General features: G+C 36.0%; 1 protein-coding gene across 1 annotated transcript; it reads right to left on the bottom strand.

Moving 5' to 3' along the window:
* Positions 1-558: 558 nt before the first annotated feature.
* NUP62CL (nucleoporin 62 C-terminal like) lies at positions 559-42887 on the bottom strand. Its single transcript, XM_028089764.2, has 9 exons — positions 42782-42887; positions 41181-41279; positions 36608-36767; positions 29802-29952; positions 29483-29532; positions 29199-29333; positions 27321-27432; positions 23684-23750; positions 559-1127 (listed from the first exon to the last, which is right to left on the bottom strand). The coding sequence occupies exons 1-9, from the start codon at positions 42837-42839 to the stop codon at positions 1033-1035; spliced, it is 927 nt and encodes a 308-aa protein (XP_027945565.1). The 5' UTR covers positions 42840-42887; the 3' UTR covers positions 559-1032.
* Between the last annotated feature and the right edge of the window lie 18353 nt (positions 42888-61240).

The following is a 61240-nucleotide window of genomic DNA, read 5'->3' as shown; positions in this document are numbered from 1 at the left end:
GTAGGAATGAAAAGGCCATGTAAGCTGATATTTAGTTTACATATAAGGTGGTAAAAATCACTAATACTCATTTCAAGGATATTTTCTTCCTGTAATATGTACCCCTCGGGATGGTCATGTGCAGTCAGTATTACAGAAATTTAGTTCAGTAGTTACAAGCAACTAAGCTCTAGTCACTCACAAACTTTTAAATAAGTTTGCTTTCATGTTATACATTCATTTTTTAGAATATCACCTTTATTTATGACTTAGGTAAAACATGCAACACAAGAGATCAGACTGTTCCCAAGCTAAGAACAAGGCTTTTTCTTGAAAAACAAACAAATACACAAAAGCCAGCAACTATAAGTCATATGCTAAAACCAAATAAAATACCAAGTTATCTGTACATCAAAAATAAATGAATTGCCTGAACTTTACCCTTTTAAAAATAACCTAATTCAAGACCTAAATCCACTCTAATGTTTCCTCTTCTCTGAATTTCTATAGCACACTTTCTGTAATTAATAACATACTTCTTTGTATTATCTATACTGTTTTCATACAGACAGGCATTAATTATATCTCAAACTAGACAGTAAGTTCCTTTGAGGAAAAAGACTACAGTATCTAGCACTATATGTTGAAAGTTAACAGGCACCCAGTAAAGGCTGGCTGGCATCTATTTCTTGGCAAACATTTCTCGATGATCCAGTTAAAGGAAGAAGGACAATGTGTGCTGCTGGTAGAATATGGAATCTAGGAGAATTTAAGATACGAATTACACACATGGAGTCAATATCTAACAGGTTGCTGCCTAGAGCCAAGAGGGCCAATATAGTTATGATATGCTAATACTAAAAGCCAAACTACAGTTTAATTCTCAACAGCACAATATTTAAATGGAAAAAAAAAAAAACAACAAACCAACCACACGCAAACTTCACTGCAACCAAAGATTAAGTAGTTAATTGTGAATACTACTCTATTTCACATCATCACAATTTGTAGATAATGTGTAATCCCAAAACAACATGCTGAAGATACGGTCATTCAATCAAAAGCAATTCTGATATTGTGTTCTTGCTCTGCGCGACGATGATCCTCAAAAACCTGTGTTACCTCTTCTACTTTCCTTTGCAGCATGCCTACAGGAGGAAAAGTCATGCATCATTAATCCAAGCTCAGAATGTCCCAGGAACCTAATAGCTTACATTCTCACTTCAACATGATTTATAAAACATCGATTTTATTTAATAGCTTTAAGTATTAGAATATACAGGGAAAAAATCATCTATCTGTTCAGAAACTATAAAAACAGTGAACAAGACTGTTCTTGATTTGCTCTCTCTAATTTTCTGGTAAATAACCGTCTACTTGACATTTATGTTTTGTTGAAGAGAAGTGAGAACTGCTTTTTACTCATTATAGCTTCAAAGTGCTATACAAGGTGGTCATTAAATTGAGGGTATAGATTTTGGTAGAGGTCTTTGCTGTCCATAAGCAAATTAGTACACATAGTATATTCACATTTCTGTCCCTTTCTAATGATTTACTTAACTTGGTGGTCCTCAATTTGCTCAGGGGCAGAGCAACACAAAATACCATTAATTTTACCATATAAAACAGCAACATTCTGTAGTAAAAATAAGCTGTCAAAGCAAGCATGATAATCTAGATTTTTCTATTAATGTGCAATCGGTCATCTGTGTTAGTGTTCATTAATGCTTATAGTCAATAAGCAATAGCTGGTGCTAAAGATTTAAAAAAAAAAACTTTACAAGAGAAAAACTAAAAATTTGAAACAACAGACTTTAGTTTTCTTCAGCCAATTGGAAAAGCCCCAATGTTATTCAGTTTTAAAGTATAAGAATACATCATCCCATCTTATGACATACAGGCATTTTGCAAGATCACACCTTACGAACAAGTATTTTAAATGATGGTTGTCTACTGAAAGGCTAGAAAAACAGTGTACATTGAGCCTGGCAAAATACATCTCCTTTTTCTTCTAATAACTGCAGGGTGCAATTTTTTTTTTAACCACTAAATAACATTTTTCAATGTGATAGAAGCACAACGAGCACTCTAACAAGCCATTAACTTGAGGCCAGAAGTGTCAACACAAGCAAAATCTACTTAATTTGCTGACTGATAATGTATTAAGTGCAAAGGAGTACATTTATAAAAATTTTAAAAATCAATGAAATGTCGAGCAACACAAGCCAGCATTATTAAGAGACCTCTACTATAAACATTTTGTCATGTCTTCAAATTGAATTCTCAGGACTATTTCTATATTAACATACTTTAAATTTTTTAGGAGTTTCATTATTTGAGGGCAAAAACTGCACCTACACACTGAATTGCCCAGAGTTTAGTTCCCATGACATGCATCAGTGATTGGTTCCTGTAGGCCTATGAAATAATACACCATACTAGACGATACATGCCAGTAATAGTCAAAATTTGGGGGAAATACACAATACACATTTTGAGATTAAAATGAACCATACTGGACAATATGAAAATGAAATTAAGAAAGCAATTCCATTCACAACAGCATCAAAAAGAATTAAAACACTTAGAAATAAACCTATCAAATGAAGTATAAGACCTGTACACCAAAAAATACAAAACATTGCTAAGAGAAATTAAGAAGATCTAAAGAAATGAAGAGATATCCCATGTTCATGGATTGAAAGACTCCATAGTGGTAAGATGGCAATCCCTCACAGATTGATCTACAAATTCACTATAATCCCTATGAAAATTCCAGCAGGCTATTTTTGTAGAAATAGAAAAGCTTTAAAATATACATGGAAAGGACCCAGAATAGCAAAGCAATCTTGAAAAAGAAGAATAAATTGCAAGAATTACACTACACAATTTTAAAACTTACTACAAAGCTACATTAATCAAGATGGTGTAATACTGGCAAAGGATGGCCATAGAGATCAATGGAACAGAAAGTCCAGAAATAAAACCTTATATTTATGGTCAATCATTTTTGATGAAGGTGATAAGGAATTCAGTGGGGGAAAACATAGTCTTTTGCAACAAATGGTGCAGGGACAACTGGATACCTACATGAAAATGAAGTTGAATCCCTACCTCTTAACTATATACAAAAATCAACTCACGGTGCATTATGGACCTAAATATAAGAGCAAAACTATATTTGGAAAATAAAACCCAACTGTCAATCGATTGATGAATAGATAAGCAAAATGTGGATGTCCACACACTGGAAATGATACACAGCAATAAAATGGAATGAAGTACTGATACATGTTATGACATAGATGAAACTTGAAATCATTTAGCCAGACAACAAAGGCCACATATAGTATGATTCCATTTATATAAACTCTCCAGAAAATACAAATCTCTGAAGACAGAAAAAGCAGACTAGTGGCAGGAACAGGGGTCAACTACCAACAGGCAAGAGGGAATTTTTTAGGGTAATGGAAATGTTTTCAAATGGATTGTCTGATGTTTGCACAACACTGAGCTTTAAACAGCCATTGGTTAAGATGATAGTGTTGTGTGTTTAAAATATTTCTTAGGGGCGCCTGGGTGGCTCAGTCCTTGGGCGTCTGCCTTTGGCTCGGGTCATGATCCCAGGGTCCAGGATTGAGCACGGCATCAGGCTCCCTGCTCCGGGGAGAGCTTGTTTCTCCCTCCCCCACTCCCCCTGCTGTGTTCCCTCTCTCGCAGTGTCTCTCTCTGTCAAATAAATAAGTAAAACCTTTAAAATAAATAAAATATTTCTTAAAAACCACTTCCCCCCAGAAGATTCTGGTAAAACTGCTTCCAGCCAGTCTTATTCTGTGTATGGGACAGAAGTTTTCTTCACCTGAGCCTACTTGCAAATATTTTAGGTAAAGATTAAAGACTTTCATATAAAGTTATGAAAATAAGCAAGTTGGTCATTAAACCCTGACACAGCTTTCTACTATAATTATTTTTATTTTAAGTTATATATATAAATATTAATAGATAATATTAAATTCATGGTCAAAGGAAACAATGTACCTTCATAAACACTGATATAGTATACCTCTTATTTTCCTTTTAGAAAAACAATTGGAACAGTTGGAGAAAAAAAATATCCTGAAGAAATGGTCAAGACACAAACAAGCAACTCAGAAAATGAAATACAAATTGTTTATAAATATTTTAAAAATACTCATCCTCACTGGTAACCAGAGGAATGCAAATTAAACAAGGGAAATATTTTCATCTGTAAATTTTAGCAAGGAATGATGATGGTGGTGGTAGAATGCTAAAAGGATTTAGAATTAGCACGATTAGGTAATTCAAAGTGGTGCTGAAAGTGGGGCTGTAAGCAGAAATATGAATGATTAAGAGGCAGATCCCTCTATTCCTCCACATCCTACATCTGGGTGATTCTCCCTACCCAAGCCCAGCAGAGGACTTTTCTTTAGAGAGGGTAAACCAGATGGGCTGTGGCTCAGGGACACCAGGGAGAGTTGAGGACAAGGAATCTGTACAAAAACAGGGATTAAGTGAAAGTTTGTAAGGGATGAAATAAAAGTCTACAAGCTGAACATTGAGCCGCAATCCCTTCTCTAACAGCCCCAAGAACTTACTGGATTGCCACTAAGTTTATTAATCTCTAGCCAAGAGTTGGAAGATTCTTCTTTGGAGAATATGACCAACTGAAGAGAAAAATCCTAAAAATCCTAAAGGTAATGGTTGGAGATGCTCCAATAAAAAGGTCTTGCCAATTTATCCTATAGTAAGTTAGCAAGACCCACCTACAATTTAGTGTCAATTTTTGAATATAAATGGATAACCAAGAATCACCAGATAGTTGAGGAATATCTCTAATATAAGAAAGACCAGGGGCACCTTGGTGGCCCAGCAGGTTAAGCGTCTGACTCTTGGTTTCGGCTTAGGTCATGATCTCAGGGCTGTGGCACTGAGCCCCATGTTGGGCTCTGTGCTCAGCACGTACTCTGCTTGGGATTCTCTCCATTTCTCACCCTCTCCTTGCTCTCTCTCTCAAATAAATAAATAAATAGAAAGACCAAAACAAAATTGAAAGATAAAGAAAGCTGGAAGAAACAAACCAGGAAAACTAAAACATTTTTTTAGGATTTTATTTATTTATTTGAGACAGAGGGAGAACATGAGCAGGGGGAAGGGCAGAGAGAGAGAGGGAGAAGCTGACTCCCCACTGAGCCGGGAGCCCGACATGGGGCTCGATCTCAGGAGCCTGAGAACATGACCCAAGCCTAAGGCAGACGCTTTACCAACTGAGCCACCCAGGCGCCCCAGGAAGAATAAAACATTTTTAAAAATCATTAATATCATCAGAGAGAAGATACTGTATCCATGAAACAAGAACTGGATGTTACTTAAAACACACATACACAAATCATAAAACAATACAACAAGCTCTTGCAAACTAAAAATTATGACAGGAAGCAAAGATCAATAGAAAGACGGAAAAAAAAGCTGAGTACCTATCTGAGAAAATTTAACAAAAATACAGCAGAAACCTAATTCCAGAAAATTCCCCCAAACTGATAGAAATTAGTTTCTTGATTGGAAAAACTCACTGAATACCACCTCAATGGATGAATTAAACCTACACGAAGGCACATCATCTGATATTTCAGTATTGTGGGGAAGATCTTGAAAACTTCCACAGGGGAAAAAAAAACATGAAAATGAAGGGGTCACATAAATGTTCAGGAGTCAGAATGGGCCTCAATCTAGAAGACAATGAACAACATTTTCAGATGTTTAAGAGAAAATTATTTCCAAGCTAGATTTTGATAGCCAATACTATCAATTGTGAGGGTAGAATAAAGACCTTTCCCCAAAGAAAACAAAAACAGTAATTTGAAAAGACATATGCACCCTTATGTTTATTGTAGCATTATTTACAATAGCCAAGATGTGGAAGCAACCCTAGTGTCCATCTATCGATGGACAAAATGAATGAATAAAGAAAATGTGGTGTATATATACTATGGAATATTACTCAGCCATAAAAATGAAATCTTGCCATCTCCAACCACATGGATGGTCCTAGAGGGCATTATACTAAGTGAAATCAGTCAGAGGAGACAAATATCATATGATTTCACTCATATGTGGAATTTAAGAAACAAAACAAACAAATAAAGAGACAAACAAAAAACAAGACTCAACTACAAAGAACAAACAGGTGGTTGCCAGAAGGAAGGTGGATTGGGGGGAGGGATGGGTGAAACAGATAAAGGGGATTAAGAGTATACTTATCTTTTTGAAGATTTTATTTATTTATTTGAGAGAAAGAGCATGAGCGGGGGAAGAGCAGAGGGAAAGGGAGAAGCAGGCTCCCCACTGAGCAGGGAACCCAATGCAGGGCTCTATCCCAGGACCCCAGGATCATGAGCTGATCTGAAGGCAGTCACTTAACCGACTGAGCCACCCAGGCACCCCAAGGGTATACTTATCTTTATGAGCACTTAGAAATATACAGAATTGTGGAATCATTATATTGTATACCTGGAACTAATATAACACAGTATGTTAATTATTCTTGAATAAAAAAAGACCTTTTCAGACATGCAATATCTCAAAAAATTTACTTCCCATGCTCTCTTTCAGGAAGCTGATGGATTACATGTTATACAAAACAAGAGAATAAACCACAAAATAAGAAGTATAAGAGCCATGAAACAAAGAAATAGATGGAATACAAGATTGCTATAGAGGGAAGAACCTAGCTGGGTAGTAAACCAGGAGAGCAACAATACCAGATAATAGATTAGAGATTAGAGGGCTCTGGGAGAAAGGAAACCAAGAAGGTGAAATTGATGGATTTAAAGAAAAAGCACGGAATTAGAGAATGAACTACCTACTGGTAAGTATATAGAAAATTTAGCAAATGAAATAAACTTCAAAGGAAAACAAAAACTTGTAAAAAAAACAAAAATGAGACAGGAGCGCCTGGGTGGCTCAGTCGGTTAATTGTCTGACTCCTGATTTCAGCTTGGGTCATGATCTCAGGGTCCTGGGACTGAGCCCCACATCAGGCTCCATGCTCAGTGCGGAGTCTGCTGGAGATTTTCTCTCTGCCCCTCCCCCTGCTCACTCTCTCTCTCTCTCTCTCTCTAAAATAAATAAATCAATCAATCTTAAAAAAGAGAAAGAAGACAACATAATATGCTATATGGCTGGGCTGTGAATAACATTTATGCAATTGTAACTCAAACAATAAATATTGTTCTATGTCTAATTTATAATATGGCTATATTGGTAAGATGACAGAAAAGTGTGCTTAAATGCATATATTTATCTACTTCTCTATATATAATATGCATATATACTGGGGGGGGCAGTATGGTGGTATATAGTATTGCACACACACATGCACACACACATGTACATAAAATGAGGTGTTATTAAAGAGTTAAATTCTTACCTCCCATTTGGGGAAGCCAGTACAGAAGGCCTAAAATGGAAAAACTAAAAAGGAACAGTATGCATGGTATTTAGAGATACAGAAATATTTTTAAAAAACAGGTGAAATAATTGAAAGTGATTGCTTCTAGGGGGTGGGAAATGGGGTGTCGACAGGGGAGCTGATATTTTTCATAAACCTTACTAAAAAACTTTATACTCTAATTTCAAGGTGGTAGATGAAGAAGACCTGAAATAAGGCAGTGATAGGAATCTACTGAAAAGAAAAGATTCAGGAGCTACTAAGAAGTATAATTATCATCACTTACTGAAGAAAAAGAAATTGTTTACCTTAAGTCCCTGAGTAAACAACAGCAACTGTTAGCTGAGAAAAAGGAAAGTTGAAGGAGTTAGTGATCTGGGAGGCCCAGGAGAGAGTGAAGATAATGAGTTTAGTTTTACACAAGTTTATTTTGAGGTGCCTTTGGGGTATCTATGTGCAGATGTTTGTTAACATGGAGCTTTATAATGGAAAGTAAAAGAACCATTAGTAAAATTGATGGTTAGAGATGACAACTGAGGTTTAAAAAACTGCTGATTTTCAAAAAGGCCTTAAAAGAGAACACTGTTAGAGACAAGAAGTCTCAAATCAATAATCTAAGTTCCTACCTTAAGAAAATACAAGACAAGCAAAATGAAGCAAGCAGAAGGAAGGAAATAATAAAGACTGGTTATCAATGAAATTGAAAACAGGAACACTATAGAGAAAAATCAATGAAACAAAAAGCTGATTCTTTGGAGGAAAAAAATCAGTAAAATTGATTAACCTCTACCAAGACAGAAAAAAATTAAAATAGAAAAAACACAAATCACCAATATAAGGAATGAAACGGCAGATCACCACAGATCCTGTGGTCATGAAAAGTACCAAAAGGAAACTCTAAGAACAACTTTATGCTTATAAATTCAACAACTTAGAATTGTACCAACTCCGAGAAAACCAAAAATTATGAAAATTCAACCAAGATAATCTGAATAGTCCTAGAAGCATTATAGAAATTGAGTTTGTAATTAAAAAGCTCCCAAAAAAGAAATATCCAGGGCCATCTGGTTTCACTGGAGAATTCTACCAAATACTTAAAGAAGAATCAATTCTTCAGACTCTTCTAAAAAAGAGGCCAGTATTACCCTAATAAAAAACCAAGAAATGATAGTACACAAAAAGAGAAATTACAGACCAAAATCTCTCATGAACATTTAAAAATCTCTCGCTTAAAAATCCTCCAGAAAATTCTAGCAAAGCGATTCCAACAGTGTACAAAAGCAACTATAAACCATGACCAAGTAGAAGTTACTCCACAAATTTTAGGCTGACTCAACATTAAAAAATGGTATCAACGTATTCTTTTGGTAAATACCTAGCAGTGTAACTGCTGGATCTTAGGGTAGTTCTATTTTTAACTTTGTGAGGAACCTCCATACTGTTTTCCAGCGTGGCTGCAACAGTTTGCATTCCCACCAACAGTACAAGAGGGTTCCCCTTTCTCCACAACCTCGCCAACACCTCTTGTGTTGTTCATTTTAGCCATTCTAATAGGTGTGAGGTGGTATCTCATTGTGGTTTTGATATGTATTTCCCTGATGATGAGTGATGTTGAGCATTTTTTTCATGTGTCTGTTGGCCATTTGGATGTCTTCTTTGGAAGAGTGTCTATTCCTGTCTTCTGCCCATTTCTCAATAGGTATTTACCCAAAGGATACAAAAATACAAATTCAAAGGGGTACATGCACCCCAATGTTTATAGCAGCATAGGGGTGCTATGCTGCTATAGCAGGAGAGAGTCCAAATGTCCATCAACCGTTGAATGGATAAAGAAGATGTGGTATATATATACAACAGAGTCTCACTCAGCCATTAAAAAGAATGAACTCTTGCCATTTGCAATGATGTGGATGGAGCTAGAGTGTATTATGCTAAGTGAAATAAGTCAGAGAAAGACAAATACCACATTATTTCACTCAGTTGTGGAATTTAAGAAACAAAACAGATGAACACATGGGGAAAATGAGAGAGGGAAACAAGCCATAAGTGACTCTTAACGACAGAGAACAAACTGAGGATTGATGGAGGGAGATGGGTGGGGGATGGGCTAGATGGATGATGGGTATTAAAGAGGGCACTTGTTGTGATGAGCACTGGTGTTGTATGTAAGTGATAGATCACTGAATTCTACTCCAGAAAGCAATATTGCACTATATGATAACTAACAAAATTTAAATTAAAAAAATATATCAATGCAATCCACCATATCAACAAGTTAAAGAAGAAAAAACACACAATTATAGCAATTGATGCAGAAAAAGCATTTGACAAAATCCATTCATGATAAAAATTCTCAGCAAGTCAGGAAGAGCATGGAATTACCTAAACTTGATAAAGAGCATCTACGAAAAGTCTACAACTAACATCATACTTCAAGTGAAAGAGTGAAGGCTTTCCATGGAAACTTAGGAACATGACAAAGATGTCTGCTCTCATAACTCTTACTCAACATAGTACAGGAAGTTCTAGCCAGTGCAATGTGAGGAAAAGAAATAAATGGCATACAGATCGGAAAGGAAGAAATAACTTTCCCTATTTGCAGATGATATAACTACCTATGTAGAAAATCCCAAGGAATGAAAAACAAAACAAAACAAAACAAAAATTCCTAGATCTAAGAAGTTCAGCAAGCATACATACAAGAAAGCATACATACAAGAAAGGCTAAAATTAACAAGACAGGGAACAACAAACGTTGGCGAGGATGTGGAGGAAGGGGAACCCCCTTACACTGCTGGTGGGAATGCCAAGCTGGTACAGCCCCTCTGGAAAACAGTGTAGAGGTTCCTCAAGAAGTTAAAAATAGAGCTACCCTACGACCCAGCAACTGCACTCCTGGGTATTTACACCAAAGACACAGATGTAGTGAAAAGAAGGGGCACCTGCACCCCAATGTTCATAGCAGCAATGTCCACAATAGCCAAACTGTGGAAAGAGTCGAGATGTCCTTCAACAGATGAATGGATAAAGAAGATGTGGTCCATATATGCAATGGAATATGACTCAGCCATCAGAAAGGATAAATACCTACCATTTACATCGACATGGATGGAACTGGAGGGTATTATGCCAAGTGAAATAAGTCAAGCAGAGAAAGACATGTATCATATGGTTTCACTCACATGTGGAACATAAGGAATAGCGCAGAGGACCATAGGGGAAGGGAGGGAAAAATGAATGGGAAGAAATCAGAGGGGGAGATGAACCATGAGAGACTCTGGACTCCAGGAAACAAACTGAGGGTTACGGAAAGGGAGGTGGGTGGGGGAATGGCGTAACTGGGTGATGGGTATTAAGGAGGGCACATGATGTGATGAGCACTGGGTGTTATACGCAACTAATGAATCACTGAACACTACATCAAAAACTAATGATGTACTATATGTTGGCTATTGAATTTAAATAAAAATAAATAAAAACAAATTGCATTTTTATGTGCTAGCAATGAGCATATGGAAACCAAAATTTAAAACATAATACCATTTATAATCACTACAAATAAAATGAAATCGTTAAGTATAAATCTAATAAAACCAAAACATATATAATGTGGGTGCTGGAAAGTACAAAATGCTGATGAAAGAAACGAAAGAAAACCTAAATAAATGGTGGGTCATGCCACATTCATGGATGGGAAGATTCAACATAGTGAAAATGTCAATTCTCCCCCAAACTGATCTATAGGTTTAATGTAATTTCTATCAAATCCCAACAAATTTTTATGAGAGGGCAAAGGAATTAAAATGGCCAAAACAATCTTGATGGAAAAAAAAAATAACGTGAGAGGAATCCCTCTACCAGATATTAAGGCTTACTATACAGCTACAATAATGAAGACAGAGTGATATTAGTGGAGGGAAACACATATAGATCTATGGGATAGAGAGCCCAGAAAAAGATCCATATGTCAAACTAGTATTTGACAAAGGTGCAAAAGCAATTCAGTTGAGGAAGGATAGTTTTTTCAACTGGTTTGGAAACAATTGGATATCCATAGGCAAAGAAAAAAGAAAAGGAAAAAAGAAACTTGATCTAAACCTCACATCTTAAAGAAAAATTAACTCAAAAATGGATCACAGCCTTAAATGTAAAAGGTGAAACAATAAAACTTGTAGAAAAAAATAGGAGAAAATCTTTGGGGTACAGTACTAGGCAAAAAGTTCTCAGATTTGACACCAAAAGCATAATCCATAAAAAAATGGAGAAACTCAAAATTAAAAACTTTTGTCCTGTGGACAGCTTGGTTAAGAGGAATAGACAAAGGACAGACTAGGAGAAAATATCTGCAAACCACAGAGCCAACAGAGGACTAGTATATACACTAGAATATATACTAAAGTCTCAAAACATTAAAACAAAAAAACAAGGGGCGCCTGGGTGGCTCAGTTGGTTAAGCCTCTGCCTTTGGCTCAGGTTGTGATCTCAGGGTCCTGGGATTGAGCCCCGCGTCGGCTCCCTGCTCAGTGGGGGGTCCGCTTCTCCCTCTGTCCTTCCCCCTGCTCGTTCTCTCTCTCTCAAATAAATAAAATCTTTAAAAAAAAAAAAAAAGCAAGCCAATTAGCAATTAGCAAATGGACAAAGGACAAGAACAGACATTTCACCAAAGATGATACACTGATGGCAAATAAGCATATAAAAAGATGTTCAACATCATTAGCTATCAGGGAAATGAAAATTAAAACTGCAATGATATCACTACATATCTATCAGTATGGCTAAAAGGAAAAAAAAATCGTGAAAATATCAAATGCTGTTGAGGACCCAAATTAGATGTATCATACATCACGGGTGGACATGTAAAATGGTATATCCACTCTGGAAAAAAGTGCAGCAGCTCCTCATAAAACTAAACGTGCAACCACCATATTACCAGGAATTGCACTCTTAGACATATATCCCAGAGAAATGAAAACTTCTGTTCATATAAGAAATCTATACATAAATGCTCCCAGAAGCTTTACTTGTGAGTAGCCAAAAACTGCAAACATCCCAGATGTCCTACAACCCAGTAAATGTGTAAAATAAACTGTGGTGCATACATGCTTTGGAGTATTAGTCAGCAACTGAAAGGATCGAACCACTGATATACGAAATTTAGATGGATTTCGGGGGAATTACACTGAGCAACAAATAAATAAATAAAGCCAACATCAAATGGTTATATGATGTATGATTCCACTTATATAGTATCTTGAAATGATAAAATTTTAGAAATGGGTGAACAGATTGGTGGTTTGTAGGAATTAGGAACTGGGTTAGAGATGGGGGAGGAAGGTGGGTGTGGCAATAAAGGGGGACTATGAGGAATTCTTAGGGTAATGGAACTGTTCTGTATTTTGACTATGGTAATGGATATACAAACCTACACATGTGATAAAATTGGGTATAACAAAACACACAAACACAATACAAATAAAACCGGGAAAATCTGAACAAGACAGATTATGCTAATGTCAATATCCTGCTTGTGTTACTGTACTACAGTTTTACAAGACATTAGCACTGGGGAAAACTAGGTAATGAATAAATAGGACCTCTGTATTATTTTTTCAGCACCTCTATATGATTTCTTACTAGTACATGTGAATGTACAATTAACTGAAATAGTAAAATGTACAAATTTCAATGATGAAGACTAACCCACACAAATAAGGTTTGGATTCCCAACCTCTTTTCCCAGAAGTGCCTGCTCAATAGAATAGGCACATTAATATGGCCCCCAGTTTATATGATGTGATAGTTTTAACAAATCTGTTCTCACTACTTAATATGGTTGGCCATCTTTTAGCTTTACGATCTAGGTTTCCTCATTGTTGCATGCCTATTAAGCTAAAGCCATATTTTAAGGTTTTGTATTCGGTTAGGATGCTGTTTAAAAGCAACCTTGAAATCTTAGGAGCTGAATATAATTAAGGTTTATTTTTCATTCGGAAAGGGGAAGAAAGAGATAGGAAAGGGGCAAGGAAAAAAGAAAGAGAGAGGACACTGTCCTCCTATTTGTCTTAGCTACTTTTAAGAAGATTCCTAGCTTATTAAAATTAAAGTAACATTCAGAATAAATATACTTGAATTTTCAGTACTAACTCTGGTCTGATGGGAAGAAGAGTGTTTCTAGAGAATGGACAAAGCTCTCATCTCTGCCATGGGAATGCTCATCCTGGTCTTGCTAATGACACATTAAGTTGGTGATGTGAAGATACCTGCTTGTGTACAGCACTACCCCTCACACAAAATTAATAAAATATACATTTCAAAGAAAGGCATAAAAAGAAAAGATGGTGAAGCTATCCTGAATTCTTGGGAGACAACATGGTGGAAACAAGGTAGTAGAATTATTATTACATTACATCTTAAGTGGTCCTCAGCCAGTCATCCTACTGAAATATCACTTACTATTCAAGTCTCATTTCAATTCTACCTCTTCCAGGAAATCAACTAAAGATTAGGTTTCTCTTTCTTTGCTGCCCCCACCCCCACACTTTGAACCTGTTCAAGGCAGTGTGCCATTGATGTTTATACCTCCTACACTGATTAACAGTGCCTTGGCCCATAGTAGGTGTTTTGTATTTAACAGTCACAGCTACGTGGTTTTGACTTGTATCTGAGAGAACACATTCCCATTATACAGTACTTCAGTTTTCAAAATGGCTATACATATTACTTTATTTGAGTCCCACAATATCCATCAGGATAGAGAGAATTAAAAACTCAAGAAGGTAAGGTTCAGTAACTTCCCAAAGGCCAAAGCTAATGAAAAATGATGCCAGGATTCGTATCTTCAGACTCCCATCTCCGAGTGCTTTTTCTATTACAGTGTGCCTGTTTGTCAAATGCTGTTAAGTTTAAAGAAAAAGTACTATGTTGAGCTAATAATTGGCACCACAGAATAATGCTATTTGTTGTCCTTTCAAACACTGAAGTGCTCAAAGTAAGGCAGGCCTATCTGAACCCCATCTAGGGAGATTTCATTGGTGAAATACTATCAGGCCATTTTATCTATGAGGTGGCCATAGAGCATCGGCCCAAAAACAGCATTATAGCAAGACTCCAGCATATTTATAGTTTTTAGTCACTAGCAGGAAGAAAATTGCTTTGGAGAAAAATCTGTATATCTCACAAACAATATAAATCCTGCTATTTGGGAGTGATTTAAATCATGTTACATATAATTCATCTGGGGAGGCTCTCCAGCTGAGGAAATTCACTTGGGCACAAAATGTACATAAGCAGGATTAGTGAGAAATCTAATTTTGCAGATGCATTGAGTGTATTTCAAATCTGGATTTACATATAGAAAAGGAATGTTAGAAGTGGAGCTCCGAGAATGTTAACCATCACGCACTATTTCCTAACAGGAGCTGAAGACTTCATCATTTTTAACCTTCGTACCCTAATCTTACCTACAAGAGATTATTTAGAATCAAGGAACAATAATGTGACGATAAATCTATCTTGTCTGCAACGGGGAGCGGAGACGAGGAGGTAGCTCATTAAACAATGGAAAGACATAAAATACCTTTCAGTTAAGAAGCGAGTACCCGTCTCTGTTGAGCTTAAGAGACCCCTAGAGTGAGTTGCCACATCTCTGGCAGATAAGAGCATTTTCTTCTCAAGTATCAGAAGTGGAACACTACACTCCAGAACACAATAGATGACCTCGCTGATCAACCAATGTCACCAAGATTTCTCAAAGAATTTAAGAAAAAGAGGAGGTAAAAGAAACCACCTTAATCAGTAAATCAGATTTTATTTTAGAGGATGAAAGAGAAAGAAGACATTTTATTTGGAATTCAAAGGCATCTTTTGGCATCTCAGCATTTGATGCTCTACAGATATAAAAGGGATGAAAGTAAGCTAATAAAAATATTTTTAAAGCATTTACCTGGACCAAGCTTCTTAAAAAATATATGGCACGGTGACTATAGTTAATAATGCCGTATTGCATATTTGAAAGTTGCCAAGAAAGCAGACTTTAAAAGTTGTCATCACAAGATTCTTGTGATGAGAAAAAAAAAATTTTTAACTATGTAAGGTGACAGATATTAACCCGACTTATTGTGGCAATCATTTCACAATATATACAAATATTGAATCATGGTATTGTGCCCCTGAAAATAATATAATGTTATATGTCAAATCTACCTCAATTTTGTCTTTAAAAAAAAGGTTTAAAAACATCCAACCCTGAAAACTCTAATTTAAAATAATCCCCTCAAATAATAAATATTAACATTGGGTAAAAATGAATTATAGTTGTGATATATCACAAAAAAGCTGCTTCTCTGAAATGATCCCGAAGGCATTTTATGCAAGAGTTAGTCACACCACACTAGACAACTAAGAATGTTTTACATCAAAAAGAAAAAATAAGGTGATCAGAGACCGGTGCTAATGGGATTGTATTTTGGAAACATCACAAAATTCCTGATGGCATTTTTAGCTACTCCAAGGAGTCTTCTCTTTCTTCCCTAAATAGCAGTCAAAATGTTGTAAGCAGCTATTAAATAATTATGGGGCTGTAACCCATAAGAGATGGCAAAGATCATGGATGAAATATATTTTAGTCATGATGCTTTCGGACACTTCACCAAAAGAGCAAAATGTCATGAAAATACTCAAGGAACTTCTAGAACTTCTAAAGAATGATAAGTTTAAGCTTTTATGCTGCCCATCCCTTTATTGTGGCATGTGATAAATATTAATGTTATGGACCCAACAATGGTTTGGTATATGGAGAAACAAAATTGCCTGTCCTTCGCCCCTACCTCCCCCGCTCTCTAAGAGAAGTAGCTCCATATATTTAAAATGAATAGCAAATTAGCTCAGATTGATTGTCAACTCTGTCCTAAGTGGTCCCAGAAGAGCTGGACCTGCTGTAGTTTCAGTGACTGCCAACTCAGAAGACAGATGTGTGACTGCAGCATTGCCATCAAGCATACCTTGAAATAAGGCTGTAAAGTTTTACAGAGAAAGACAAAAGAGGAAAGTGGTATTTGACTATCGCTACTATTAACTCTCAATTATCTATACTGATCAGGAGGAAAAGAGGCAGAGATACTGTTAAACAATGGATGAGTATCAAATTTGAGAACTGGTCAATATCAGCACATGTTCAGACATTCCCTGATTCAATGCTCTCGTATTTAATCTCTGACCACTTTCCAGCTCAGTCCCATCACAGTCAGTTCTACGGAGTTTGGAGAAAAAAAAGGGGCCAGCTTCTCTCTAACTCACTCATGAATACTGAACAGTTGATTGGACAGTGCAATCTTTTAACATTTAAAGTATACTCTGTGGTTTCTAAGTCACTTTTAAAGATACGCTGATTGTTAAGTTAAATACATGATCCTATTAGCATTACAGTTGCTATGTCTTACAATAGGAAAAAAAAATTCGTACCAATGTTAAGGATATTAAATCACAAAAACATTCCCCAGAAACCTTTTAAAATACAGATTTTGACATTAAAAAATCATTTTTAAAAACCTATACAGTTACGGGCGCCTGTGGCCCAGGCGGTTAAGCATCTGCCTTTGGCTCAGGTCGTGATCCCCAGGACCCAGGGTCCTAGGACGGAGCCCTACCTCGGGCTCCCTGCTCAGTGGTGACCCTGCTTCTCCCTCTCCCTCTGCCCCTTCCCCTGCTTGTGCTCTGTCTCTTTTTCTCTCTCTCTCTCAAATAAATAAAATCTTAAAAAAAAAAACTATACAGTTAGAGATTTTTCTTCAGGAAAATATATGTTATTTCCATTGCTAAGATAACACATGAATTAGTTTTTCTAAAACTATTATTTGCGTATGAGTTTAACCTTAAACTTCTCAGGCCACAGACCATTTCAGCAGATGTGATCTCATTAACTATTAAAAAGCAAAATAAACCACCACCACCACACACACACAAAAAAACTCTTAGCATAATTGAAGCCTGACACTCTCTATTACTTGATCATGTTATTTCCTGATATGAAAAGGAAAGGTTCCTTGGATGGGAACAGCAAAAAGGAGACCACAGCAGCAGGAATTACTGGGCTTTTCCCCCTCTCTTCATCATGACCTCCACTGTCTCAGTTGAGAACCTACAGGAGACCTCATTGCATCTCCAGCTCAACTGAATTTTAAGCAAAAAAGTAACTCCCAGTAATCATTACTATCCATAGTCTTACTCTTTTTATCCTGTGTTGACTGAGAAATTTACCCAGTTAGAAAATATGTCTGACACAAAGTACTACGATTATCATACTTTGAAACCCTTGTCCTCTACTGTTGGTACATGATTAAGGTTTTTTTTTTTTTTTTTTAACATCCAGTGATGCCTACATTAGAATTGTTTTGAGAGCACACCAGGAGAAAGAATACTGTTCTGGTAATCAGGAAATTTGGATTCTGGTCCTAGCTTTGCCAGTAATTAGCTGTGTGTTCTTAGGGAAGTCATTTAACCTGTCTGGGCCACGGTATCTTCATTTATATGAAGTGAGTCCTCTGCAGCACTAGCAGGAAAACATTGGCTGAGAGCCTTGATATTTCACTTATGAAAAAGAAGATCCCAGCCAAGAGAAAAAAATTACTGTAATCTTTCTTTACAGCATATTTACATTTTGACATCCCCCTAGCTCCACCCAAGATGCATTGCTCATTGTAGGAAAATATGCAACACACAGGAAGACAACTGAGTCAAACTGCATAATCCCATTCCTCTGTGTTTTCCAGTCACTGACACTCCATCTCAGCCATTCTAACAATTTCTCCAAGGTAAGTAATTTTCAGTGATAATCTTCCTGGAAATACCTTCCCTAGACCAATTTAATAGCTACTTTTTGAATCAAATGGCTCTGTTGTCTTTCTCCTCTCTCGCCCTCTCTCCTATACACAGTAATCTCTGACAACGAGTTCTGCCATTGTTATTTACTAACCGCCAACCTGGTCTGCCATTGTTATTTACTAACCACCAACCTGGGCCAGGCACTGCTTCAGGAAAGTTCAACACTGTTTCTTTTAGTCCTTATAAAAAGGACCCTGAAAGGTAAATATTCTTCCTCATTTTTCAAATGAGGATATAGACTCAGAGAGATTAAGTAACAGTTAAGGTCACACAACTATTAAGTGGTAATGCCTTGACTTGAACCCGTCCATACCTATCAAACTCAGAAACTTCTCCCTATCAGGTAATTAATGCTAAAGCAATATAGAACTTAACATCCCTCTGATGGTTCAAAAGAGTTTAGAAAGGGAGATGACACTTCTTCTGAGAGAAGGAAGTAAAGGTGGAGGATGGTATAGGTATGTCTAGAAGGGAAAAAAAGGTAAAGAAGTTCATGGTTGATGACCTCTATTAATGAAGAGAATAAGGAATCTGGAAATGAGAAATGAGAAAAGTTGTATTATTTTCATACTACATCTTTAAAAAGAGTAACAACTAATTGCCTAACTAGCCCCCATTTATCTCAATTACTGAGGTCTCACTAATACTCCTTATTTTAGGCAAAAGTCTATACAAATTATTTTCCCTATATTTTTATTTTAAACCCATAGAAAGTTGAGAGAAGAGTAAAAATCGCAAACTTGTATATCCTTTAGTAGATTAACGCCCTGTTATTATTTTGCCTCAAATTGCTCAATCTCTTTCTCTTCACAAGATTTTGGTTGAACCACTTGAAAGAAAACTAGACATGACACTTCTCTAAATAATGTAGCATACAGCTTCTATGAATAAAATGTTTCCCTACACGTCCACAGTAACACATGTAAGAAAAATAAAAAATTCATTAATATCATTTAATATACAGTTCTTATTCAGTTTCCCCAATTGTTCTAAATAACATCTTCTTGAGAAAACATAGGTGATAAGCTCCTTGACATCGGTCTTGGCAATGATTTTTTGGATCTGACTCCAAAAACAAAGGTGACAAAATTAAAAAACAACAACAACAACAACAACAAATAGGACTATATTAAAAAACAACCTGCACAGCAAAGGAAACCATTAACAGAATGAAAATGCAACCCACTGAATGGGAGAAGATATTTCCAAATGATATATCCAAGGGCGCCTGGGTGGCTCAGTTGGTTAAGCGACTGCCTTCGGCTCAGGTCATGATCCTGGAGTCCCGGGATCGAGTCCCGCATCAGGCTTCCTGCTCAGCAGGGAGTCTGCTTCTCCCTCTGACCCTCTTCCCTCTTGTGCTTTCTGTCTCTCATTCTCTCTCTCTCTCAAATAAATAAATAAAATCTTTAAAAAAAATGATATATCCAATAAGGGGTTAATATCCAAAATATATAAAGAACTTATACAACTCAATACCAGAAAAACAATCCAATTAAAAATGGGCAGAAGACATGAATAGATATTTTTTCAAAGAGGACACACAGATGGCCAACAGACATATGAAAAGATGCTCAGCATCAGTCATCATCAGGGAAATGGAAATCAAATTCACAATGAGATATCACCTCTACCTGTCAGAATGCCTATTATCAAAAAGATAAATAACAAGAGTTGGCAAGAATGTGGAAAAACAAGGACCCTCATGCACTTTGGTGGGGATGTAAAATTGGTGTAGTCACTATGAAAAACAGTATGGAGGTTCCTCAAAAAATTAAAAATAGAACTACCAATGAACCAGCAATTCCAGTACCATGTATTCATCTGAAGAAAATGAGAACACTAATTTGAAAAGATATACATGCCCTTTGTTAATTGCATCATTATTTACAATAGCCAAGATATGGCCCTAATCTTTAGCGTCCACTGCTGGATGAATGGATAAAGAAGATTTGGAACACAGAGAGGAGGTGGATGGAGGGATGGGTGAAATAGGTGAAGGGGAGTAAGGGTACACTTATCATGATGAGCACTGAGTCATGTACAGAAATTGTTGAATCACTATATTATACACCTGAAACTAATACATCATTAATTATACTGGAATTAAAAATTTTTTAGAAAAAGAAGATTTGGTATACACACACACACACACACACACACACACAATGGGGGATACTACTCACCCATAAAAAAATGAAATCTTGCCATTTGTGACAACAAGGATGGAACTAAAAGGTATTATGCTATGTGAAATAAGTCAAAGACAAATACCATATGATTTCACTTATATGTGGAATCTAAAAAACAAATGAACAAACAAAACAAAACTCATAAATACAGAGAACAGCACAGTGCTAGAGAGGAGAAGGCGAAATGGGTGAAGGGGGTCAAGAGGTACAAACTTCAATTATAAAATAAATAAGTCATGGGGATGTAATGTATAGCATGGTGACTATAATCAATAATACTGTCGTGTATACTTGAAAGTTGCCAAGAAAGTAAATACTAAAATTTAATATCACTAATCATAAGAAAACAATCAGACATTCTACAGGTAGAGACATTTTGGAAGATAATGTAGTATTCTTATAAAAAATGTTTAACTGAATAAAATCAAAAAATAATCAGACACTCTATGTGTAACACATTGTGAAATGTAATTGGCATGGGACTTTTTAAAAAGTCAGTCATGGGAAACAAAAAAAATTCAAGGAAAATTTTTTCTGTAATTCTGTATGGTGATGGTTGGTAACTAGACTTATTGTGATGATCATTTCACAGTGTATATAAATATTGAATCATTATTTGTACACCTGAAACTAATATGAAACTAATATAGTGTCATAGTTCAATTATACCTCAATAAAAAATAACAAGAAAGGAAGGCAGGCAGTAAGAAAGGAAGGCAGGCGAGGAAAGAAAGGGGGAAAGAAAGTGAACGAGAGAATGAAAGAGAGAAAGAACAAAAGAATGAAAGAAAGAAGGAAAGAAGAGAAGAGAAGAAAGTCTTCTTGGTTTTGATCCAGTATCCAAAATTAACATAGTAGACTGAATTGTTGTTTCTTTTAATCTGAGACAATCCCCTTAACTTGGTTTTGAATTTTTTTTTGTTTCCCATGACTGACTTTTTAAAAAGTCCCATGCCAATTATGTTTCACAATGTGTTACACATAAAGTGTCTGATTATTTTGTGATTTTATTCAGTTAAACATTTTTTATAAGAATACTATATTATCTTCCAAAATGTCTCTACCTGTAGAATGTCTGATTGTTTTCTTATGATTATATTCAGATGAACCAGTTTTGATAAGAATATTACATCTATGATATTATATATTTCTTATCACGTCAGATCAAGAGGCATGTGGAGTTATCCCACTATTAGTGATATTAAATTTTATCACTTGGTTAAAGTGGTACTTGTCAGATAGTTCTGTTGTAAAGGCACATTTTCTTCTTTAAAATTTTTAAGTAATGTGTGGAGTGATACTTTTGAGACCATGTAAATATCCCGTTCCCCAACAATCTTAAACTCAGTGGTATTAGCATTCACTGATGACCTTTGCCTGAATCATCGTGATGCTGGGGAGGCAAAATTGTGGCTTTCTCACTAAACTGTACAATTAAAATGGGTGAAATTGTGCTCGCTTCGGCAGCACACATACTAAAATGGGTGAGAATTATGGTATGTAAATTATACTTCAATAAAACTGTTTTTTTAAATTAACTCAGTAACATGCAATCTGTATTTAGTCCATTCCTTCTAGCATATTTTTTCTGCCAAGAAATGACTGACAGCTGAAACATTTTATAAATGAGGCAAGGTATTCAGGATCAGGGTAAGCTTAATAAAAATGCTCTGTTGAAATTTTCTTAATTGTGGTTCTCTAATTCTATCATTCTCTCCGCAATTATTAGCTGGCACACTTCTATAAAGGCTTTTCCCTGCACTTCCCATTTCTCTCTCTCTCTCTCCCTCCCCCTCCCCACTCTATCCCTCTCCTCCTCCCTCTCCTATCACTGCAGATTCATGGATTTCCCCCCCTCAGTGTATTCTAATAATCCATTACTGGATTTGCCATTTGTGATGGCAAATTCTTTTTGATGTTCAAACCATCTTAATTTGGCCAATAGAAGCCCATTCAAGCACAATCTTGTGTCCTGATATAACACCATTAGTTTTGAACAATCTATTTCCTTGTATGAAAAGTTCCCGGGGTGCCTGGGTGGCTCAGTCGGTTAAGCATCTGACTCTTGATTTCTGCTCAGGTCATGATCTCAGGGTCCTGAGATCAAGCCCCAGGTCAGGCTCTGTGCTGAGCATGGAGCCTACTTAAAATTCTCTCTCCCTCCCTCGCCTTCTGCCCCCCTCCCCCATGCTTGTACTCGCTCTCTCTTTCTCTCTCTAAAAAAATAAAAATAAAAAATAAAAAAGTTCCAAACTCACCCTGTACATTCCCTGCCTGAAACCTGAGATTAGATATTTCCCAGAGAAGCCTTGGTTATTTTTAATGGGAATGGTTTTTAGAAACCAAGATTTAAGTGCTTGATGTGCTGTTCATTGCTACTGGGGTTAGTCATTGCTTCTTGGCCCTTTCTAGAAACAGAACAAGGGAACAGGAAGTCATACGAATATTTGCATCAAATTTACAATACAAACAAAAAAGAAGGAACAGAATAGTATCTTCTATTTTATCTTGTCTTCCATTATCATCACTATCCTTTATGCCTCTGCTTTTTCCTACAATATATAGGATGGCAATAATATCATTATATTAGAATATATATAAACGTAATATAGTATAATTCTGAAACTAAAAATAACCTATTAAGACAGTTTAAGATTTCTTAGCAGTTCTTTCTGTCCTTAAATTATATACTAGTAAGAATGTACTATCAAGAATGCCATGTTCAAAAGTTATCTGAGCTGGATGATGTTATAGTTACACAGGTTTGTTTGGTTTCAGTTTGTATGTATTCAATTTTAGCATTTGTCTTTCTTCCCAGTATTTTTGGCTTAATTCTAGTTTTTGAGCATTTAAACTTTTATGTGGGCCAAAAATCAAAACTATATTAAGAGGTATACATAGAGAAGTCCTGCTTCTGTCCCTATCTCCCCCACCTCATTCCTATACAGCCCCTATTTTCATTAGTTTCTAGTTTATTCTTACTGTGTTCCATTTTATAAAAACAAGCAATTACAGTTCTTCAGAATTAATGTATACATACTGTAAGTTAAGTAATACCCCTATAACCAAGCTCTCATTTGAGGGTGGTCATGGTGCACAAAACCTGACTTGTGTCACATTTTCTACTTGCAGTAACAGATAGCTTCACATACAAATAAACTCCCACCTGAATTCCGATTAATCCACTGTAGAGAGTCCATATGAGCATTCAGGATCTTGCAGATCTGCTGAAGCTAAAAACACATACAAAATTTTTAATTACGATAATCCTGATATGGTAAACAAACATAAAAAAATTGAAATTAGGAAGTGACTTTTCATTTCTTTTGGTAAGAAATGGACTGAGGATATATAAAGTATTAATGGCTTTTTTTGCTATTTCATATTTGTAATGTTCATTACATCTTTCTATTATTTCAATCTATTTTGTAACTGTCAAGAATTTGATTCCCGTAATTCAGTAAGACACTGACTACTACAGTACAAATATAAGTTAAAAAAACACTAAGAGACATTTCACAAGACACAAAATTCATATAAAATTTAAAATACTACTTTTTTCAACCAAATCAGCAATTTTTTGTTGAGGTATAATTGACAAATAACATTCTATTAGTTTCAGGCATATAACATAATGGTTTGCTATTTGTATATATTGCAAAATGATCACCACAATATGTCTTGTTAACCTCTATCACCATATGTAGTTAAAAACGTTTTTCTCTTGTGATAATAATATTTAAAGATCTAATCGCTTAGCAATTTTCAAATATGCAATACAGTATTAACAATAGTCGCCATGCTGTACATGACATCCCCATAACTTATTTTATACCTGAAAACTTGTACCTTTTGACCACCTTCACTCATTTCACCCACCACCCAACCCCTGCCTCTGGCAACCACCAATCTGTTCTCTGTATCTATGAGCATGTATTTTTGGTGTTGGTGTTTTTAAATTCCACACATAAGTGTGATCATATGGTATTTGTCTTTCTCTGTCTCACTTATTTCACTTAGCATAATGCCCTCAAGGTCCAACCATATTGTTGCAAATAGCAAGATTTCCAAGTCAGCAATTTTTAATAAATGGTAATACTCAGTTGTCAACTGTGTGGAGAAAATAGGTACATTCTTCTACATCCTATAGTAATAAAAATTGACCCAACCCTTCAAAATGTAGATTTTTACAATATATATCAACAGTCTTAAAATATTCATACCTTTTAACTCAATATATTCTACTTCTAGGAACCTATCCAGAGGAAATAATCAGATCTAAACATAACTGGTCAGTACAGAGTAGCTGTATAATGGCAAAAAATTGGAAACAGTCTCTTCACCAATTTAAAACAGTAATTCAATATATTATGGTAAAGTCACCTCTAATGAAATACTATAAAGTCATAAATATTTTCAAAGATTTCCAGTTTTCAAAGAATGCTTAAAATTTTGAGAAAACACTGCGAAAGAATATGAAATGAAGACAGAATACAAAACTCCATGTACGTATGCTCCCAATGCTATTTAAAACAAAAGGAGAATTATTACCAGCATAGCAAAAAGACTTGGAAAAAATATAGCAATATCTTAGCAGGGTACTGGTAATAGAGGTGATTTAATTTTCTTCACAGATTTCCGTATTTTCCAAGCTTAACACATTGAGTAAGTATATGTATTAACTTTGTAATGAGACACACTAGACAGTTAAAATTTTTTAGAATACTTTTGAAGACTATTCTAGTAAAGTCCAGGATAATAATGAAAGTAGGAGGAAATGAAAATGCTACCACACTTAAAAGAACAGTGTGTAATGAAAACAGAAATTTCGTGTATTTTAACATAACAAATAGAAATACAACTTGTAGTAGGAACAATGAGTTTTCGTAAGAAAATGTAACTGAAGACCACATACCACGATATGGATCTGCTTAATAAAAATTTTAGGTGTTAGGTGGTCTCTCCCATCTCCCCCACACTCTCCTACCCTCTACCCCATCCCCTACCACCGCCCCTGCATACAAACAGTAAAAATAAACAGGTAAATCCCAACATTGTGAATACTGTTAAACACTGTGGCTATTTTTCTGCCCTGGTGTATGGCCCACAGTAAGGAAGCTTTGTTGATCTGGTGACAATAAATTATCTTCAAGAATATTATTGTTCATCAAATGTTTTCTCTGCTTCTTGCGCAGTGATTTATGCTATCTGAGAAAAGAGATGAATTGTTGCTCATCTCTTGCTTCTTTTGCCCTGCTATCGAGCAGCAATTATCTTTAATTCACGGGTCTTAAACATCTCAATCACCCTTGTGAGGAAAAGCAAAAACAAAAGACTCACACCACTTACTCCCCACTACCAAAAGAAAACAATCCCCGGCTAAGTAGAAAAAAAGGGTAAGGATAGGATTACAGTCCCTTTTTACTTACTCTGTTCAGAAGGCTTTCTTATTTTATTTCAACACAGAGAGACTAGATTTCGGCTCTGCCTCGTGTCTAAATCTGCATGTGTTTATTTATGCATAAAAATTCTTTTATAAAATAACTGTGGACTTTATAATCACAATGGTGAGCTAATACTCCATAAAAAGAAAACTTATATTCTGTCAACTCTTGATCATCTATGTGAACACAAGGAGATGGCAGCATAGATAATCCCAGACTAATTTATATTTGTCTTTGTTCAGTTTTAGATTCACCCAAAGTAGAGAATGGCATAATTTTTATAGCTAGAGGGGACTTCAAGATCATTTAAGTCCACCTTTGACATTTTGCAAAAGAAGGAGCTAAGATCCAGAGAGATTAAGTGACTTAAATAAAATTCTAAGGCTTTCTCAATTATACCATGCTGTCTCTTTATAATTAAAAAAGCTAGTAATGTGTACATAGATAAAGAACTGTCTGTATGACTGGACAAAGAGCTTACTAAAGAATAATCACGATATATATTCTTTGTCCTCACCTACCCAGATCCTGGCCCCACTCTGAATTATACTCAACAGACAGAGAGTACAATGGGAGTTCCTACAATGGGAGAGCCCTCTTACCATTACTGCCAGGGAGTGAGAGAGGGGAAAAAGGAGAACTCCCATTTCGTTGCTAAGACAATTGGGAAAGGTAGAGGAAAATAAGCTCTTTAATTAGAGCATAGATAAAGGGGAAAAGTACCAATCCTTTCTTATGGCCAAATTAATTCAAAACATCTCAACTCTCTAATTGGAGCTTCAGGTTTATTTTCCCATGCTAAAATACACTGACATTATGAGGTAGGTAGATTGTACGAGACGGGTGGAAACCTAATAACAACCGCTAACAAAGTTTCTATGGAAAAATATATTTTAAGACTCAAATAGTTGACCTATCAAACTTTTAAGACATAACCCAGTCATAAGTTAAGGATTGCCTGGATATACCTGATAAACCCAAACATATATACTCACAATTATATGAATCCATAGAAAAACATGTAAAAGGAAGAATGAATTAGCCAATAAGTAAGGGAACAGAAAAGTAAGTACAGGGACATATTTAGCTATGTGAAGAACAGGGAGAAAACCCTGAACATTTAAGGAAGAAAGCCGTCTTTTTTTTTTTTTTACCCTCCTGAGGATAATCACAAAAAACTCAAACTTTTCTGCTCCTAAATCTTTCCTGCCCCACTTAACCATACCCCAAAGTTCGTATCTGTAGAGGCAGGTAAGGAGCACAAGAAGACAGGAGAACGCAACTAGCTAAAGGAACTCACAGAATGCTAATTTCACACTAAAATCTTGGTTGACTAAAGAGATAAAGCAATTTACACACCGGGTCAGTAGTGTCAGCAGGACTTCCAAATGTATTCAGGTGCTCGATAATGTCCTTGAGATCTTGGGCCATTCGTTTCAGCTGAGCATCTATATTTTCTGCTAATTTGTAACTGAAAAAGCAGGTAAAATAAAGAGATTAACAAGAAATGCTTTTGCCGCTATGTCTCGTTACTGATGTACAAAGATGATCCCGCCAGCTGGATTTTCACCAACTCCCCCTGCCTTATAAGTACGTCTCGGTTATGACAAATGGCACATTTTTATGTAGGCGGCATTCATGACCTTATTATGACCATATTCTAAAAAGACTCCATAGGTGAAGGCTTTTAAGCATCTCGGCATTTTTTATAATCACCTATTTACCCTCTGGATAATGTCCTGGGGAGCTCTGAAGCAACGAAACTCTTTTTAGCTCTTACAATGAACTCATAAGACATTTAGCTACATAAGAAGTTACTCGGTGTTTAGGAGTATTCAATAAGTGCTGAGATGTCTTCAATGATTTTAAATACGTAAATTTTCAAAGTAAAACCTTATATAAATATACTCCATCATCCAACAAAAGATGTTTTGAGAAATGAGTTTAACAATAATCAAAGGCAGATAAATCTGCTAAGTTCATAGCAAATATTAGTTGGCTACATTCTCAAGATTTCCACCTGAACTATTTACACACATACATACATACACACTTAACCTAGTCAATAATAGGTTTATGAATTAAAGTGATCAGAGTTTTTCAACCTTAATGTCTATAAAGATTAAAGGATTCAATGAGATTTATTGATAACTACCTATTGCCTTTCTGTCCCAGAGTATTTAAAGGTAATTGGTTGCCTTGATTGGTGAAGATCCTACTACAGATTCCATCACAATATAAATCTGACTACATAAAAACAGTTGGAAAGAACTGTGTTTCATTATTCCTTCAAACTACAGTTAGGTACTCATGGCCAAAAGTGTAAGTCTCTAGGTTTCAAAAAATGATAGAATGCATAGAAAGCAATGCAAAGAAAAAAAAAAAGATTCACAAAGGCCGAAATACAAAAGCAGAAATAGAACTAGGATCCATACAGATTAGCCTTACTTACCATATTTAATGCACCTACAAAAAAGTTAATTTGCAAGCCTTTAGAAAATAAGCTCAGTCTTAACTCACTAATAATCCAGTACCAAAGGGAGTCTGATTTGGTCTCAGTCTGGTTTATGTAGCACATTCAGACAAGTTTTCCTAATAATATTTTATTATTTGGCCTGATTACCAAATTCCAGTTCCGGAGAGATAAAGTTACTGTGGGGACACTCGATAATATTATCAACAAAAAGACTGAATCTCTCTCACACACACACACACACACACACACACACACACATGAAAAAATATATTCAGCCCAAGACATTGACAAAATCATTCCATTTTTGAAAGCTATGCAGTCTGCCCCCAGATTAACAAATTGCCTTTAAAATAGCCAATGATTTATCACTGAAGCAACAGCATGAACATTAGGTTTAAGAGAGTCAATATAAACAGGAGACCATAAATATCCCATGATACTATGACACCACACACATAAAACTTGTACTTCTAATTTAAGAACAAACTTGACAAATATAAAAACTTTACAGTGCTCATGTATAAGCTTGAGATTAATAAGTGTACAAAATGCTATAAAACAAAATTGCCAGAATGATTACTTCATTTTCAAGCATCCTGAAAAGTTAAACGGAAAACACCCAAATAAGTTGATAAATGGCAACTACAAGAATTTGTCCTTTTCTACCAATTTTTATTCCCTGCCCTTCAATTCTATTTTTTCCCTTTTTTTGGAAGTAGCTAAGTTTTGTCCCATTCCTTGATCTTTACTCAGTTACTTACGTCTTTCCATGCTCCTCATCTGCATGCTGCAGATAAGCAGACCCACTCTGGTCCTTCACAAACTCCTCTAAAGGGGTCAAGAGATCTTCCAGTTCCTTCTGCTGTGACAGGATAAAATCCAATTCTTGTTCCAGCCTAAAAAAAAAAAAAAAAAAAAGTCAATGGAAGGGCCGATGAAAGGAATTTGGAGGGTCAAAATAAATGTCAAAAATTACAACAAGGAAAAAAGAATGGACAAAGAAATAGATCTTTAATCTTTCAACCTAGGGAGTCTAAGGTTCTACCTCCGCTGATCCAGTTTTACTTTTTCCACTTCTCCATGTAAAGTAGTAATCTATAAAGGAAAACAAGAATACGATAATGTAAATATTTGAATTTATGTTGTAATTTTAAGCCAATATTCATTTTCTCATATACACTTCAAATATGAACAATTTCCTAATTCAGGACACTCATTACAAAGGAAAATACTTTTCAGTTGATCACCGATATTGGGATAGAAAATTAACCACAAAACACAGGTCTGTGTACAATGCAGGTAGATTAATGAGACTTTGAAAATACTTGTACAATACAGCTAAATTAATGAAACTATCTTCTTACCTTCTCACCATTTTCAATCAATGTACGGTCCCAAGCATTGACCTGAGCGGACTGGTGAAGAAAGTACTTCTCTTGATCCTCTAAATCAAGGCTCCATTTGTTTATCAGACCCTCCAGCTGACCATATGTCATCACGGGAGTTACAATTGCACTAAAAAAAGGATACAGTAAGATCATATGATCACATTTTTAAAAGTATAACTGTATTTTTTAAATGAATAACATAGGAGGAGTTAGAGAAGAAAATATCACATGAGTTTTTCAGACCTGCTCCCCAACAAAACCAGCAGAGGTGGTCAAGATTATTTTAAAAACAACCATTTCAAAATCTTTGGAAATTACCCTAAAGGAATATAGCAAACAAAAAAAAAGATCTATTAAGAAATCTACCAAATTTCAGTAAGAACAGCTAAAGTCTGTGCCACAGCTGCTCCCTTCCTTTGCCCTCAGCTCAGCATGATGCAAGCTCCACCTTGGGTGCATGTGGCCACAGATAGGACTCCCTCTCCTCATAACTTTTAGTCAAAATGATCCATTCCCAATCTAAGTAGCATCCACAAAACAGAATAGGCAGCTGATCTTCCATCCCCCACTGGGCAGAACCAAGCAGAACTCTGATTCCCCTACTAGGTAGTATCAAATAGGCTAAGCAGGTAGCTGATTTTCCAACCCGTGACTGGTAGAACCAGGCAATGCTCTGATTCCTTTGCTGGGGCAGTGTCAGCAGGGCTGAGCAGAGAGGTAATCACCAATTCTCTGCTCAGTAGAGGCAAGTAGTGTTCTCTTTTCTCTACCAGGGTTCTGTCAGCAAAGGCCAGAGACAAGATAAATCTAAACACCCACCCAGCGGCAGTAAGAGTTAATAAAGCAGAGCGAGAAAGGATTAGTTACCGTTATGCTTCACCACTTGTCTTCAGTGTCAGTGGGACCCAATGGGGAGCTTAAGCTCTATACCCACCTGGCATCACTGAGACTGAACAAAGTAATGCAAACTGGAGCTAGTAAGGACTCCACTTCCCACAACTCGGGTGTCAGCAAGGCTCAGTGCGGAGCTTAACCTCCACACCGACTGGAGAAATCAAGACCGAATGAGGCAGGGCAAAGCAGGGCTAGTCAGCACTCTGACCCCCTTTCTCCGCAAAGCCTGTGTCAGTGAGACCCAGGAGGGAGCTAAGCTTCCATACCAAACCAGCATCAAAAGGTTGAATGAAGTGATAAAAGGCAGAATAGTTGATATCCTGCTTTCTCACTCCTTTTGTGCCAGTGGTGCCCCAAAGGAAGTTGAAATGCTGCCTCTACCCTGCAGCAACTAAGCAGTATGAGTTAGTACCCCACTTCCTCTTGTTCTGGGGTCCCAGGGACCCAGCTGAGGGCTGAGCTTACATCCCCACTTGAGGCAATGAAGTGGTATGACCCATTGCCCCACTTTCATGGGGAATGAATCAGCAGGGCTGAGGGGGTAGCTGAACTTCCATACCACTCACGTGCACTGAGGCTTTACTTGTACTGGGGTGGTATGGGCAGGGTCTAGTAGGAAGCTGAAGATACAAACATGCCCAACCCTTGTACTACACCCCAACAAAAGGATTACTTGATTTGAAAAAAAGACTCCCCTAACATAATAGACATAAATGTCCAGAATACAACTGAAAATTATCTGTCCTATCAAGAACCAGGAAAATCACAACTCAAAAGAGAAAAGACAATCCAAAGGCACTGACAGTGAGAGGTATCTAGACATTGGAATTCTCTGAAAAGAATTTTAAAGCAACCATCAAAAAATACTCCAATAAGCAATTATGAATTCTCTAGAAACAAATGAAAACTAGAAAATCTCAGCAAAGAAACCGGTTATGAAAAACAATCAAATGGAAATTATAGAACTGGAAACTAATATAACTGAAATAAAAAGCTCACTTAGAGGGTTTGATACTAGAGTGAAGATGACAAAGGACAGAATCAACAAACTTGAGAGTAGATCAACAGAATTTACAGAACAGCAAAAAGAAAAAGACACAAAAAATGAAAAAAAAATCTAAAGAACCTAGAGGACAATAATAAAAGAGGTAACATTTGTACCATCAGAGGATGATAGATTAGAGAAGAAAAGAGAAAATGGGATTGAAAAAATATTCTGAAAAATTAAGGCAAAAACTTCCCAAATTTGGCAAATGACATAAATCTACAAATTCAAGATGCTGAGCAAACCCCAAACAGAATAACTCAAAGAAATCAGCACTAAGACACATAATACTTAAATTTCTGAAAACTAAAGATAAAGAAAGAAAAAAAATCTTGAAGGTAGCCAGAGAGAAACAACACATTACTTAAAAGGTAATACCAATTCGAATGACAGCATATTTCTCATCTTAAACCATGGAGGCTAAAAGAAAGTGTCACAACATGTTTCAAGTACTGAAAGAAAAAAAAAAAAACTGTTGACCACAACTTCTCTATCTGGTGAAAATGTCCTTTAGAAATGAAAGGAAAACAAAGATATTCCCTTGCAAGATTTTTTTGTTGCTGGCAAACCTACCCTCGAAAATTGGCTAATCAGGAAAAAAAAAATTAAAACAGAAGAAGGCTTGGAACTTCCTAAAGGAAAGTCAAAATGAACAAAAAGGATAAATATAATAGACTATCCTACTTCTCATGATTTTTTTAAGTCATATTTGATGGCTGAAGCAAAAGGTATAACACCACATAATGTGGTGTTCAATGTACACAGAGAAATACTTGAGACAATTAAACTTAAAAGGTAAGAAGAGTTAAGGGAGCTAAATGGAATTACCAAAGTGGTAAAATGTCAACATGACTAGACTATTAGAAGTTACATATGTATACTGTAATACCTAAAGCAACTGGTAAGAAAATTATACAAAGCAATATACTCAGAAACACTATAAAAATAGAAAATGGAATCCTAAAAAAAATGTTTGAGTATCCCACAGGGAAGTTAAAAAACAAAAGAAAAACAAAAACAGAAGTAACAAAAGACAAATAATAAAAGAGCAGACTTGAGCCCTAACATATCAGTAATTAGCTTAAATGTAAATGTGCTAAATATACCAACTAAAAGGCAGAAATTGGCAGAGTGGATAAAAATTATGATCCATCCATATGCTATCTACAAGAAACTCATTTCAAATACAAAGACACAAACAGGTTGAAAGTAAAGCAATGGAAAAAGATATACACGCAAGAATAAATTTTTAAGAGATGGCTATATTAATACCAAATAAGGTCACTTCCTTAGAGCAAAGAAAATTACCAAAGAGGGACATCGCATAATGATAAAGGAATCAAAGCGCCAGGGAAGGCCAACAATCCTAAACGTGTAGGCGACCAAATAGCAGAACCTCAAAAGACGAAAAGCAAAACAGATAGAGCAAGGTAGAAACAGAGGATTTCACAATTCTAGTTGGGGACTTCAAACTGCCACTCTCCACAACTAAAAGAAGTAATAGAGAGAAAAGCTGCAAGGATACAGATCTAAAAATACAATGAAGTAGGAACTCATCATCATATATAAAACACTCCACCCAATAGCAGAAAACACAACTTTCAGGTGCCCGTGGAACAGCCACCAAGAAAGATTCTAACTTCATTATAAAACGAACCTGAACAAATACAAAATGACTCAAGTCATACACAGCATGTTCTCCAACTATAATAGAATCAAATTAGAAATCGATATTGAAAGAAAACAAGAAAATCTGCAAGCACTTGGAAATTAAACAACATACTTCTAAATAATTTATGGGTTAAAGAGGAATTCATAAAGGCAATTTGAAAAGTAGACAGAATTGAATGAAAAGGAAAATAAAACATAATAGAACATGTGGTACACACAGGGGCACTTGGGTGGCTCAGTAGTTTAAGCGTCTGACTTCAGCTCAGGTCATGATCTCAGGGTCCTGGGATCAAACCCCACGTCAGGTTCCCCGCTCAGCAGGGAGTCTGCTTGTCCCTCTCCCTCTGCTCCTCCCCCCACTCATGTGTTCTCTCTCTCTCTCTCTCCCTCGCCCTCTCTCTCTCCACTAAATAAATGAAATCTTTTTTTTTTTTAAAGGACGTGGTACAGAGCTAATGCAATGGTGAGGATATTTGTAGCATTAAATGCTTACATTAGGAAAGGGGAAAGGTCTCAAATCAATAATCTAAGTTCATACCTCAAGAAACCAGAAGAAGAGCAATATGAACCCAACACAATCAGAAGGAAAGAAATAATAAATAGTAGATATCAATGCAATTGAAAACGAAAACAATAGAGAATAATCAGTGAAACAAAAGCTACTTCTTTGGGAAAGAATGAATAAAATTGATAAAAGAAAGGTACAGAACACCAATATAAGAAATGAAACAGCTATTAAAAGCGCGAAGAGCAAATACTACAAACAACTTTATAGTCATAAATTTGACAACTTAGAAAACCAAACCAATTCCTTGAATACCACACACTACTAAAACTTATCAGAGATGAAACAGATAATGAATAGTCCTAGAACCATTAAAGAAATTGATTTGTAACTTAAAACCTCCCAAAAAAGAAATACCCAGGCCCAGAGGTTTCACTGGAGAATTCTGCCATACATTTAACAATTTTTTATACAATTTTATACAATTCCTTCTATAAAACAGAAGAGGATACTTCCTAGATCATTTTGTGAGGCTAGTATTATTCACATATCAAAAATGAAGACAGACTAAAAAATGAAAGAAAACAAAACTATGGACTAATCTCTCTCATGAACTTAAATATAAAAGTCCTCAAGCAAAATACTAGCAAACTAATCTAAAAATGTATAAAAAAAATTATACACCATGACCAAGTCGAATTTATCCTATGTATGTAAGGCTGCTCAACATCTGAAAATCAATCAGTGTAATTCACCATATCATTAAGCTAAAAAGGAAAATTCCTAAAATATTGTATCAATTGAGGCAGAATAAACATTTGACACAAATATGTCCGACTGATTTTTGACAAAGGTGTAAAAGTATTTCAACGGAGGAAGTTGAAGACTGCCTTTCAACAAATGATGCTGGAAAAATTGGACACCCAAGACAAAAAAAAAAAAAAAAAAATGAACCTTGCTCTAAAACTCACACTTCATACAAAAATTAACTCAAAGTGGTTCCTGATTTAAATGCAAAATGTAAAACTGTAAAATTTTTAGAAAAAAACAGAGAATCTTTGGTATCTGGAGTTAGGCAAAGATCTCCTAAACTTGACATTAAAACATAGTCCATTAAAGGAAAAATTGATAAACTAGACTTCATCGATTAAAAGTTTTTGTTTGGCAAAGTACCCTCTTAAAAAGACAAAAGGACAAGTTACAGATTTAGAGAAAATATTTATGAACCACATATCTGACAAGACTGAACCTAGAATATATAAAACTCTCAACACTTGAAATTAAAAAAAGAAATTCAAGTAGAAAACAGACAAAAGACATGACATAAACAGACATGTCACAAAGAGGATATGCTGGTGGCAGATAAACACATAAAAAGATGCTCAACATCATGAGTCATCAGGGAAATGCAAATTAAAACCACAATGAGATAACATTTCACATCTATTAGAAGGGCTAAAATAAAAAATTGTGACAACACCAGATCCTGGGGAGAAGGTGGACAAGCTGGATCCCTCATACATTGCTGTCAAGTATGTAAAATGGCACAGCCACTCTGGAAAAGAATTTGGCATTATCTTAAAAAAAAAAAAAAAACGCAACAATTCTACCACCCAGTAACTGCACTCTGGGCGTTTATCCCAGAGAAATGAGAATTACATTCACACACAAAAAAACCAAAACCAAAACCAAAACAAAACAAAAACAGCTTTATTCATAATAGCCAGAAACTGGAGACAACTTAGAAGTCCATCAACAAGTGAACTATAGTACATCCACAATACCATGGACCACTACTCAGAAATAAAAAAGAACAAACTATTGATGCACATGACAAACTTATCTCAAGGAAGTATGACTAAAAAAAAAAAAATAATGCCCAAAGATCACACAATATAGGATTTATTTCTGTAACATTTTTAAATGTCAAGATTATAGAAATGGAGAACACATTCATTGTTGCCCAGGGTCAGGGAAAGGAGGGATTGGTAGTAAGTGTGGCTATAAATGGGCAACAGGAAGGATCCTCATGATGATAGAACTGTTCTATCTTGATTGTATCACTGTACCAATAGCATTGCAATATGTTATTATTGGGAGATACTAGGTAAGGGACACAGAATTTTTTGTATTATTTCTTAGAAGCACATGTGAATCTACAATGGTCTCAAAATAAAAGGTTTAATTAAAAAAAAAACAATTAGAGAAGAACATGGCATAGATTCTAAGAATATAGCCTCTAGAGTTCAACTGCCTGAATTTTAATCCTGGCTCTACCATTACCAGGGGCACAGTATAAAATTTCTACGTGCTCCAGTTTTCTCATCTATAAAATGGGAACAAAAATAGCACCTACCTCATAGAGTTATTGTGAGGATTAAATGACATGATGTTTGTAAAGCACTGTCACATTGCTAAACATATAGTAATTGCACAGTAAATGTTAGCTGTTATTAGTAATAGTAATAATCATATTATGATGGTAATAAAACAAAGGTGTACTATTAATCATTCCACCTCCTAAGCTACAGAAATCCTTTATCTGCTCCTTCGACTGAGTCATTTACCTAACTTTCAAACACTATCCTAAAGCTATACAAGCAAATTATACCATGTGCATGATAAACAAAATGAAATTCACGCAAATTTTCAAGGAAACAGGCTTACTTAACAGTCGAAGTAAATGGTAGGGAATTAATACCGACTGGAACAATGTTATTAATCCCAGATGATGTCAGTGACCTTAGGTTGAAGGTAAAGCCACTGGTGGTTGTGGTAGTAGTGGTGGTGGTGGTGACAGTGGTGGTGGTCGTCGTTGATGCTGTAGCTGGAAAATAAAATGCAGGTTAGTAAGAAATGAGAGACTTACTTTATTTAGTCCTTGATCATTCAGGATAAAAGCTAGAGAAGCATTTTTTTAAAATGTGAGATTTAATTCAAAGTTGTGTGGATTAGCACTCAACACTGTTGTAACAGGAAGTGATATACAGCAGGCCAGACATCTGGATTAACTTTTCTGCTAAAAATTAAAAATCCTGGATGTGTGTGTAGAAAAAGAAAATTTACAACTTAACCAGACCTATAATCATTAAAGAAATTGAATCAAACCTCAAAACTCTTCCCATAAACAAACCTCCAGACCTAGATGATCTCACTGACGAATTCTACTAAACTTCTAAGGAGAGAATAATAACAATCTTATACAAACTCTGTACATACATATCTTTGCATACTTACATGAATATTTCTGTGTAATTAATTCCTAGAAACGAAATTGCTGGATCAAAGGGTCAGCATGCTATTAATTTTAATATATCTTGCCAAATTGCCCAACCAAAAAGATTTTGCCAATTTACATTTCTATCAGTAGGGCAGAGTCCCTGTTTCTCTATGTTAGAGCCCATACTGTTTCTCTACAATATAGCCCATACTAGGCATATATCTTCGCCAGTCTAATAGAAAGAAAGCCTCTCAAGGTTTCATCTACAGCCCAGACCTCTCTCTTATGTGTCTTTTTCCATTGTACACCTACTAGAAAACCTAGCCCTCTCTAGAGGACATCCTCACTATATTTCATGGCCTAACTCACATTCTTCCTTCCCCCATATTTGCCACCCACTTCTCTTCTACTCCATCATTATCCCTTGGTTTTCTGAACTTCCCATAGCACTTTTGGTTTTTCCTACACACTGAGCACTTAAAAATTCATAGAAAACTGTGGCTGGTGGGAACTGCAAATGTTTTCTTCTTTTTGGTTCTCTGTGTTTTCAAATGTTCTTGGTAATCAATAGATGCTGCTTCTGCAACAAGAAATTTGTTATAAAAATACATTACAACATGTACACAACTGTTTCTTTTACATGAGCCTTGCTTTCCCAATTAGCAATATTTTCAGGTTAATGGCCTTACTAGATAAATACATAAATCATGCTGCCTGCCAAAACATGCACAGCCTATACTGAGGGAAACTGGCCTACTCCATTCCTGCTGAGGGATCAAGCTCAGATACTCTTTCTTTATTCCAATAATTCTGTCCTTTGCTCCTAGTTTACAGTTGATTGGGACAAGGGTGGGCATCCAAAGTATGGTATCCATTTCATATACTACTGGCAGCCTATACAAGGGTCTGGTATAGATAGCTCTAGCCAAGCAGGGATAAAATAGGTCAGAATCTCATTTTCAAAAATTTAGAACTATGGAAAGAATCAGACTATAGGTAGAAATAGGGAAATATTTCCAGAAATATGGAATCAGACTGTAAGCAGAAATTTGGAAATATTCCCAAATGTGTAGAAAGAATCGGACAATAGGCAGGGGGAGTTGAAAGAACCAACAGAGGACAGATACGAAGTAGAATTAAGGAGTCTGAGCAAGTCAAAATTAAGAATAAGCTAAGGGGCACCTGGGTGGCTCAGTCGGTTAAGTGCGTGCCTTCTACCTTCAGCTCAGGTCATGATCTCAGGGTCCTGGGATCCAGCCACATCAGGCTCCCTGCTTGGCGGGGAGTCTGCTTCTCCCTCTCCCTCTGCCCTGCCCACCCTCGTGCTTGTGCTCGCGCATGCACTCTCTCTCAAATAAATACAATCTTAAAAAAAAAGAATAAGCTAAAATAGTAAGGTAGAAAAAGAGGTAAGAAAACCAATGGGAAGTCAGAAAAGAGAAGACTAAGGGAGAAGAGCAGAATTATGTTTATGCAATAGATTTAGGTCCCTAAAGCTGCCTTTAGAACAACTCTTAAATTCCAATTTCTTTAAAGTTCAGTGCCATGATAATACCTGTGTTAGATTTCCAAAAGATTCCATTTCCCTTTTGGCCACAAGAATCCTTACAAGAATTCCCTAATTCTTTGGGTTAGCCTTTGTGAGGGTGGAATGAACACCACAGGGAAAGAGCATACCCAGTCACAAAGGATTCCCTGGGGTCATTTATCACTCAAAACACTGGGAAGATTACAGATTGGATCCCACGTGGCATTCTTTACAATCCTATGTCATCACAATCTTCATCAGAGAATAAAAATCTTATCTGAAAAGAAACCCTTCCTCCAGAAATACTGAAACTTAATCACACTATGGAGACCCCTCCTTTATTGATTAATTCATTCAAACACTGTGTAACTACTACATTCAAGACAGAAAACAGAAAAACAATTAAGAAAAAGAAAGAGTCCTTCTTATAAAGCTTTTCTTCACTCAAAGTTTTTTTTTTTTTTTTTTAAGTAATCTGTATTTCCTAGCATGGACAGATGTGCAAAGATGACATATAAGAAAACAGCAGATTCTAGGATTACATGTGTGTATATTTATAATGATCCCATTTTTGTAAAACAAATAAATTCAATATATGTTTATATGTGTTTGGAAAAAAAGGCTGGAAAGATAAACACCAAACTGTTCACTCTAGAGACAGTGAAATATGTATATATTATATATACATGTGTGTATGATTTTTATAATAAAAAAAAGCAACTACCATCACTACCAAAATATCTCCACAAAGATGAAAAATACCTTTAGGAAATTAATTATCTGTCAGACTAAACATAAAAGAATCTTGAGTCATAAAAAAATGGTATGATTATTTTAACCTTTTTAAACAGTATTTATCTTTGTTCTTTATTTTTTACAGTATTTTAAAAAGGTATAAATTAGCTCTGGCATAGGAGATAATACTCAAATAACAACAGTATTTCAATTAATACCAAAAAAGCAATGGATTTAAGAACGAAAGTTTCCCCTCACAGTTTGATTTTGCAAGTTATGACTTTGGTCTAAACTAAATACAGTCAACTCTACATTATCTGTGTAGTAAAAAGGAAGCACAGTTCTATAAATAATACAAAATAACTGCATGCCACATTTGCATTTAAATAAATCTCATTCAGATGGTCTTAAAGATCGTAATATAAAATAGTGAAAACATCCTTTAAAACATCCTACTACCCAATTTTCCTATCCAAGCAAACATTTTCCATACAAAAGATATAAGACTGATAACAAGCAAGCGTCTCTTAAAACTTGCTGATTATACTTAGGGCAGAGAATAATCCCAAATGACAATAAATCTGCAGACACAGACACTTGAAAGCTGCCCTACAAGGCTGATTTGTGAGGTGAAGAGTCTGAGCAAGTAAATATGCTTGGGGAGAAGGAAAGGTGAGTAGGGGAAAAAAACCAACGCTGGGTTAAGGGTGTCAAGTTGAGATACATCTGATGAGGAGATGGGTATATAAGGTAATGGTAGATGGAATGGCCAGGAGGGATGGCTTAGTAGCAGAGGTACCAGTTTGCAGGAAGGAATTTGAGACCTAGCTGGGGAGGGGATGGGTTATGGCAGAGTCACCAAAGAGCCTGTCAATTCATATTTCAGTGACTCAACCCAGGGCTGAAAGAATCAGTTCTTTGTTCAGCATTTTACGGGGGGAATTATGGGATACGGTATTTGCAAATATGGTGACCTGTAAAGTCCTCAAGACACACTCTTCACAATTCTCATAGGTTGGCCAGTTGCCTAGTACACAGCAGAAACTCAGTTAAGCATCAGTCATGCAAAAGAATACATAAATAGATGGTGGAATCTCTGTTTAGGAATAATTACTTTAAATTTAAAAAAGAGTGACTTTTAATTTATACCAGGTTTGAGGAAAGATTTGTTCAGCCTTATGTAAACTTTTAAAAATAAAACAAATAAGACTTTCTTAGAATGGAGTCTGACTTAAATGGTAGGTTTAAGTAGCAACTGACCCCTAACCACCCAACTCACCATAAGATATAAGGCTATGACTAGCCAAGTTCTCTTCAACCTACAACCTAACTAGCTCTTAACTGGCAGAAACAGATTTAGGATGGAAATTCCTATAATCAGCTTTAGGATAGGGTCAACTTTAATACAGGTCAAAACTTAAGTTTTAAGGAAAAAGAACTATCAATCCCAATGTATTGGGTCAATGTAGACACTATGATCAATAATAAAAATTCTTAAATTTAAAAGTTGACAAGAATTTGGTAGCAGTGTTGATTACGGTCATCTCAAAGAAGTAGCTTCATTGGTATCAAATGTCTCACTACACTTTGGCAATCATCACTTTTGGTGAACCTTTTGCATACTCCAATGAAATGATCATAACTTATTTAAACAGTCCTAAAACCTATGGAATACTACACTCTTACTGCTTGTTACACAGCACATTTCCACTGAGCATCCAAACACATCACACACCCCAATAATTCTCAAATCTTACTAGAAGCAGTATGAGCTGCTCCATCTGCTCCAGGGAATTTTAATCCAAATCCCAAAGTTATGCCACCAAATGTTCCAGTCGAAGTTGCTGGAGTGCCAACTGCAGAGAATAACATAATATTACCTTTTACACTTTAATTTAAAAACAGTGAGTAATTTAGATAGAGTTTCTTTGATCTGAAGAGTCCTTTAGAAACTTTTGGCTAAACTCCAAAAACCTACAGTCAATCCATTTATAAGAAATGTCCAGAAAAGGCAAATCTATGGAGACAGAAAATATATTAGTAGTTGTCTGGGCCTGAGAGATCTTATTTGGATGACAAAAGTGTTCTAAAACTGGATTACAGTTTTAGCGGTAGTTATGCAATTCAGTAATCTTATTAGAATCACTGAATTGTATACTTAAAATAAGTTAATTTTATATGTAAGTTTTACCGCATTAAAGTTAATTTTACAAATACTATGGGTGAGATTTCTTTTCATTTGGTAGGCAAGGACATCAAAGACAGGAATGAAAACAAGTCTTTCAAAGGTCAGAGGGCAAGTCTTTGATTGAAAATGGAATGCGTTCAACAATTATAACTTCCAACCTCAGACGTGGTCATATTCACGAAATCTGTTGTTTGTAGTTGCTTACATATATCAAAAGGCTTCCAGAATCCCAGTCGTGTCTCAAAACTGGAAGTCTATTTGGTAGAAAATACAACTCAAGTGGTAACCAGCAATTTTAACTAATGTTTGCCTATTCCAGCTTCACAAGAGGATAGGGATAACAGACCACTATTTTTTACCCTGAACTAGGCATGAGCAATTCCTGGCAAGTTTTATTCCCAGGAATGGTGACAATCTGGCTATAATAGGCCTGTGGGGGAACCATATTACAGCTAGGGTTACAATAACAAAGTCTAATGATAAATGTCATGGCACTGTGAAGATATCTCAAAAGCAGAGTCAGCTTATATGGACCTGTAAGAAAGAATTGCTCAACATTTGCTGTTATTGTACTAATGGAAGATACATAGCAAAGAAGTTGGGGTTATAAGATAATTAATATCCCACTTCTCAGCTCAACGCATCCAGATGTTCCTCTTCAAGGAGAGAAGCCACAAGGCAATACACGGTGTCAATTAAGACCTCATACTGGTCCTTTTGTCATCCATCACTTCCGATAGGTAAAATGTAAGGACCACAAACCTGGTCTATCTAGAAGAATACATGATAGCAAGGCTCCAACATTTAATTCCCATTTTATCTTATTCACATGGATAATAAGACTTCTTCCTATCAGATATACTTGGCAAAACTCCCACTCTTCCTATTCCCATTAGCTTCAAGAAGTTGTTTCAAAACATTACAATGTTAATGAATTAAATGCTTAAAATTATCACTTTAAGCTGGAATAATCATGTTAACATAAAATTCACAGCTGAAGCCATGACAATTAGGTTCTTAAGCAAAGCTACTATTGATAGCAGCAGTTACAGATGGGTTCGAGCATAATGATAATTTATGAGATGCAAGAGATCCATAGCTTATATTGGCAAATTGAGTTAAGTGGCCTGATGCGAAATAATGGTATTTTCTTTGCAACCAGCAACTTACAAGAGAGCCCAGTAGCAGCAGCAGAAGTAGAAGCGTTTGACATTGAAGTAAACAGCATGGTGCTTGAACAAGTAGTGGCGTCAGCAGTCAATGCTGAAGCCAAACCTAAAAATCAAAGTAACAAGCAGAAAAATATGTCACCAAAGAACAATTTTTTAAAAATAAAACACCATTATAACAAGGTTCATTTATATAGAGAAATTGAAACAAAGCAAGGAAAATCAGATACACTGAGATCTAACAAATAAAACATAATAAAAGCCTGATTTTAAAAAAATAGTTTATCAGTACTGCTTAGTGTAGTCAGCCTTCTAGCACCATCATAACAAAGAAATTCTACTTTACTGAAAAGGTAACGTAAAAGGGGGATCTACTTCTAGAACTGCAGCATAAGAAGTCCTGGGGACCTATTCCCCAGTGAAACAACCATAACTGGTATAGAAAACAATCTTAAATCTCAGGAAATCGTCCAAAATATATACAGCAAATAAAGAACATTTATTCAAGGAAATCTGCTGAGACTGTTATACCAATGAGAGTCTAGCATATGAACCACAACACACTCCCTTCATTCCCTCTATCCCCCTGCTCATCTTGAAAGAAGCCACACTCCAGGCCGGAGTGGCCAATAACACTGGCCCCAGCTCCCAACCAAGGGATACAGTATTTCATTGGGAAAGGCAAGGAGCCAGCAAATCACCTCCACCACATAGTGTTAACGTGTTGAAATTCCTGGTGAGTACAGCCAAGAGTTGAGGGACTCCCTTCCTTTAGTCAGCCCTCATTCATAGGGCAGAGGCTCTACACCAGGCCCAACAGGTTAAGAATATGGGGGCCCCATCACCCCTACCCTGACTTCCTTGTCCCAGCTCACTTATAGGGCTGAGGTTCCATGCCTGAAGCAATAAGCAAAAGGGTCAGAGGAAACTAGCCCTATACAGCACCCACAGCACTGTTTCAAAGGTTTTGCCCAGGGGTAAAGGAGGCCCATAAAAACAGAGAGCTCCCAAGCTATACCCAAAAGTATTGCCTTTTTTGAAAAGGAGTGTGAGGAAATTCAAGCCAAAGGACTCTCTCTCTCAAAAAAAAAAAAAAAAAAAGGAGATTTTGGTGCTAAGCAATTAAAAGGAAGCAAGTAGTTTCATGAGAGTAAAAGTTTAGGCTGTAGGCCAGCTAGTTTACCAGGGGTAACTAGGGAAAGAGGAAGTTGAAGAGTCCTCCTCCTGAGATCAGAAGAATCAAGTATTCATACATGCTACACCCTGCATGAATCTTGAAAATATACCCTAAATGAAAGAAGTCAGACACAAAAGGCTACATATTGTATGATTCAATTTATATGAAATGTCCAGAATATGTCCAGAACAGGCAAATCCATAGACAGATTAGTGGATGCTAGGAGCTGGGAGGAGGGGGTAATAGGGAGTGACTGCTAATGGGTACCAGGTTTCTTTTGGGGGTGATGAAAATATTCTGGAATTATATAGTGGTTATGGTTGCACACTCTGTGAATACTTTTTAAAAACACTGAATTGCACATTTTAAAAGGGTGAATTTTAAGATATGTGATTTATACATCGATTATGATATTATGTGAAAAAAACAGGATCATCACAATAGAAGTAGAAAAAGGATTTGAGAAAATTGAACACAGCTTCATGATGAAAATGCTCAACAAACTATGAAGAGAAGGGAACGTCTTCAACATGATAAAGGGCATTTATGAAAAACCCACAGCTAACGTCGTATTTAATGGTGAAAGACTGCATACTCTCCCACTATCATCAAGAACAAATCAAGGATGTCTGCTTTTCCCAACAATACATTGGAAGTTCTAACCAGAACAATTAGGCAAGAAAACAAAATAAATGGCATCCAGGTCAAAAAGGAAGAAATAAACTTATTTCTATTCACAGGTGACTTGATCATGAAAACAGAAATCTCTAAGGGAGCCACAAAAAAAAAATCTATTAGAACATTAAACAAGTTCAGCAAATTTGCAGGATTCAAGATCAACACAGAAAAATGAATTACAATTCTATATGCTAACAATGAACAACCCACAAATGAAATTAAGAACATCATTCCACTAATAATTGCTCAAAAAATACTTAGGAGCAAATCTAACAAAAGAAGTGCAAGACTTATACCCAGGAAAATATAAAACATCACTACAAGAAATTAAGGACATCCTAAATAAATGGAAAGATCTCATGTTTGTGGATCAGAAGATTTAGTATTGTTAACATGGTATGGTAGACAGAAAAATGGTCCCCAAAGATAGCTGCCTCCTAATACCCAGAGCCTGCAAACATATTACCTTACTTGACAAAAAGGCCTTTACAGATGTGATTAAGGTTCAGTACCTTGAGATAGGGAGATTATCCTGGATTATCCAGGTAAGCAAAATCTAATGACGTAAATCCTTAAAAGTAGAGATTCTTTCTAGGCTGTGGCCAGAGGGAGAGGCGACTACAAAAGAATGGTCAGAAAGATGCCAAGTTGCTAATAGGAATGGCCATCTAACACATGAAAACAAACTCAATGTCATTAGTCATTAGGGAATTGAAAATCGAAACCACAATGAGAGTCCACTTCATACCGACTCAGATGGCTATAATCAAAAAAACAGATAATATCAAATGTTGGTGAGGATGTGGAGAAATTGGGGAGCTCATACAATGCTAATGGGCATGTAAGATGGCATAGCCACTTTGGAAAACTGTCTGACACTTCCTCAATGTGTTAAGCATAGAGTTACTGTATGACCCAGTAATTCTACTCCTAGGTATCTACACAAGAAAAATTAAAACATATATCTGCACAAAAACATGTGCGTGAATGTTCATAGGAGCATTACTTATAACAGGCAAAAGGTAGAAACAACCCAAATGAACATCGACTGATGAATGGATAAATAAAATGTGGTATATCCATACAATGGAATTTTATTTGGCCATAACAAGGAAAAGCAGCACTGATATATGCTAAAACATGGATGAGCCCTTAAAAACATTACACGGAATGAGAGAAGTTAATCACAAAAGAGCACATATTTTATGACTCCTTTTATATGATGTGTCCAGAATAGGGGAATCCAGAGCCAGAAAGCAGTTTCTTGGTTGTCAGGGACTGACTGGGGCAGGGAGGAATGGACAGTGACTGCTAATGGGTATGGAGTTTCCTTTGAGGGTGATGAAAATATTCTAAAATTGACTGCAGTAATGACTGCACAACTCAGTGAATATACTAAAAACCCAATTAATTGTACATTTTAAATGGGTAAATTATATGGTAGGTGAATTACATAATAATAAAACTAAAAAAATAATAACTAGAAGTCTGGGATAAAGTTTCAGAAAACAGATTACCTGCCTCTTGCTTTAAAATTTCAAATAAAGAGTATATAAAAAATAAAGCTAAAGAAATGAAGTACATAAAGACACAAACGAGATTCATTGGTTAACTGAAAACAAAGTTTATCTTTTCATCCTCATTATAGATCACTGTAAATGGCACATGGTAATAAGTACTCAGTGAAAGTTTCTGCTGAATTGAACCTACCTTTTCCAGACTCCAATACATAATGACATTCTATTTCCTCTTCAAAAGGAAAAACGTACTTAATAAGTAACTGCACTTGAATCTGTTGCTGCCTACATCCAACTGCTGAACAACTCTTGGCAATATATAATGTAAGACTCTGCTACCCAAAAGATCTAGGGCCACTGGGGTGAGGGGGATAGGGAGATGCTGGGAAGGAATCTGGAACACTACTATATACCTTCAACTATCTAAAATGTGTATTGTGGAATATCCCTATGTTTCATCTAGAAGAAGCACCACATGTAGTATACTTTTAAAGAGATGATCAGTTTTACAGCAAAGGTGTTTTAATATTTATAATTCATTACCAACAGGTGAGGCTAAATTTTTACTATGGGTTTAACAGTTACTTTAATTTCCTCATCCGAAATTGCCTATTTAGGTCATCTGCTGATTTTCTCACTAGAGTATTGTCTTACTATTGAAGTGTATATCATGGCTATTTAGTCAAATGTGGGGTGCCTGGGTGGCTCAGTTGGTTGAGTGACCACTCTTGATTTCAGCTCAGGTCATGATCTCAGGGTTGTGAGATGGAGCCCTATCAGGCTCGTGCTAGGTGTGGAGCCTGCTTATAATTCTCTCTCCCGCTCTCCCTCTGCCGGCCCTCCTCCCTCCCTGCTCTCTGAAAAAAATGTTGCAAAAACATCCCAGCTCCAGTTTGTCATTTGTCTTTTTTATTTTGGTTTTATTTTTTATGTAGTCAAATCTTTCCATCATTTTTTTTCCTTTATGGTTTATGTCTCCATAATATGTTTCAAAAGCCTTCCCCTCTTAAACATATAAAAGGTATTCAACCTCATTTTTAGGAAAAAAGTCACAAATTATAACTATATTGAGAACAATTTCACCAAACAGATGGGAAGAAATAAAAAACTAGTAACACACTCCATTAAGGACACCATCAACAAACAAGCAGCCTCTGAGGGTCCTAATGGGAGTGTAAATTGGGTATAGTCCCTCTAGAAAACAAGTGCTGATGTTTGAAAAATTCCAAGGGAACCTATCTTTTCAACCAGTAATATTTCTTCTCAAAATTTATCCACAAAGATGTACTTGCACACCTGTAAAATGACATGTAAAATGAGAGCCATGACATCACTGTTTGTACTAACAAATGAAGAAACACCTAAATGCCCACCAGCAAGGGACTAGATAAATTATAGCACATCTAGACCATGGAATTCTATGATGCTACAAAAAAATACTGAGGGAGCTGGCTATATACTGATTGATGTGAAAAGATCTCCAAAATGTTTAAAGTAAGCGTGTAAGGTTTGTGAGTTTAAAAAGCAAGGTACAGAGCACTGTGTATACTATCACTTATGTAAAAAAAAAAAAATAAAGGTAGAGGGCTAAGAATATTTTTTTTTTTTTTTTGCTAGTAAATCCATGAAGAAACTCTGGAAGGATACATACAATTACAGTGGTCAGCTGAATGGAGGGAGTGGAGCAGGTGGGGGTAATACAGGGTAGATGGGGGACAGTATACCCATGTATACCATGTATAGTCTAATTTTTGAACCATCTGACTGAACATATTACAAATTTTTAAATTATACATACGTAAAGGTCCTTTCCCCAACCCAAGATATATTATTTACATATTTTCATATTTACCTGTGCTTTTTAAATGTTTATGGCTTCATTTTCTACCTTTAATTCACCCATATTTCTTTTGGTTGATCTTGTTAAAAAACAAAACTCAATGGAGTAAATTTGAAGATCTAACTGGCTTTATTAAAGAATTCATGAATCCGGAAGCATCCCATCTAGCAAGTAGAGGGGAGCTCATAGGAATTATACAAAAATGGAAGGTTTTTATAGGTAGGAAGGTGGGGCAAGAAAGTTATAAGCAAAAGAGAATTGTTTCAGGCAAGATCACCTTCTCTTAGGGGGAAGGGCAGAGAATCTTATTATGCAGATGACCTCATCTTCTTTTGGGGGATGGAGAGGGCCCATGTGACAGATTACCTCATTGGTGCTTATCAGAAAATTCCTGACCAACCAGTTAAGATTTACATTTCTGGGGGAGGTTGAAACTGCAGTTAGATTAGGTATTAAGCCCTAGTGTACTGACTTGGGGCCTTAACCTAAATAATACCATTTTGGACCCATGGTTTTCTTTTTAATGATCTTCTTAGGCAAAAATTCATCCCCTTTCCCCCAAATCAGCTGGTTAGCCAGCCACTGCAATTCATTTACTCACTACCCCATCCTCTCTCCCCACAGATTTGAAATGCCATCTTCACAGACCCAGGTTTGTTTCTGTACTTTAAAATTTTTCTATCACTGTTCCACAAGAAAGTTTCAATTATTATAGCACTAGAATTCATGTGCTCTTATATTATACAATATTTTAAACTTAAAGGAAGAGAATAAAGTTAACATACATTTTCATGTATTTTCCTACAAGTACTCCATCATTACTTTCCTTAAAAAACAAGAGAGTTGAGGGGTGCCTGGGTAGCTCAGTCGGTTAAGCGACCAACTCTTGACTTTGGCTCAGGTCATGATCTCAGGGTCATGAGATGGGGCCCCCACACTGGTCTCTGGGCTGGGCTAGGTGTGGAGCCTGCTTAAGATTTGTCTCTCTCCCACTGCCCCTTGCCACCTTGCTCGAGTGCACTTTCTTTCTCTGGGCGGGGGGAAGAATTGACTAGTCTCATGCATTTATTCCCCCATTTAAACTTTCGACTCAACTATAGTCAAGTCCCTCTTTCCCTTTCCTTCCTCAAAAAAAAATTCCATTTTAAAAAAACAAGCCCAATTTGGGAGTCATTTGTCCCCCACCACAGGGAACCACAACTTAATTACATTTCAATCTATTCCAGAAATGTGACCTTTCAAAAATCAATCTGAAATTTCCTGATCAGCACCAGGGAGGTAATCTGCATGATAAAAAAAAAAAAAAAAACCCTGCTGTTCCCTTCCACCCAAAAGATGTCTGGCCAGAAACAATCCTTTCTTTTCTTTTGCTAATAACTTCTTGCCCCACCCTCCTTCCCATAAAAACCTTCCATTTTGTACAATTCCTCAGACCATATCTCTACTTGCTAGATGGGATGCTGCCCAATTCATGAATCACTTAAAAAGCCAATTAGATCTTCAAATTTACTCGGTTGAATTTTGTTTTTTAACAATTCCCATTGTGATTTTATAAGAATTACATTAAATGTGTAGGTTAATGTGGAGATAAATGACATTCTTGTATATTGAGTCTGCACATTTAGTGGGTGTCTTCATTTATTCATGTCTCCTATTATATTCCTCAGTAGAATTTTGGAGTTATCTTCCTTTAGGTCATGCACATTTTAAAAGTTTAATGCTAGGCACTTTGAATTTTTGGTTGAAATTGTTAATGGGACCTTTTTCCATTATATATATTTACCAACTACTATTGCTTAAACATGGGAACGCTATTGATTTTTGTATTTATAACTGGCCATATTATCGAAACTTCTTCACTAGTGCTAATTGAATTTGCACTTGATTTATGCCCATATTTTAAAAATCCTGATCATTTGTCTAGGGTACTGGCATAATTTCAGGGCCTGACCTTAAATCACATATGCAGAGGTAACCAAGGAAGCAAATGCCATTTAATATGATTTGCTTTTAAGTTAAAGGAGTCTTACTCTGAAATAGGAAAGGATTTAAGAGTCTTATTTTCCTAATCATAGAACTAGAGCAGGGTTTTTCAACATTTGGGGCAAGGTAATTCTTTGTTGTGGAGGACTAGCCCATGCTGGAATATAATAAGAAATGCATATTTGGTCTGTGTCCCCTTTCCTGGACAAATCCTGAAACACTTGTAATTTCCTAAAGTGAAAGAAGTGTTATGGACATCTTTTGTTACAATTTTTGGTTTTTGTCCCCAGTTTCTGAAATAGCTCCAGGAGCAATAAAGGTGAAAGGAGCCTCTGATCATTTATAACAAGCCCTTAACAACCACACCTGATTTACGTTAATAAGGTGACATTTAAAGAGCCCTTAAAAATGAGCACTGGTTACCAGAGGGACCAACCAAGTGATGACAGGGTTAGAACTTTTACCCCACCCTCTGACCTCTGGAAATGGGAGGGGCTGAAGATCGAGTTCAATTACCATTGGCCGATGATTTAACCAATCATGCCTACATACTAGAACCTCCATCAATACCCTAAATGAAGGGGTTTGGAGAACTTCTGGGTTGGTGAACACATGGAGGTGCTAAAAGGGTGACCACGCCTGGAGAAGACATGGAAGATCTGGGCCGCTCCACCAAACCTTGCCCTATGCATCTCTTCCATTTGGTTGTTCCTAAGTTGTATCATTTATAATAGACTGGTAATTGTAAGTAAAGTGTTTTCCAGAGTTCTCTGAGCTGTTCTAGCAAATTATTGGCCCAAGGAGGGGGTCATGGGAACCTCCAACTTCTAAGCAGTTGGTCAGAAGTTCAAGTGACAACCTGGGACTCACAATTGGTATCTGAAGCAGTAGATAGTCTTGTGGGACTGAGCCCTTAAAATGTGTGGTCTGTGGTAACTCCAGGTAATGAGCATCATAACTGAATGTAGGAAACCAAAACCAGCTGGTGTCCAGGGTTAGAGAACTGGTTGGTGTGGGAAGAACCCCCCCATATTTGGTGTCAGAGGTATTGAATGTAGGGGACACAAGGTTTTCTTCTATATGCACTGCAGGTTATTTTGCCTTGGGAAACTGAATAAAGGAAACCTCATTTAAAATGGGGTTGGGAGGCCAGAAGGGGGAGCTCTCACACCATACCACTTGTTGCAGCCTTGTGCCGGCCCAAAAGGAAAAGAAAAACAAAAACAAAAACAAAACTGTTTTACTACCCCAGCAGGAAGAAGATTTTCTCCTGGCTCAGCAACCGCCTGGCCAATGAGACACTGTCACAACCCAGCCAATGAAAAGCCACTACACTTCAAACTCCCAATTTATTCCAATGGACTTTTTGTTTACAACAGCCCCTACCAACTCCCTCTTTTCCTCTATAAAAGAGCTTTCTTCTCTTTTGTTCTCCAGATTTGCCTGTGGCTTTGTCACAGCTTGCTTGTCCCAAATTGCAATTGCTCTGCTATTCAAACAAACCCATTTTGCTAGCAAAATAACTGGCTGTTTTATTTTCAAGGTCAAAAGCAGCATCCCCAGGCTCTACCCACTAAGGGCCAGTAGTACCTCCCCAGTCTCAACAACACATTGCCAAATATCATCTAGGAGAGGGGGCAAAATCATCTTCAGTTGAGAACCACTGGACTAGAGGAAGGGTTCAATGTAATTTTCTCCATCCAGTGCTAGAAGGATACCCAAATCAGCCTTAATTCCTTGATGTTTAAGAACATAAGAAAATGCCAACCATTTTAAAGATTTCATTTATTTATTTATTTGAAAGACATGAGCAGGGTGGGTGGGCAGGGGCAGAGGGACAAGCAGACTCCCTGCTGAGTGGGGAGCCCAACGTGGGGCTCAGTCCCAGGACCCTGAGATCATGATCTGAGCCAAAGTCAGACAGTTAACTGCCTGAGCCACCCAGGCACCCCACCAACTATTTTAATAAATTGTTGGCCCTAGAAAATAACCACAAATTTTTTAAATAGGATTGGGAAAGGTGGTCCTATACTACAAGATAGCGGGGCATGCTACAATAACTAATATGGTGATATTAGAACAATAAAGGGCAGATCAATAGAACAGAATAGGAAGTCCAGAAGCAGAACTAATCATATACAATAATTTGCTGTATGTGGAAGGCAGCATCTCAAATCAATAGAAAAAGAATGGCTATTTAATGAAATATAATGGTTTTACTCACTAATCCTTTAGAAAAAAAAGATTCCTAAAAATATAAACCATAATAGAAGTACAAAAAGAATTAAGAATCTTGAGATGGAAAAGGCCTATTTGTCCAGAGAGAGGGAAATTCAGAATAAGAGATGTGATAATATAAAAATTAAATTAAGGACTTCCAGGAAAATGGGATACATGTACTTTTCCTTATTCAAATAAAACCCTTATTCAACTAAAACATTATATATAAAACAAACCTAAGAAGACCCTGAAAAGTGGTGAGAAGAAGGCAAACCAGATAGGGATCTTGAGACCCAAGGAATGATACGGTACTGGGTCCAGAGGTTTTCTTTTTGCTTTGTATTTCCCGGGCTTGGGGTTGAATATGCTAGCAACCCAGAAATACCAATGGATATAGACCCTTCCCATAAAGGCCCCAACAAAAGCCTGCCCTGTAGACAAAAGACAAGGACAGAGGCTGACTAATAGGAAAGAAAACTTTTAGACAATAACCACTCTAGTATAACCAAAGACCACAACAAAAAACTATGGTCTCATTTTCTACCTACTAAGCACTAAACACTAAGCAAGGAGCCTACACTTCTACCCATGTAGACTGTAATGAGGTGTCCTAATATCCCCACCAAAGTGGTATCAGAGAAGGTCAAGTAGGGAGCCAGGTTTTTCACCCCTGCCAGCAGTTTATGAACCCTCTCCTTACAGTGACACCGGAAACCACATTGGGAGCAGGAACTTCCACCCTTGCCCACCAGTAACTAGGAGACCCTTGCCTTGAGTAGCAATGGAGACCAAGAGGAAAAATGAAGTTCTACTCCTACCTTAGGGTAATGAAGCAGCACCCCTTTCTTCCCCTGCTAGAGCAATGTCAAATAAAATCAGCTAAAGAAAAAAAAAGGCTTAAATCAGATTCAGAGTCTCATACTATAATAAGAAAATGTCCAGGTTTCAATTAAACACTCATCCTACCAAGAACCAGAAAGGTCTCAAACTGAGTGAAAAATGACAGTACCAAAATGACAGAAACATTAGAATTAACTGACAAAGATTTGAAAGCATCCATGATAAAAATGCATCAGTAAGAAATTATAAAATTGCTTGAAACACATGAAAAAAGTCTTACCAGAAAAAAAAAAATAGAAAAAGAAAGGAAAAGAAAACCTCAGCAAAGAAATAGAAGATATAAAGAACCAAATGGAAATTTGAGAACTGAAAAAGACAATAACCAAAACACAAAGCTAAGTGGAAGGATTCAAGAGCAGAATAGAGCAGACAGACAAAAATCAGTGAAATGGATGATAGAACAATAGAAGTCTACACCAAGACATATATAATAACTAAACTTCTGAAAACTAAAGACAAAACAGCATCTAACTTATAAGGGAAAAAAACTATTTAATTGACAGATTTCTCATCAGAAACCATGGAGGCAAGAAGGAAGTATCACCATATTTTTCAGGTACTGAAAGAAAAGAAATGCCAATCCAGAATCCTATAGCTAGTGAAAATATCCTTCAGGAATGAAGAGGAAATTAAGATATTGAAAAGGAAAACTCAGAATTTTTTGTTGCAAACAGACCACCTTAAATGAGCAGCTAAAGGAAGTTCTCTCAACAGAAAGGGAATGACAAAAGAAGGAATCTTGGAACTTCAGGAAGAAAGAAACAACAAATAGAAGAGCAAAAAATATGGGTAAATACAATAGGTTTTCCTGTTTGTCTTAAGTTCTTAAAATTCTGTTTAATGGTAGAAGCAAAAATTATAACCCGGCCTGATGTGGTTCTAAATGTATGTAGACAGAATATTTTAAGACAATTACATGACAAATAAGGGTGGATTAAGGGACATACAGGGAGAAAGGTTTCTTTTTTTTTTTTTTTTTTTTTTTAAGTAGGCTCCACCAAGCCCTGAGTGGAGCCCAATGCAGGGCTTGAACTCACAACACTGAGATCAAAAGAGTCAGACACTTAACCAACTGAGCCACACAGGCACCCTGGGAAAGGTTTCTATACCTCACAAAAACAGGTAAAATGACAAGTAGACTATTATATATATACTATATACTATACTATATATGTTATATTACATATATATACACATATATATATGTAATACCTAGAGCAACCACTAAAAGCTACACAAAGAGGTAATCTCAAAAACACTATAGTTAAACCAAAATGGAATTCTAAAACATGTTCAGGTAATCAATAGGAAGGCAGGAAACAAAACAGAAGAATGAAAAATATAAACAAAACAAAAAATAAAATGGCAGACTTAAGCCCTAACATAGCAATAATTACAGAAAATGTTAATGGTCTAAATAATCCAATTAAAAGTGAGAGTGACAGAGGGTATTAAAAAACCATGAGCCAACTGTATGTTGTCTATAAGAAACTCACTTCAAAAATAATGATAGAGGCAGGCTGAGAATAAAAAGATGGAAAAAAATACTATACAACATTAAGTAGGAATGGATATATTATTATCGGACAAAGTAGACTTCAGAGCAAAAAAAAATTACCAAATAGGGACATATTACATAATGATATTACATAAAGGGTCAATCCCCCAATAAGTCTTAGCAATCATATATAAGGACTGAACAGGCTTCAAAATATGTGAAACAATAACTGATAAAAGTGAACGGAGAAATAGACAAATCCACTATTCCAGTTAGAGACTCCAACACCCCTCTCTTACCAATTGATAGAACAAGACAGAAAATCAACAAGGATATAGAACTCATCAAAACCACTAACCATCAGAATACAATTATCCTTTATAGAACACTTCACCCAACAAATCAGAGTATACATTCTTTTCAAGTGCCCCTGGAAGATATACCAAGATAGACCTTATTCTGGGCCATAAAACAAATTTCAACTAATTTAAAAAACTAAATATGATTTAGTATATTCTCTAACTACAGTGGAATGGAATCAGAAATCAAAAAGAGAAAACACTAGGAAAATCTCCAAACATTGGGAAACTAAACACACACTGAAATAACCCATGGGTCAAAGAAGAAGTCTCAACAAAAATTTTAAAAAATACATTGAATTGAATGAAAATGAAAATACATCATACCATAATTTGTGGGATGTAGTTAAAGCAGTGCTGGCAGGGAAATTTATAGCAGTAAATGTACACATTAGAAAAGAACGTGTACAGCATGGTGACTATTTAATACTGTACTGTATGTTTGAAAGTTGCTAAGAGAGTAAATAAATCCTGAAAGTTCTCATCACAAGAAAAAAAATTGTAACTATGTGTGGTGATGGATGTTAACTAGACATATTGTGGTGATCATTTCATAATATATACAGATATCAAATCATTATGTTGTATACCTGAAACTAATATAAGGTCAATTATATCTCAATTTTAAAAATTAAAAATAGAAGAAAAGTTTCTAATCAGTCATCCATGCTCCCACCTGAAAACCTAGTAAAAGAGCAAAATAAACCCAAAGCAAGCAGAAGAAAATAATAAAGAGTAAAAATCAATGAAATGGAAAACAAAAATAGAAAAAAATCAATGATACAAAGAGTTGATTCTTGAAACATCAATAAAATTAACAAACCTCTACTAAGATTGAAAAAGAAAACAGAGAAGATACAATTACCAATATCAGTAATGAAACAGGATATCAAGACACACCATGTAGACATCAAAAGAATAATACTATGCCCACAGATTTGATAATTTCAAAGAAATGGTCCATCTCAAAACATACAAACTACCACAAGTCACTAATATGAAATAGGTAATTTGAGTAACCCTATAACTTAAGGAATTTATTCATAATTTTAAAACTAAAAAACAAATCTCCCGGTCCAGATGGTTTCACTGGAGAATTCTACCAAATGTTTAAAGAATTTCTTTCAGAAAATAAAACAGGAGAAACACTTCCCAACTTAATTTATGAAACCAGTATCATACCCTGATCAAAACCAGACAGACAATATATAAAAGAAAAACTGCAGGCCAATATCTCTTATGAATATGAATGAAAGAATTTAAAAAATCAGACAAAAAATATAAGCAAATAGAATTCAGCAATGTATAAAAGGCATATAGAATACGACCAAATGGGATTTATTCTAGGGGTGCAAGGTTGGTATAATATTTGAAAATTCAATCAATGTGATCCACATGACCATATCAACTAATGAAGAAAAAGCTTTTACAAAATTCAACACCCAGTTATGGTAAAAATCTCAAAAAAAGTAGAAATAGATGGGAACATCTTCAACTTGATAAAGGGCAACTATAAAAAAACTACAGATAACACCATACTTAATGAGAAACTAGATGTTTCTCCCTAAGATTGGGAAAAAGGAAGGATGCCTGCTCTCATCACTCTTATCCAATATAGTACTAGAACTGCTAGCTACTGCATTAAAGCAAGGGGAAAAAAATCTATATTGGAAAGGAAGAAATGAAACTGTTCCTATTTTCAGATGACATGACTATGTAGAAAATCCTAAGAAATCTACAAAAAACAAAACAAAACAAAACCCTCCTAGAATAAAGTTCAGCAAGGTCACAGAATACAAGATAAATACAAGGTAAACATACAAAATCAATTTTATTTCTACATACTAGCAATAAGCAAGTGAATATGAAATTAAAAATACAGTACCATTTACAATCACTTTAAAAAAGAGAAATACTTAGGTGTAAATCTAACAATAAGAGAAAAAAAAAATCCCAGTTGATCAGCACTTCTGTCTTTTGTAAAACCCTATTATTCACTGACATTTCCCAAGTCCCTATGTAAAAAGGACCCATATAATACATTACTATTTTTTAATGCTTTTTTCTTCAGACTAAATGACATGAACAGATTGGATATTCAGATGACAAATAAGCACAGGAAAAGATGTTCGACATCATTAGCCCTTAGGGAAATATAAATAAAAACCACAATATGATATCACTATTTGCAAGAATGCCTAAAATGAAAACTAGTGATAATACCAAATGATAGTGAAGAGCAGGGAAATTGGATCACACATACTTGCTGATGGGTATGTAAAATGGTACAGCCATTCTGGAGTGAAATAAGTCAATCAGAGAAAGACATGTATCACATGACCTCACTGATATGAGGAATTCTTAATCTCAGGAAAGAAACTGAGTGTTGCTGGAGTGGTTGGGGGTGGGAGGGATGGGGTGGCTGGGTGATAGACATTGGGGAGGGTATGTGCTACGGTGAGCGCTGTGAATTGTGCAAGACTGTTGAATCACAGTTCTGTACTTCTGAAACAAATAACGCAACATATTTTAAGAAAAAAGAAAAAGAAGAAGATAACAGGAGAGGAAGAAAAGGGGAGTATGTCAGAGGGGGAGACGAACCATGAGAGATGATGGACTCTGAAAAACAAACTGAGGGTTCTAGAGGGGAGGGGGGTAGGGGGATGGGTTAGCCTGGTGATGGGTATTGAGGAGGGCACGTTCTGCATGGAGCACTGGGTGTTAGAACAAACAATGAATCATGGAACACTGCACCAAAAACTAATGATGTAATATATGGTGATTAACATAACAATAAAAAAATTTAAAAAAAATGGTACAGCCATTCTGGAAGACAGTTTGGCGGTTTCTTATAAGACGGAATATACAACTACCATACGATCCAACAATTGTACTCCTGGGCACTTATCCAAGAGAAATGAAGACTTATGTTCACAAAAACCTGTACATAAATGTTCACAGCAGCTTTATTCATAATAGCCAAAAAGCAGAAAGAACACAAATATCCATCCATGGGCAAACAGTTACATAAACTGCAGTACATCCATACCATGGAATACTATGCATCAATAAAACAAACAACTGATAACACACAACAATCTGGATGAATCTATGGAAAATTATGCTGAGTTAAAAAGAGCCATTCCTAAAATATCTCATATTGTCTGATTCCATTTATTTAACATTTTTGAAATGACAAAATTATAGGAACAGTTGCTGTGAAAGGACAAAATGAAGGATCCCTGTAGTGATAGGACTAGTCTATACCTTGACTATCCATATCAACATCCTGGCTGTGATATGTTACCACTAGGAGAAAATGGGCAAAGGGCATATGGAATCTCTACTTCTTACAACTGCATGAGAATCTACAATTATGTCAAAATAAAAAGTTTAATTAAAAAAAATTGGATCTTTTAATATCCATAAAACTTAAAAAAATTAAATGTAAACAAACTGGGAAAAATACTTATTGTACAAATATCAAAGGGTTAAGATACTGTAACTGCATTATGAACAAGAAAAAGATAAATACCATATTAGAAAACTGAGCAAAAGATACAAACAAGGAATGTATTCAATTCTCTCTCTCTCTCTCACACACACACACACACATACACACACACACAAACAATTACTCAATAAATAATTTGAAAAGGAGTCATCTTATTAGTAATTAAAGAAATGTAAATCAAGATAATGCTGATATTATTTCCACTGTTAAGCTATCAAATTAAAAAACAAACATACAAAAAGGATAATATCCAACATATGTAACACTGTAGGGAAATGTACATTCTCATAGAAATAACAATGATAGCTACCTATGAGTGCCTATTACATGTTAGACAAGGTTCTAGGCATTTCACCTACATTAACTTATCGAATCCCCACAACAACCCTATGAGGTAAGTGCTGAGTGCTTAGAGATGAGTAAACCAATCACTGAGAGGTTAAAATAACTTGCCCAAGGTCACAGAACTAATAATGAACAGAGCCAAGACTCAAATATTTATTTCCTAGATGTTTTAAATAACAGATATGTATTATTTCTAACACTAAAAATTCATTTTTATACAATTAAAATGATGCCCCCCCAAGGTAGTGACCAAATATTTTAGCATCATAATTATTTCAATGTTCCACTTCATCTCTTTATGTCCTACAATGCTATACCAACCAATTGAAATTGGTATTATCACTACCATGAATTATAAACAAGTTAGTTCTATGTTATCTATAACTTTAAAAATATTTTTTCCATTTTGGTTGTTTCCAAAAGCTCTGAAATTATTACTATGAATATCTAATTTAATAAAATGTACTATAAAATAAAATGTATTAATATCTCAGTGCATTTCCCAAGTTCTAAAATAGCTGAGGCATCTAAACTAAAACCAAGTTTATATGGCTTATAAACCAGAACTCCTCACTAACTGCATTTTGGTTTAGCAAGATTCTAAATGCCTTCTCGTTAATGTTCAATATAGGTTAAATGTATTTTACTGAATCTTAATTATTTGGAAACTGGTAACCCACACATGTAAGCTGTTTCTACCAGCCAAAATATTTTACCATTCCCTAGCCATGCCATATAAGTGACATCGCATTATTAATATTCTCTAAAATTTTACATCACGGTGCCTGGGTGGCTCAGACGGTTAAGCGTCTGCCTTCGGCTCGGGTCATGATCCCAGGGTCCTGGGATCGAGACCCACATCGGGCTCCCTGCTGAGCGGGGTGTCTGCTTCTCCCTGTCCCTCTGCCTGCTGCTTCCCCTGCTTGTACACACTCTCTCTCTCTCTCTCGCTGTCAAAAATAAATAAAACTTTAAAAATAAATAAATAAATAAATAAAATTTTACATCACCCCCAAAGACACTTTCCTGTTCTATTGTACCTCCTGATAAATTTCATTTCATAAATTTTATTTTCAAAACAGAAAACAGAACATACAAACAGACCATGAATAAGAATATATGTGCTAAACACAAGCATTAAACAATTGATCAAAACATTTCAGTATAACTCGCATTACTAAATGAAGATTTGTCTCGACTGCTGGGTTCTCAGAAGGTTGTAACTTTTTCCAAAACAAACACTCTTTGGTTCTAAACCTAAAACTGCAACACCAGAAGGAGCAGTTTGGACTTAATTTCTATCACATTCATCAATAGCATTAAACTCCAGCAAGAGAAGTGAGTCATATTTGGATTTGAAGCAATCCAAAAAAGAATCTCAAAATCAGTCTTGAATGCTGTGCTTCTCCACTGGAGAGCAGAGTTCCAACCTTACCTGTGTGGGCCATCCACCAAGGTTGAAAGGAACAATTGACTGTGTAGTAACTGTGCTACCAGATGCTGAGTAGCAGGAGTGAGGGGTAATCCTGCAAATGCTATTGGTTGAGCTGCATTCTCCACTGCAGAGACAGCATTGAAACTGGCCCTCCCAGTCTGAGGTGTACTTTCACTGATGAAGGACAAACCTGTGGCAGATGCAAACTGAATAGCAGAGCCAAAAGCAAAAGGCTGGATGCTGTCACCCAGTGTAATGGGACATTGCTTGGTACCCATCCCCAAAGCCCCTGTAATCAATCACTGAAGGTTCTGTGAGAGCAAGTGTTACACAAGTGTAATTTTGGTGCATTTATTCTAAATAGAAAAAGGAAAAACAAATCAATATAACAGTTCTCTGACATATTAAATGGCAGCTACGTAACGTAGCTCCCGCCAAATGAAGTTTTAAATATGAGCAGTTTATGAGATTCTGTTCTACAGGTTTTCATCTCAATACAGAAGGAAAGATGACCAAATATTACAAGTTATTAGATAACTAACAGAATCAGGGAGAACTCTAGAGAAAATACTCCAGCTTTCATTGGACCACCAGGTGCTACAAAAGAAATGGCTGGATCCATCTGGATTTACATAAAAAGGCATGAAAAGAGTGCTCCCTTTAAAATTCTGAAATGTAGGAGGGAAGAATGTATATTCAAGGTCATTACAATGATCAATAGATAAAGATGTCCCGAGATAGAGAGAGAGAGAGAGAAACTTAATAAGCAAGTAGCCTGATTTCAAGATGATCTATGTCCAAAACTCAGTGAGTACCTCCTATGGCTCATATAAAATGAAGGGAAATCACAGATCAGAATTCAATGTGCCTTGTGCCTTAAATCTCAGATGGCTTCAATTTGTAAGACTATCTTGGGAATGAATGGCATAATTCCAAGTAGCTGACTTAGAAATGCCATACCATTTCTTTAGCCTTTCCATTCTCTAAATGGCAA

Source organism: Eumetopias jubatus, unplaced genomic scaffold (genome assembly GCF_037043125.1).
Source record: "Eumetopias jubatus isolate StellerSeaLion01/CBP00866 unplaced genomic scaffold, mEumJub1_p1.0 scaffold_11, whole genome shotgun sequence".
Classification (NCBI taxonomy): domain Eukaryota; kingdom Metazoa; phylum Chordata; class Mammalia; order Carnivora; family Otariidae; genus Eumetopias; species Eumetopias jubatus.
Note: the sequence above shows the minus strand (reverse complement) of the source record. Positions and strands in the feature narration are given on the sequence as shown.

Excerpts from the sequence above, each read along its gene's own strand:
- NUP62CL (XM_028089764.2), bottom strand. The coding sequence starts at position 42,839 with ATGCTGTTTACTTCAATGTCAAACGCTTCTACTTCTGCTGCTGCTACT. Across the intron at positions 41,280-42,781 it reads TGCTGCTACTGGGCTCTCTT|TTGGCACTCCAGCAACTTCG; the intron begins GTAAGTTGCTGG and ends TATTCTCTGCAG. Across the intron at positions 29,953-36,607 it reads CCATTTACTTCGACTGTTAA|TGCAATTGTAACTCCCGTGA; the intron begins GTAAGCCTGTTT and ends TCCTTTTTTTAG.